The following is a 72089-nucleotide window of genomic DNA, read 5'->3' as shown; positions in this document are numbered from 1 at the left end:
TTTCCCACGAAGGTGAGCGCCGCGACGTCGTATTTGCCAAGCTTGCGGATATCGGCAAGCTCTCCAGCACGCCACTGGATCTTGTTTTGGAGGGACTCACTGGTCTGGTGCTTGGCCACGGTGATGACGCCGCGGCACACGTCTCCAGTGAGTTTTAACTGGCCGTACATGGAGAGCTGGCCCTTCGGTGATGTTAGTTGAAAATCCCGCAGAAGCTTGTCCGCGACGCGCGGCTCTCTGGTGCCTGAGACGATCAGGTTTTGCTCCCATGTGGGGTGCAGGCTGAGGGATGCTGCGGTCTTGGCGCCCAGGTAGCCCGCGAACGCTGCTCCCAGCTCGCCATGTTGGTATACATCCCATAGAGCTACGGTCACCCTGGGCTTCAGGATGATGACGATGTCTTCTGGATGAAGACGCAGAAGTGGATTTGCTTTCCAAGATGGCCCGGTCTTAGACTGGGCCCCTTCGTGACGCGCTGCAGCGCGCAGCAGCGTTGTGCCGTGTTGAGCGGCCTCGTCCGCTTTCTTGGAGGCGGCGTTACGCTTGCGGGAGCGGCGTTCAACTAGTTTGAATAGCCTCGGTTCTCGATGGGCGCAGAATCCGGACTCTCAGGCGTTGGAGCTCAAGGAACCTTGGGCCAGGCCATGGCGTCCGGGTCGTAGCAGCGTTGTACTTTTTGGGCAGTCATCTTGACACGGGTGAGCGACTCACTCACGGCCGAGCGTCGGCGTAGGCGTTACGCCTAGCGCCGTCGCCACGAAACGCAAGTGAGGATCGGCCCTAAAATGCGTAAATTTTGCCCCACGTGTGTGAGAGTGGTGTTCACAGGTAGCTGTCGACTTCGCGAAGAGAGACGCGACTGTGTTGACAGGGTTCCGGCCGAGGAACCGTGGCTCCAGCCAAAAGTTGCCGGAGACGATGCGCTGTACGTCCACTCGCTCCGCGCGCTCACAGCGCCCCCCTTGGGAGGGGAGGAGAGAATAGCCCGGCAAGAAAACACGCGGGCGAATGCGTCTGCTGCCTCGGTTTCCTGCCAACCCCTAATGAGCAGGGGCCCATATATGATAACGATGGGCGGAGTCTGTATCCCGTATGCAATTTTGGTAGATTCGATTGGCTAGGAATGGAGTGCAGCCTTGTTCAACGTTCTGACAGGCCCCTCGCGAGTCGCTGATTATATACTTTGCACCGGAATGTGAGGCCGCGAGAGCAAGCCGACCTCTTCTGCTTGTGTTGCACGGCGGTCTCTGAAGCTGAGGCCGTTAACTGTGTTGCTGTTGTGAACTACCGCGACCGTGTACCATCCGGCGTGGTGAGAGCCGTAGGTGTCCACGTAGTATACATCGGTTTTGTTGTCATAATGTCGGGCTAGGGCGTGTGCTCGTTCCAGGTGCCGACCATTGTGGTCTTCGTGTGACATGTTGGCTAGAAGAGGTCGCACATGGAGGGCGCGTCTGCACAGTTCTGGGATGTGAAACTTGTCTTCCAAGGAAATGGTGTTGGATATGGACTCGAGAAAGAAGCCGGCGACCCGGAAAGCGAGTGAACTGGTTGGTAAGGTGCGCCTCCCGGAGCCGGCATGGGGAGGTCAAGAGCACGTTCAGCAATTTTGCGAAGGACGGCCTCAAGGGCATCCTCCTTTTGTTTTGGTAGGTGGAGATAAGGAGTGGTAGAAGGAATTCGACAGCTTACGAAGGCGTTTTCTAGGCTCAAGGCATCCTTATTTCGTAACTTCCCCGCGTTTGTTGGAAACCTTGCGGACCATGCGGCCCACCTGGTCCCCCCCCCCCCCTTACGGAGTTTGGCCAATGTAGTGTCTGGCTGTCTGTGCTTGTGGATGTAGAGTCCGAGTACCCGTATCTCAAGTTTCGCGCATGAGACCACTCTCAAGAGAAAGAGATATTTTATTTGCGTACTTTTGTGAGGGGCGGAGGTGCACGAATTCCAGTTTTTGAGGGCAACATTGAAGACCGCAGCGGCGGGCGTAGCGGTCTACTGTGCTACCCTGCACTGTGCTGGCCCTGTGGTGCCCTGCGTGGCCCAAAGAGTGATGTCATCGGCGCACAGGGCGTGCTGCACGCCGGCGACACCACACAGCTGGGCGGGCAGGGCCATCATAGCCAGACTGAAGAGCAGCGGGTGTTCACTGTTGGTTACAATGGATAACAGAGACGGACAACAGCGATGGTGACAGCGAGGCTGCGAAACGCAGAAACGGGCGCGAAAGAGGAGCGCTCTAAAAACTATACGCGGCTTGGCGTTTCTAAAGTTGAGTGCGTTAAATAGGCAGCGCGCCCATCCTGCCACCCTGGCATGTGGCAGTTAAAGTTTGATCGCGCGAGTTTCCTGACCCCGTGAACGCTGCAGCTTATTGCTGCAGTGCCGCGTGTCTGCCATAACGTTGTAAGCGCTAACGTATGCAGCCCACAGCTCTCTCTCATCACCCCACGTACCTCAAAGCACAATTCAGGCGTCCAGTTACCCAGAGAGCCAGATAAGCGCACATCCTTTCCTTCAAATAATCGGAGTCTAAAACGTTGCCAATGCCAACACCAATGAGCCCAATGAACGTCGATGGCCTATAGCTTAAAATTGGTTACCTTTTGCAGAAGGGAAATGGCGCAGTACCTGTTTCACATACCCCAATGGACTACCGGACTAGGCGGCCCACCCACATGTTCTGAGAATACTGAATAAAGATGTGTTTAATCAATCAATCAATCAATCAATCAATCAATCAATCGATCAATCAATCAATCAATCAATCAATCAATCGATCAATCAATCAATCGGTGGACACCTCTACCGCGCTAGAAGGAAATGAAGGAAGGTGGGATCGAAAGAAGAAAGAGAGAAAGAGGTGCCGTAATGGAGGTCTCCGGAATAATTTCGACCACCTTAACGTGCAGTGGCAGCGCACAGCACACGGGCGCCTTTTGCTTTCCGTCTGCATCGATGCACGACCGCCGTTTCAATGGAGGCGGAACGCAAAAGGTTTCTGGCACAACGGTGTCAATCTCAAAGCATGCAGCGCACCCCTTAGCGAAAAGAGGATGTGCTAAAAATGCATTTCAAACGTATTGTATTAATTTCATATTTATTTCGCATTTTTTTGTCCCTATGCTTAAACTGCAATACGAATGCTTTCTAAGTATACTAGGAATAATATTTTAAACGTTCTTAAAAATACGTGAAAAGTACATTTTTGCCCGCTTAGCATATTTATAATGCATTAAAAATATAATAAAAATATACATTAGAAATATACTAAAAATATACATTAGAAATATACTAAAAATATACATTAGAAATATAGTGAAAATATACATTTAATAGATTAAAAATTTGTTTACTCGGGCTTAAAAAAAAGTCTGCTGGGCGGCTCCATGGAATGACACGGGTTAATTCATCAACTGGAGAACAAATCGTACACGGGTATTTATCGTTAATCAACAGGAGTCTGATATTATAAGGTCACGTGATTGAATGGGAACGGCAGATACCTACATACAGAATTCCAAGACGACAGCGACACAGTAAACAACAAATCCTACGACAAGCGCAATACTTGGCTTGCCCTATATATACCCAGCGAAAGCGACGCACTATTTTGCACGGTGATACCTTTTTTTGCGCAAATACTGTGGGCTTCCAAATTATCGCAGAAGTACCCTACTGGTCGCGTTCGAATCTGGAATTAATTGAGAACGGAATTGCTAGTTGAAACTTGCATCAGGCACAGGTCAGGAATCGAACTGTCAACCAACAGATACATGGGCGTGTAAGGGAGCCGGTCTGTCCTGCCACACGGGGTCCTTTCCGCTGGCTTATTCGGACCCAGAAGTACCCAAGGCGCTTTTGCTGGTATAATGCTATCACGTTCTCACACGGAAATGTTCGAATGACATTGAGTGGAATGGCATTCGAGAATAGGAATGACATTCGGACTCGATGGACTGCCGCGGTGCTGCACGACACTTTCGAAAGGCATTCGAAAGCCTCAGCTCGTTTTCAGTGTACAGCGACGACGACGACGGCGGTCACACTAGTCCGACAACGACAGTATGTATCACGCTGAACAACAGCATGTAATTATAGTGAAATATCTAGTTTACTATAATATGATTCTAGAGGGACACGTTTTTCAGGCCAACGACACCGACGAATCCGGTCGGCGGACGGTCAGCCTTGTCGGCGGCTGAGCGAGAGCACGGTGATGAGGCGGCGGTGTGTGCATGCTCGCGCTTCTAAATGAGCGAAACGAACGGCTATATTTCACGTGTGCATACCTGAACACTCACCAGCGATAAGCGCTTGCCAAATCAGTTTCAATCGACGACGGCTCTGTTCCCTTCCGCGACGACTAGGCCCAGCGAGTTCGCAGGGTTGGATCTGTGATTTCGGCGGTTGTGAAGAGCGAATCACAAGCTTTAGCGAATGCAAATGGTCACCAGGTGTAGTTTTGGCAACAGTGACCTGAAATCAACTATTGCTTACATCGCAGGGCACGCGTACGATGAACGGGAATCGCCGGTGTGACCCAGACTGCTGAGCCGTGCTTTACGGCCAGTAGCAGTCGTCGCCGTCGCTAGCTTGTGGATAACAAGTTAGGCCGTTTCAGTTAAAGCGAACAGTCGCCATACATACTTCTGGATAAAGTAGTTTAAAAAAAAGTACTGGTCACGTCGGAGAAAGCCGGGACAAGAAGCGAGAAGCGCCAGTCCTGCGCGATGCCAACAACCCGGCTTTCTCAGGCGTGCGATCGCATCATCGCTTCCCACACATTGTAGCACTGCGTAAACAATCACGAGTACAACCAGTAAAAAAGAAAACAGATTGTTTATTAGAACCAAAGCGCAGATTGCGTTTTATGTTATGTAAACAAGCGATGTAAACAACAGTATGAGTGCAGTCGTCCTCATCGGCGCACTCCCGGGGAAATTTCATGCTGACGCGGTTAATATTAATTGGCGTAATATTATCTTCAAGCACTCCCTTAGAGAGAACACATCTATACTATAGCATCGTTAGATGACATCCGGCTGGAAGGCATTCGAAGCGCCCGTGTAGCAGGGGTATAAGTGGTGATCACCTTCCTGCTAGAAGTTACCGTAAACGAAAGGATGACAAGAAAGGGAAAGTTTTCACTCTTCGCTGAAACGTCATTTCGAGCCCTAGATTGTTCCACGGTAGCTTGAAGTGTAATGCAAATATGTTTACGCGGACAAACCATTTGTTAGAATTTAAATATACTTCAGACGGATTAATTGCGTATTTACGAAAGTACACTTTAAATAGATGGCCAGCACCAAAATGCGATGTCCCGAAACTCGATTTTGAGCATTAGATTGTTCAACGACAGCTTGTAGTGCGCTGCAAATATGCTAATGCGGACTGCCAATTTGCTAGAATTTCAGTGTTCTTTGGACGAATTAATTACGTATTTACGGAAGTACACTTCAAATACATTGACGACACGCAAATGCCATTTCCCGAAACACGATTTCGAGCACTCGACTGTTTATGGCAGCTAGAAGTGTGCAAAGACGTTTAAAAGGACTGCCCGTTTGTTAGGATTGAAATATATTTCGGATGAATTAATTTCATATTTACGAAAGTTCACTTTTAATACATTGACAAGATGCTAAAACTGCATACATATACGTTTACAAGGGCTGCCCGTTTTCTAGAATTGAAGTATACTTTCGATGAATTAATTTCATATTTCCGAAAATACACTTTTAATACACTGACAAGATGCTAAAACTGCATGCATATTTTTTCATGTATTTGAAAAGTGCTCGAAGTATGCTTTAAGTGAGGTATTTTTGGCACATTTTACAAATATATTTCGAATACCAAGCATGAAATTTCAGAAACGTATTTCCTACATATTTTTAGTGCATTCATGAATACAAAATATGTTTAAAATACATTTTAAATAGACCTCCGTATATTCCAAACGTATTAGTTTTTGCTAAGGGACATCTGTCTCTACCGCCACATAGCTTAAAGCACGACTAAGGTGTCCACTCTCCCAGGGGGCCAGTTATGTTCCTTCCCTTTGCTTTCGAACCTGCCGTTTTTAATCGATTTCATTGCTGAAAAGGAGGGTTACTGGGCTACGGGTATCTGTTGTTTCAGCCAGCGTCTTCGCTTCGGCGGACGCGGTTGTTGTGACGCGCGCGTCTCTTCTTTCACTCTTTCACTCTTTCCTCTTATCTTTTAACTGTCCCCTATCTGCACGAGGCAGCGGTGGTGGCTCGGCTCGAGCCAGTCGGCAGTCCCGTTCACTTTCCTTTTCATCCTTCTCTAAGCCGTAACAACAACCACAACAACACGTTGCTAAAACACGAATAAGGTGTCCACTGTCTTAGGGGCCAGTCATGCGCCTTTTCCTTGGGTTGCTTTATCTGTTGGGAACGTCGCATCGGCTTTGATTATGAGTGTCATTTGAAGGTCAAACTTGCGGCCACCGCGAAATTGGCTTTACCTAGCATTGTGAAGATTTCTCTTTAACGGTGTTAGCGTGCTTTAAATTTGCCTTTAAGATTACAACGCGACAGCGTGTTGAAGCACTCCCAGGGGGTCCACAGAACGCGACAGCCTGTTCGGCGCTACGCCGTGTACGTTGGACAAATCGTTCTTTGTCCCTAGGAGGCCTCTCCAAACAGACCATCCACCACTCTGAGAGATCACGAACCGGCTGCTGTGACGCTTCTTCCTGAATTGGCCTTTGTTCGTCTCCGGCGAGATTGTGATTTTAGAGGAAAGGAGAGTCGGAGTAAATGTCACATCTCGGTGGAGACCTCAACCGCACAGTGAATGAAGGGAAGAAGTTTGTAGAATAATAGAAAAAATTCGCTCTGGCTTAGCTTGGTTAAGCCCGGTAAATGAGAAAGCAATATCCGTACCTACGCCATGGTACAGCTGGTAATGCAGCTGGTGGTGGTGCTTGTGGTTAGACTTGTGGCGATGCATCGGTTATACAATCCAATCCAATCCAATCTAATCTAATGTCATCTGAACTAATCTAATCTAATTCAATTAAATCCAATCCGATCCAGTCCAGTCCAATCCAGTCCAGTCAGGCCGCTGTTCATGTGCGCCGCCGTTGCACACGGACGGCGCGAGATGGTTGCCCAGCTCTTCGGCGTGACGTCACAACACCTGTGGCGCTCCTGGCGGAGAGAGCGGGAGTTAGGCCGCCGTTCATGTGCACCGCCGTCGCACACGAACGGCGCGAGATGGTCGCCCAGCTCTTCGGCGTGACGTCACACAGAGGTCATGCGAAAGGTCATTTCATGTGCACCGCCGTCGCACCGCAAACGCTTGAAAGTGAAAGTAGTATCGCTTTTGCAATAAAAACAGAAAGAGAGGCCATAATGAGAGAGTGACAGAAAAAACTTTATTGTCCGCAAATCAAATGGCGAGTGTACAGGGTAAATCAGGCGCTCCAGGTGGCCGCCAGTTGTAGTTTGTCGGTGGTGGTGGTGGTGAAAACATTTATTAGCAAGGAACAGGAGGTATGTTTTCATCAGCCTGTAAGGGACCGATGCTTACAAGCAGTAGGTGGAGGTCCCTAGTCTGGCACCCCGCTGGCGGTGGCCGCCGCCCGCCCGGGCGTGGCCAACTAAGGCTTGTTGGGCCTGTAAGTCGTGGCAGCCGAGCAGGATCGCCTCCCAGTCCTCCCGGGTTGGGCTCGGATAGGGGGAATAGCCGGGTTGGAGGCGCAGGCACACACCACGTGATAGGTGTCATCGCTCTACATCAATGGCCTTTGGGGTGGTGAATACATTCCGGGAGCTCTGGGAGGTGCACCTTACAAATCAGTGCACGCGCTTGTCACAAACGGAGTCGGGTCGCTGTCTTCTTGCTCGACTCCATATCCAACATACCACTCCGATGGTAGACAGGTTTCACATCCCAGAACTGTTGAGACGCGCCCCCTATGTGCGACCTCGTCCCGCCAATAGGCCACACGAAGACCATAATGGTCGGCGCCTTGCACGGGTGGAAGCCCTAGCCCGACATTATGGCAACAAAACAGGTGTATACTGAGTGGCCGCCTCTAGCCCTCAGCACAGAGGATGGTACATAGTCGCGGTAGTTCACAACAGCAACACAGTTACGGCCTCACCTTCAGAGCCCGCAGTGCAGCACACGCGGAAGAGGTCGCGATCGATCTCGGGGCTTCACCTTCCGACAGAAAATACAAAAGCACTGACTCGCGAGGGGCCTGTCGGAACGTCGAACAAGGCTTCACTCCCTTCCTAGCCTAAATCTACCAGAATTGCATACAGGATCCGAACCCCGCACACCGTAACCTTATAAGGGCCCCTGCTTACCAGGGCTTGGCAGGAAACGAGGCAGCAGACGCAGCCACCCACGTTCTCTCTCACCGTTCTGCTTTCTCCTCCCCACCCGATCAGGGACCTGATTTTAATCCGGACCATGCCTACTATACCTACTAACAAGGTACTCATCGCCTTTATCCCCACCCCTGTAAAGGCCTTAAGAAGGTGGACGAGCGGCTCGTTCTCCTCCTTCTCACGAATACATTGCTGTAGCATCGTGGTGGAGCAGCGCAAAGGACGGGACACAAGAAACAAGGAAAGACGTACACAGGCGCTTGTGTCCCGTCCTTTGCGCTGCTCCACCACGATGCAACAGCACCAACTAGCCCAGCAACTTGCTCTTCTAAACATTGCTGTACCCGACAGCACTAAAATTTAGCTGATGGTTTAGCATGGTATAACGTGGTAAAAAACGATATCTTCATCCTAGGTCTCGTCTGCCCGTCGCTGCCGCCCGGTTTCAATCCAACGGTAGTCTCAGCCTTCAGCCAAGCTGACTCGTCCATCTCTAGCCGGGGCTGCGTTGTTGCGTCTGTACGAAGGATGAAACGAAAAGTGCACGGGCGTGCGCACTGGCTCGGGCTGAGCCACATTCGCTGGCACGTGCAGACAGAAGAGAGTTGAAAGATGTGAGACGAAAGATTGAAAGAAAAGACGCGCGTCGCAATAACCGCGTCCGCCCAAGCGAAGACGCTGCCGCCGGGGCTGCACCGCCAGACGCCTCTTTTATACAACCGACTCGCCTCCTCTCCGCTCTATTTTGGCTTGCGCAGCTGCCGGAACGCCGGTGCCGACACGGCCGCCGCAGCCACGCTAACTGTACGAAGTGCCAGGCACGGTGACGCCCCATCCCAGCTGCGGCGGTTGCGATCAAACCGGCTAGGCTCTCCGGCACCGACACCACTGAGGCGCAGCCACGCTGAGGGCATGAAACCCGGCGCAGTGAAGCTGTCGCTTCAAAACAGTTTGCTCCTTTCTTTAACGGCACCTGCCCGCACTGTAGTCTCTCGGCGACCTGTAGTGCTCTCGCCGTCGCCCTAGACTGAACGCCGGGTCCTAACTAGTGAGAAGAGCTTCCCATTATTCGGGAGTGGGATATGTAACTAGATCTACCGGAGGCGGATCCTCCGAGCAGTCCCAGATTATGTAGTTCGAAGTGATAGGCTCGCCGTACAAATGACACAACGGATTTACCAGATTAGCGCGTCTGCTGCCGTGGCCACGTGATAGCCTGCTCTCTGCTGAGCGAGCGAATCGCGCGGAGGAGGCGGGCACAGTCCTAGCTATCTGTAGTATCACGTTATGGCCTTATGCGAGTACAGGCCTCACTTCGGGGTGCTCCCGTGCCAGAAGCCTCCTCACCTGCTTGGCTGAGAAAACCTCGAGCATAGCAGTGAGCGGCTTCATCACCTGAATTGCCCACGCGGGCCGGGAAGCAGATCAGGTCCACTTCGGTCCACTCTTTAGGCAATGTTTTAAGAATTTTGTAGGCTGTGGCGCAGATGCATCCCCTCGGAGAGCTGGAAAGGGCCGCTTTGGAATCGCTAAGTAGTTTTTAGCACCATTCTGAACGACTCCTAGGGCGATGGTGGCCTCTTCCTTCTCCACTACTTTGTCCGTGACCACCGTGCTCGTGGGAGATGCTGACCGCGCCTACAGCAATGGCGCTCTTGTCCTCGAGTCGAGATACTGCCGCATCGACATATACAGCATTTTCATCCCCTACGTACTTTTTGCCTATTGTTCTCGCCATGGCCCTCTTCTGTCCTTCATGACGTCCTGCATGCAAGTTTTTGGAGAGGTGTTTAACTCGTATGCGCTTGCTCATCTCGTTCAGAAGGCCTGCTTGGTCTGAGCGGTCCTTCCTCTTTATGGCCATATCGCTTTAGATACGGAGCCCCGGCTGAGTCTGTCTGAGCCGCTACTCCTGTGCCGTGAGTTGTGCCTCTATGAGTTTTTCCAGTGTGTTGGGGACCCCAAGAGACAGGAGTCTCGCTGTGGATGTGTTCTTGGGGAGGCCGAGAGCTGCTTTGTACGCTTGCCTTAAGAGGGAACTCAACTTCTCGCGGTCGGCCTTCTTCACGTCCAGATAGAGGGTGGAGTATACAAGCCGACTGATCATAAAGGCTTGAACGAGCCGACAAGCGTGCCGATCTTTCATTCCCTGTCGCTTGATGAGTCGGATGTATGTTGGACATAAGCCGTTAGAGCGTCCAGCGTTACTTTGTTATGTAACGGCCTTTATTGACAGTTGTGAAGGCCGGTTAGAGCGAGCAAGGACAGGTCCGGACCCGGAACAGTTCACGCTCTCGTCTCGCGCCGCGCGTCGGCTCTGCTGCTTCAGCTGCCGATCGTCGTCTTCTCGTCTCGCGCCTCGCCTCGGTTCTGCTGCTCTGACTGCTGATGATCTTCCTCTTTACATTTGGCCCCGGGGGAAAAAGAGCCATCCTGGCGATTTAGGGGGTCAACACGACGCAGGGGTCGTAGTGCGGCTTCAAACGCGAAACGTGGACGGTCTCGCGCCCACGTCGTAGGAGATCGGGTGATGGCGTCACGGGCTCAACGACGTAAGTGACGGGAGAAGTGCGCTCAAGGACGCGCTAGGGTCCCTGGTAGTTCGGCAGCAACTTGCTAGAGAGACCTGGTGCAGCAGAAGGCACACGGAGCCAAACAAGGGATTGCGGCTGAAAAGTGTCGGTGCCATGGGAGTGGTCCAAGCGGTATTTCTGGCGCCCTTGGTCGTCGGACGTGAATGGCCGGGCGAGCTGGCGGCACTCTTCAGCGTGTCTGGAGGCTTCAGATACGGTTGTGGTTTCTGACGAATCGGGATGATAAGGAAGAATAGTGTCGAGCGGCGAGGACGGTTCACGGCCGTACAGAAGGAAAAATGGTGAGAAACCAGTAGTGCTCTGCGTAGCGGTGTTGTAGGCATACGTGACGAAGGGGAGGACGACGTCCCAGTTAGTATGGTCGGCCGCCACGTACATTGACAACATGTCACCTAATGTTCGATTGAAACGTTCAGTCAAGCCGTTCGTCTGGGGATGATAGGCAGTAGTGGTGCGGCGAGTAATGTTGTATTGCTGCAGGAGAGATGAAACGACGTCTGACAGAAACACCCGCCCACGGTCGCTCAACAGTTCACGCGGTGCTCCGTGCCGAAGTATGAAATGGTGCAAGAGGAAGGTGGCAACATCCCGCGCTGTAGCAGCTGGGAGGGCGGCTGTTTCAGCGTACCGTGTCAGGTGGTCTGCAGCGACGATAACCCAGAGGTTTCCTGCAGCAGTGTACGGAAGGGGTCCATACAGGTCAACGCCAACTCGGTCAAATGGCCTGGATGGGCAAGGCAAAGGCTGCAGAGGGCCGGTCGAATGATGATGACCGAGCTTGCGGCGCTGGCAATCGGGGCAGGAACGGACGAATTTTCGAACGTAGTTGTACATGCCGCGCCAGTAATAGCGGAGGCGAAGCCGGTTGTAGGTCTTGAAAGCACCGCCGTGACCAGCTTGCGGGTCGCTATGAAAGGCTGCGCATATTTCTGAGCGTAAATGTCCAGGGATCACTAGGAGCCATTTCCGGCCATCAGGGAGATAATTTCGGCGGTACAAAATCCCATCATGAATAGTGAAGTGGGCAGCCTGACGGCGGATTGCACGCGGTACCGACACGACAGAACGGTCTGAAAGATAACGTACAAGAGAAGTGATCCACGGGTCCTTGGACTGCTCGTTGGGCATATCGTCCAATGACAAGGGGGCGCAGTCGATGGCGGGAGGAGAGGCACATTCATTGGCTAGAGGTGAACGACACAAAGCGTCGGCGTCGTTATGCTTCCTGCCAGAGCGATAGATCACACGAATATCGTACTCCTGAAGGCGTAAGGCCCATCGGGCGAGGCGGCCATTGGGGTCTTTTAGGGAGGACAGCCAACATAGGGAATGATGGTCCGTGACGACCGCGAAAGGCCGGCCGTATACGTAAGGTGGAAATTTCCCGATTGCCCAAACGATTGCCAAGAACTCTTTTTCAGTGACGGAGTAGTTTTGCTCTGACTTCGTCAGGGGGCGGCTCGCGTATGCAACAACATACTCCGCACACCCCGGTTTCCGTTGAGCAAGAACAGCACCGATACCAACGCCACTGGCATCTGTGTGGATTTCAGTAGGAGAATCAGGGTCAAAGTGGCGCAGTACGGGTGGAGAAGTAAGTAGACGGCGCAACGTGGTGAACGCTTCGTCACAGGCAGGACTCCAGCTTGATAAGTCGCTACTGCCACGAAGAAGGCCAGTCAGAGGTGCGATGATAGAAGCGAAATTTCGGATAAAGCGTCGGAAGTAAGAACATAAGCCGATGAAACTGCGAAGTTCCTTCATCGTAGAGGGCTTCGGGAACTCAGAGACAGCACGAAGCTTTGCTGGGTCAGGAAGAACACCCTGTTTTGACACGACGTGGCCCAAAATCGTCAACTGGCGAGCAGCAAAGCGACATTTCTTTAAATTGAGTTGAAGCCCGGCTGCCGCGAGGCATCTCAAAACGTGCTCTAGGCGAACGAGGTGCGTCTGGAAATCTGGGGAGAAAACAACGATATCGTCCAAGTAACATAAGCAGGTTTTCCATTTCAGGCCGCGCAGTATGGTGTCCATCATTCGCTCAAAAGTGGCAGGGGCATTGCATAGTCCGAAGGGCATGACGTTGAATTCATACAGCCCGTCAGGCGTCACAAAGGCTGTCTTAGGGCGGTCATCGTCGGCCATCGGGACTTGCCAATACCCCGAACGGAGATCTAACGATGAAAAGAACTCAGCTCCCTGCAGGCAGTCAAGTGCGTCGTCAATGCGGGGCAGCGGATAGACGTCTTTTCGGGTGATTTTGTTGAGGCGCCGGTAGTCAACGCAAAAGCGGATAGAGCCGTCTTTCTTGGTGACAAGGACGACGGGGGAAGCCCAAGGACTGTGTGATGGTTGTATGACGCCACGCTGCAGCATATCATTCACCTGGGTGTCGATAACCTGGCGTTCGGTGGCCGAGACGCGATATGGGCGTTGGCGCAACGGCGAATGGGCGCCTGTGTCGATCCGATGGGTAACAGCTGAAGTGCGGCCCAAACGGTGGTGAGAGAAGTCAAACGATGACTGAAACTTATCTAGCAGGGTCGCAAGCTGGGTCTTCTCCGGTGGCGAAAGATTCGCGTCGATTGAGCCCGCGAAGACGGCCTCGGGAGCGGGATCAGGAGACGGTGGGGAAGAAGTAAGTGACGACACTTGCAGGCGGCAGGAGTCGTCTTCAGAAGGGTGCCAGGTGACGACGGAGGCGAAGGGCTGGACATATCCCAAGCATTCACCGCGAAGAAGAGTGGAGGGGCACAGGAATGGATTCGTCAGGGGCAAGGCGCTGCAGCCGGCTGAGACGGTAAGCACGGCGAATGGCAGGGGTAGGCACTGGCGAGAAGCGAAGGAGTCGGACGGGATGAAGATGACAGGGCCGTTGGATGCAGAGTCGCAATGAACAGAGACGAGCACAGCAGAGCACGGCGGGATCATGACGTCATCAGCCACAGTCAGCATGGAGCACAATTAGTGGAAGCGTTCACCGAGTCGTCGCCGAATGGAAGAAGGGCGACTTCGGAACGAGTGCAGTCGATGACAGCGTCATGTTGGGAGAGGAAGTCCCAGCCTAAGATGACGTCGTGAGACGGCGATGGGAAGACGATGAATTCAACAATATACAGAACGTCCTGAATAGTAACTCGGGCTGTACATGCCCCCAAAGGCGCGATAATTTGCGAATTAGCGGCGCGAAGCATAAAACCATATAGCGGAGTCATCACTTTTCGTAACTGGCGGCACAATTTCTCACTGAGTACAGATACAGCAGCACCGGTGTCAACAAGCGCGAAAGCATCGGTGCCCTCCACAGAAACCGCGATCAAATTTGTCGCAGAAAGTCGAGGTCTTGAGCTTGGCGACGAGCACGCAGTTCTTGCCTCCGGAACTGCGGGCACTAGTTTTCCGAAGGGGAAGAGGGACGACGGCGCATCGGGGAAACCGAGCGGCGACGCGGAGATGGAGAACGGCGGCGAATAGACGGGCTGAGATCGGAGGAAGCAGTGGTCTCAGAAGGCATAGTGCGGTGAAAAGGCTGGGGAGGGGCGTAGGCGTAACCTCGAGGGTCGGGATCGGCAGCAGGGGACAACACTCGGCGGCGGCAGTGATGCATCACGTGGCCAGGAATGCCACAGGCATAACAAATGGGGAAGTTGTCCGGTGTCCGCCATGGACGGAAACGTTGCGGTGGTGGCCGGGCAGGACGAAATGGTGTCGACTGCGGTGGATGCTGGTACGAATCGAACGTTTCTGGCCGGGAACGCCTGACGGCTTCGGTGTAGGTAAGTGGCGCAGCGACGGGAGGCGAAGAGGAAACCGATGGCAGGGCTTCGGACACTTGCTCCCGAATGACGTGCTGAAGTGTCGGAGTTAGGTTAGAAGGACTCGGAACAGCAGGAAGAAGAGACAGCTGCCGCGCAACCTCCTCACGGACAAACTGCTTGATCTGGAGCAGTAGCGAGCCGTCTTCTGTCGTAATGCTGATGCTAGTAACTGTGTCTGTCTGTGGAGACGGCTGCCGAGTGAAAACGCGCTGTCGGCGAAGCTCATCGTAGCTTTGGCAGTGGTCGAATATATCGGTAACAGAGGTGACGTTCTTGCCCGCAAGCATATTGAAAGCGTCGTCTTCGATTCCTTTAAGGACGTGTTTAACTTTATCGGCCTCTGCCATGGACGCATTGACACGCTTGCAGAGATTGACGACGTCTTCGATGTAGCTAGTGTATGATTCACCGCTCTACTGTGCACGAACGCGAAGACGCTGCTCGGCGCGAAGTTTGCGCACCGCCGGACGGCCGAAGATGTCAGAGAAGCTGGTTTTGAATTCGGTCCAAGTGGTGAAGTCCGATTCGTGGTTTTGGAACCAAAGGTGGGCAACGCCGGTCAGGTAGAAGATTACGTTGGTAAGCTTCATACTGTCGTCCCATCGGTTATGAGCGCTCACCCTGTCGTAAGATGACAGCCAGTCCTCCTCGTCGTTGTCGTCCGTGCCGCTGAAGACGGCCGGGTCGCGCTGGCGGAGCGCACCATGGCAAGCAACGGGTGCCGGCGAAGAGCCGGCTGGCTGGTTGGCGTTGGCAGGCATGGGGGTAGCGATGGTCCGGTTGCGTAGCTCCAGGACGGAATACCGCACCTCCACCAAGATGTAACGGCCTTTATTGACAGTTGTGAAGGCCGGTTAGAGCGAGCAAGGACAGGTCCGGACCCGGAACAGTTCACGCTCTCGTCTCGCGCCGCGCGTCGGCTCTGCTGCTTCAGCTGCCGATCGTCGTCTTCTCGTCTCGCGCCTCGCCTCGGTTCTGCTGCTCTGACTGCTGATGATCTTCCTCTTTACAGTTGGATCTGTTGGTCTGCACGAACATCCCAAGCACCGGCACTGTATCTGCCTCCGGAATCTGGTTGCCTTGGATCTCTATCCGTATCCTGGTCGGTTTTTCCTTGCTAGCCCTTCCATTATTGCGGACGACCAGAAACTAGCAATCATTCTAGATATGTCCAGTTGGCGTGAGCATCCACTGCGTTCGATGCGGAACTCCTATCATCCGAGCGCCTGTAATGGACGCGTCTGCGTGCTGTTGTGGTCAAAGAATGTGAAGCTTGCGGAGACGCAGCCCTTAAAGAAGTTTCGTTTATTTCTTTTATTACAGTTTAGCGTTCCAAAGCAACTCAGGCTATGAGGTACGCCGTAGTGGAGGGCTCCGGAAATTTCTACCACCTGGGGTTCTGTAACGCGCACTAACATCACACAGTACTAGGGCCTCCAGAACTTCGCCTCCATCGAAATTCAGCCGCCGCGGCCAGGCGACCCAGGCTGTGGGGCGCTGTAGTGGAGAGCTCCGGAAAGTTCGACAACCCGGGTTCATTAATCCATATGCGACCGTCGCGGCAGGGATCGAACCCGCGTCTTTCGGCTCTGCAGCCGAGCGCCATAATGGAACAGCACAGTTCTCTCTGGACAGGGGCTTCGGTGAACGTGTCGGCTCTGCGTGGCAATCTGTCATGAGGCTCTTCCACAGGCTAAACTCTCCTATGAGCTTTCAAAGACCACATTGAGCCTTAGACCTCTTACTATAAGATTTTTGCCTGCATTTGAAGGGTCTAAGGCTCCTTGTGATCTTCGAGTGCTCATATGACTCTTTAGCCTGTGGAAGAGTCGCGTGACAGATCGCAGTGCAGGGCCGCCACGGTCATCGAAGTGTCTGTTCAGAGAGCAGTGTGCTATGCTATGGCGGCGTATGCTGCGCAGGATCGACCTCCTACTTGGCTCTCTTTCTTCGATGCATGCGTGTGTCATCCAGAATTGCGATCTACTGACAAAGTGAGAGCTCGATGGTGGTGCGATTCAGTATGACGGGTTGCGTGATACGACCTGGTTAAGTCGGATTGAAGCCTGTCAGGGCAGGTGTACTTCCATGTAAGACAGACAAAAGAAAAGAAACCTCGTATCGTGTTCTGCGCGTGCTCGCCTCGCAGTCTTAAAGACCTTGGTCCGATGCCCCTTACCTCCACGCTTTTTTTAAGTGGACATTCTTGTGTTTTATGATACAGCGTCAACGCCAGCGGCCCAGAACACTGACACCGACTTTTCTGCAACATGAGCTCCTCAACGAAATCGCGTTAAAAAGCTCAATACACGCATAACTGGCTCCCTGGGTTCTTGAACAACTCCATCACGCTTTCTGGCATGTAGCAGTGGCATAAAAATTGTTTTTTTTTAAGGAATGAAAACGGCGCATAATTGTCTCACATCTCGGTAGATACATGCACCCGGCTTTAGATATATGCGGAGAGGGGAAAGGCAGGAATGTTAAGAAAGGAATCCGGTTGGCTACCCGTAGGGAAGGATATGAGCTGATTAAAGAAGGAAGAGAGAAGCAACGCGAAACAGTGACAATCTGTCAATCAAGGCAGCCTCTCGCAAAAATAAAACAGTGCCTTGTAGCCTTGATGGCTGTCGACTGTTGTGGCCACGCACCGAGAATTTTGGCCTCTGTGAATGGGCGAGGATCAAGGCGGTCCAGAGCACAACGCAGCTTATGTCTTTCGTTCACAAAGACAGCGCACTAACACAAGAGATATCTGATTGTCTGTTCACAGACACAGTTTACACAAGAAGGGCTGTCGGCCATCGCGATCCGGAAAGCATACTGATTTGAGAAGGCACCGCCGAGCCGTAGACGGCACATTAATGTTCCTTCCCAACGCGCTACATCACTTGAAAGACGGAGGCGCAGACCAGAGTACAATGCCTTGAGGCGACAGTTGCAGAACTCTCCCGTGTCCCACGGTGAAAGTTTGAGCTCCAGCCTCAAGGAACGAAGCCCACACGCTGCGTCAGCTCTCGTTACAGGAATATTGACAGGGATTCCATCATTGTGAGCAGAACGTGCAGCTTCGCCGGTCGGCTGATTTCCATGAGCACCGCAGTGGCCGGGCACCCACTCATAAATTAAGTAATCTATGTTCAATGTGGCGTCATGGTATAGCTTGAGGATTTCTGCAACGAGTTGTTCGTGCGACCCACGGCGTAGTGCAGCTTGCAGGCCTTGATGGGTGGCTTTAGAGTCGGTGAAAACTGTCCAGTAATGTGCAGATTCATGACTGATGAATTGAACTGCAGCCTGTAGGGCAGCTAGTTCTGCACCAGATGCAGAGGTTAGATTGGTATTCCTCACCTTCATTAAAATAGACCTGGCCGGTATCACCACAGACCCAGCAGAACTTGTTGAAGACACTGAGCTTTAAGGGAGTGGAAGAAGGTGGGAGTGAAAAAATTGATATCAAACCACTAAATCTTTATGAAAAAAAACACAAAATATTTCGTCGAAAACCAAAATGCATTTAAAAAAAACCCATCCTAGCTTTTTCCCCACCATGTGTAAGGTATTTAAATGAAGAATCTAAAAGAGCATTTTGTCGCCTATTCCGATTAGCTACCTAATGGCATGTCTACCACATGCTTCGTTTTTGTGAGCTCCGACAGGACGGAGATTTGAAACGCAGATATGACTGGCGGGAAAAAATACATGCGAGTTTGTAGGCGTGGCTGTGTGCGCGATTTGGCAACAATATCCTTTGTGTTTAGAAATAAGCATGAATATATATTGCACAATTCTTAATTTTACATGGCTGCCAGCAATGACTACATTGGATCAACTAAAAACCAAGCAAAATATAATACAGGTAGGGGTAACCAGTGTATTTTAGGTCACAAATGCAACAGAGATACGTGTAACTTATCTTTTTTCCTCCCCACTATTGACGCACTCTGGACAGATGCATTTTAAATCAGAAGTTTTTTATTACTGCAGTTTTTGCATAGGCAAAGTTGCAGCATATCAATCAATATATCAACAGATCCCCCTAGGAGTGCTTGCAGCTTGATATTTTTTTTTGAACAACGCACCAAATTGGCTTAGCTACTGGGTGCGAGCGTAGGACAAGTATGAAAAGGAATATTCTGCTACGGATAGAAAACTTACGCCACTCGCAGTCATATGATACAAACAGTGTCTTAAAAAATTCTACTTTCCTCCAAAAAATTATGTCCAAAAACGTTGGTCTTGATACAACGCGAAACAATATATCTCTTCATTTTTAAAAACATTTTATTCAAGTAATTAAGTATTTAAGTAATGTAACTAAATTTAAGTAATACTAACAATAGTCTCTGAATCTGGTTTTATTTCTTGGAGTCCGCGTCTTTCGCAGCGTCTCGTCCACATCCTTAAGGCGAAGATTAGACGAGAAGCACACCACAGAATGTCACAATTATTCTTATCGACAAACCTATGCACTTAAAAAGTCAGTTTTTAAATATTGTCACGTTGTAGTGACGGCAGTCCAGCGGTCAGAAAGACACCAGAAATACTTGCAAACGAAGCTCTTTATTTGGGCTGACTTGCGCCCTCAAAAGAACTGAATCACTCGGCGGCGGCGTAAGCAACAGGCGTGCTCGGCGGTCGTCGAACTACGAATGTCCGCCGCTCGCGGCATCGCTCAATTTAAAGCCGGCAAGGAAACTTCCAGAAAACAGGACAAGATCATCTACAGTAATCTGGAAAAACCTAGATGCAGCCTTTCATGGCTGCGATCATTCGAGATTAGTCTGGTCGCTTCTCGCGTCACGAACAAAAGTGATAACAACCCTTTCCTGCATCCTTGAGCGTGAACGAACAAACACAACAATGATACGTGGCATTACCCCCCTCCCAAAGAAGCATCGTCTCGATGCTTTAAAATGAAAATAAACACGGAGAATGCTAACTTCGAGTCCTTTAGCGTTCATGATAAGGTTTAGGGCAGCGGTAAAAGCTTCAAGTCTGGCCGTGTCGTCGTCGTCGTCGGTGTTGTCGTAGTTGTCGTCGTCGTCGTAGTTGTCGTCGTCGTCGTAGTTGTCGTCGTCGTCGTAGTTGTCGTCGTCGTCGTAGTTGTCGTCGTCGTCGTAGTTGTCGTCGTCGTCGTAGTTATCGTCGTCGTCGTAGTTGTCGTCGTAGTTGTCGTCGTAGTTGTCGTCGTCGTCGTAGGGGTCGTCGTCGTCGTAGGGGTCGTAGTCGTCGTTGGGGTCGTCGTCGTCGTTGGGGGCGTCGTCGTCGTTGGGGTCGTCGTTGTCGTTGGGGTCGTCATCGTAGGGGTCGTCGTAGTTGAGGCATAGTCTTGTGTTTTCGTTGATGGAGGATCTTAGTTCTTGCGCTCATAAGCAACCTCACCTCCAGAGGCTGCTTTATTCGGTTTAACCTTCGGGGCCTGGGGGAGCGTCCACGCACCGCGTATCCTCGGCTAGGAAATACAAAGCGCGGCGACGATGGCCACGATGAACGTGATAGGCGGTTGGGCGGTGAGCATTCTTTCCGACGCAAAAACTCCTCGATTTCCGCTGGTCGCTGGCCGGGTCGGGGTTGGTGGCACCCGGGGCTGCTGAATAATGATCGGAGTCTTCGCCTGGGGAAAGCTCATGGTGGACGTTGCTACTTGCTTTCGCTTCCGGGTAGGGTCCGGCAGAGTCCCGAACTCAGGTGCGTCCCCTAGCAGACGTCGGCTTGCGCGGTGAACTGGAGTCAGGTCCTCCGATGAATGACTCAGAGGGCTTTCGTCACGACTTGCGGGGGTGTCCGGTACATAGAAGGCTACCCCGCACCTCCACCAGATGTCACGTTGTAGTGACGGCAGTCCAGCGGTCAGAAAGACACCAGAAATACTTGCAAACGAAGCTCTTTATTTGGGCTGACTTGCGCCCTCAAAAGAACTGAATCACTCGGCGGCGGCGTAAGCAACAGGCGTGCTCGGCGGTCGTCGAACTACGAATGTCCGCCGCTCGCGGCATCTCTCAATTTAAAGCCGGCAAGGAAACTTCCAGAAAACAGGACAAGATCATCTACAGTAATCTGGAAAAACCTAGATGCAGCCTTTCATGGCTGCGATCATTCGAGATTAGTCTGGTCGCTTCTCGCGTCACGAACAAAAGTGATAACAACCCTTTCCTGCATCCTTGAGCGTGAACGAACAAACACAACAATGATACGTGGCAATATCTTCAATTATCTTCAGACATAAAGAGAACGACTATAAGCGATATTTTTTTTTCAGAGTTAAATTTTGCGTCTTAATATTAGTGCTTCATAAATGCCATTTTTCAGGCACTCTCGTTGAACCCTGTGAAGTTCGCAGCTATGTCAATCGCCGTGATGTTCGTTGCAACGGACGGTGGATTTGTGCTGTTTGCAGAAGGGACAAAAGAAGGCCTCACTTTCACTGACGGTATGGCATTTCAAGAGAATGTTTCCTATGTCGTTTTCGCATGCAATAGAACATTTAAAAAACTAACTTATAAAAAAGCCTGCACTGCATACCTACCAAGCAAATGAGTAAGACAAGAAGTTGAAATAGTCTTTGTTTTACAAAAAATGCAGTGGGTAGATATTTTTCAATCGTGCTCGACCAGAAATCTTTGGTCGAGAGGAGCGGAATTACGATGATGGCGAACTCTGGGTTTTCCTACTCAACCCACCTGTATTTATGCTGTTATTGAACAATTTTCTATAACAGTGGTGTGGACACTTCGGGTATTCGGATTACAAGTTAATAACCGGGACAACAATGTGACGGCCTTGAAAGAAAAAAAGTCTACCTGCGAACAAAGTAGTAGGATGATTGACGGGGTATCCGTCAGGCACGAAAGCCTTTTCGAAAAAGAAACCAATCGGATGGTTCAGGCGTTCATCGTCAGTGGCGTGGTGCATGCGACGCCCTACCTCAAGCGGGAATCTCGACGCGATGATTCGGGCGGCGGTTAAAAAGGCCCTAGGACTCTCTGCCAAAGCGTCTATTGAGCACCTGCTCTAAGTTAGTGTCCACAAATCGATGGATGACCTTACTGAGGCCGACAGGAGAAGCGAAACTGCCAAACTGTCGGCAGACTCTCCTTCGGCACCTCCATCTCACAATGCTACCACCCCTGAACAAGAAGTCAACATCTCTGAGGCATGGAAAAATACTTCGACCGTTAAGCCACTTCCCAAAACTATTAATTTTAAGTATAATAAGGGGAGGGGTGAAGCGAGGGCAAAATTTACTGGAATAAGACAGACATATGCTACGTGGATGCAGCGGGTTCAACCGAGGTGGGCACCTGCACCATTGCGGTGGTGCACGTAGGAAAGCGGATGAAAGGACTCTTTATAAAAAATAGCGACGCGCTAATGTTGGAGGAAGAGGCGACTGCACTGGCCGCCATCCACTCCGACGCAGTGTACATAAGCCGGACTTGCAGCAGGCCTGATTAAATTACGTGCGGTGTATGATAGCGTCACTCGTCTGCAGGATACTATTGGCCTCTGAGAGCAATTCCTATTCGGCTATTATTAAAAAAACAGATAGTGTTGATGTCCGGTCACCAGAGGGTTGAGGAAAATGTGGCCGCTCACGCGGCTACCCGAGTGTTCTTTCCCGTGGGTTCCGCTCAATCCCCCGTTTCTGCCGCAGCAATCAAAGCAATCCCGCTAATCCCTTACGCGTATATTACAAACCATTTGCGCCTCTGCAGGAAAGTACTCCCAGGACCCGCCAAGGGCCTCGAATAACCGAGGAGTGCCACCTAAGACGCCTTGAAACCGGATCTTTCTTGACTGTCGCCGTACTAACACATGGACCCGACATTCACCCGCAGGCGCAAATTCTGCGGGTAATAGGCTGATCTATAGCACGTGGTGTGGGCATGCCAGCACAATACACATATAGCTATTATAAGCCATCCAGCTAGTGAGCTCTGGGAGTCGGCCCTGTCCAGTTTGGACGGGGAGGCCAAGCGGACCCTGGTCCAGAGAGCACAGGCAGCGGCGGCGGCCAGTGGCGTCCCGGTATAGGCCCTGCCACCTAGCGCAACCTCCATCCCTCTTTTCTCAATTCAACACAGTGTTGTACTAAGTGTTTTGTCCTCCTCCTCCTACCTCAAAGCATGATGTAGTTGTCCGCTTACCAATGGAACCAGTTATGCGCCTTTCGTTTTCTCGAAATCACCGTAGTGCAATCGACTGTTCTGCTAGTTTTCAAATAGGAAAGGTAGCACGTTACAGCCTAAATATGTACATAAACGCGATGTCCTACTGGCAGCGTGATTGTTATGTCCAATGGTCCGCATGAGGTTACATAGAGCAAAAAAGGAATGTGACAGAAGACTTGCGCTTGCGCATCCACTTGACTACATAGCGGTTGTGTTTTGCTTTGGACCCTGCAATCTGTGGTACGGAAAATTATGTGTATTGATTTATGGGGCATAACATTTCAAAGCTGCTTTTTGCGCAATGGAAAATCATGATTATGGCTTTACGGTGATTGACATTCCCAAACAACTCAGGCTATAAGGGAGCCTGTAGTAAAGGGCACCGGAAATTTTGGCCACCTAGAGTTCTTTGACGTGCACTGACATCGCACAGTACACGGTCCTCTAGCATATGGCCACCATGGAAATGTGACCACTGCGGCCAGCACCAAACTCGCGTCTTTCGGATCAGCATCCGAGCGCCATAACCACATGTGAAGTACCCACTAGCCGGAACCATCCATCAATGCTCAATTGACACAGTTGCCGTTTACACCACTTGGTACTCAAAGGAATCACACAGACACCGCTAAAGCCCGAAGAGTGGGGCCAGGAGTGCTTTCCCACTAACCGCCGGCGCTGTTAAGCAATGGAAGGCAGCAGCTGCGTGTGTGGTGTAATTTAATAGGGAGCTTCTGGGAGCAATAGGCGCATCTCCAATCAATCGAAATCGTGTTATGGTGTATGGGCTGTAACGTCCCAAAGGGACTCAGGCTATGAGAGACGCCGCAGTGGAGGCCAATAATTTCGACCACGTGGGGTTGTTTGAATTCAATTTCGCCGGGCCCTGAAGCAGGAGATTTTACAACATAAGTGTAGCCAGCAGGGATAATGGAATCTATATTTGGGCAGTAACTGTCGATCCTAAACTGCTATTTGGTTGAGCCGCATGTAAAATCTTAAGCAACATGTCTCGTTTGCAGGACAAAGATTGCAAGTGGTGCTCCTCTGCCTATCGGCACTACTCACCGCTTTTTATATGTCTTAATTACTAGCTCCTTCACCTGATTTGCAGTGAGTTATCGGTTATTAAGGGAAGGAAGTTGCGAAGTAATTGTCTGACTCCTCGGTAGAGACCCGAACCTCACCATAAGGGAAGGGTGGAATGTGGGAGTGAAAGAAGAAAGAGCGAAAGAGAAACAACTTTTTTGTCGGGATTTAGGGTAGGTGGGCTTGGTGTGGCCCCTAGATGGGGGCGACTTCGTGAGCCCACGAAACGAGTGCCAGTTGAGTGCTCTTGTCTGGCGTTCTGAAGAGTTTGCTGCATCCCTATTCCGAGGGAGCCCGCAGTAAGGTTCGTGGACACGGGTTTGTCGCGCAACCGCAGTGGACGTGCGCCTGGGTGGCGATTTCTCCCTGGCTATAATTTTGGCTGAAGGAGTCTGTGATGAGTGATAGTCTAGAATGGCTAATGATGTAGTGTGTCTGCAACGTGCGGAGCATGGCGGCTTATGCTCGTTTTAAGTCTGGGTTGGGAGGCGGGAATTGGCATCTCGTCAATCTTTGGAGGTTGGAGTTTTCGGCAAAGGTCTGCGGAGCCTCGGCAAGAGCGTCTGGGTCCGTGGGATCGGGCGCCCGGTTGGTTAGTCCTCGTGCTGCCCGGTTGACCCATTCGTTTCCAGTTTCCCGCGTGGGCGGGTACCAAGTTAACCTTGCCGTCGGGAGTGCACCGCGAAGGGTGCGTGCAGCGGGGTGGCAGAAAAAATCTGTAGTAGAATGGAAAGTTGGGCGAGTTGGTATGCGTTCATTTTGGGTGGAAAAACAGCGCGAAAGGGACGGAAGACAAAGATAAGGAAACCACACGGCCAAGCGCTGACTCACAACTATTTTTTATTCAGAAAAAAAAAGACTGTTATAGTTAAAAAAAAGTCGCATGACCTGACGTCGCCCGCGCACATGCTCAGAGTACAACAGTCTAAGAACTATATCATGAGTCAATAATAAAACCTTAGAACACAATTTCAGAACACCGTGACTAACCGAAAAAGCACGAGACAGCCAGAAACAAAAAAAAAACACTAAAAAAAAACCAAAAATCATGAGTTGTCAAGAAACGGGACCTCTTTATCTACCATCAATAAGAAAGCCTGAATGACGGAGTCATCCTACCTTTTCTGAGTATGATATGCCTCACTGAGCTCCCTTGTCGTCTTATGGACTTCCTGAATGAACATCGGGCAATCATCGACCTTCGATCTAAGCCGATCAAGCTTTCCACGGACAAAGCCATATCTGCAGCGATGGCAGCGACTCATGACGTTGCCTTAAACATCCTCGACGAAGCATTGAGCGTGCCGCCCCGATCAAGTGTCGTCGCCTGCATAGGTACTGGAGGCATCGAAACTGCCGAAGGCGTCGTCGAGGGGAACACCCAGTTACTCCTTGATCGAGGACTGGGCGTCGCAAGGGCAGTCGCCCAAATCCGGAATGGCCAAGCCCAAGTGCTGCTAACGAACTTCACGAAGGTACGACGATTGCTTTTCTCGATGAGCTGGCAGACATCAGACACATATTTGCCGTCCCCGACCAACCCGTAGAACCATCTGACAAAGGCCAGCAGCCCAGGTTTGATATCAACCCAGCATTACGCCGGAGCAGACAAGACCAAATACGCAGTCTTCTTCAAAGATACAGTAACTGCTTCTTATCGCCATCGAATGTGCAACGAACCGGGCTTGCCAAGCACCGCATTGTCACAGGCGAACACGCCCTGCCACTGCGGCAGAGCCCCTACCGCGTATCCCCGCTGCAACGCCAAGTCATGCGCAAGCAAGTAGAGGAAATGCTACGTGACGACGTCGTCCAGCCATCGAGGAGCCCCTGCGCAGCACCAGTCGTCCTAGCGAAAAAGAAAGACGGCACCCATCGCTTCTGCGTCGATTACCGCCGCCTGAACAGCATTACGAAGAAGGATGTCTACCCCCTCCCTCGCATCGATGACACATTGGATCGGCTGTGCAACGCTAAGTCGATGGTCCTGAAGGGCTGCTACTGGCAAATTTAAGTCGAAGAAATAAATCGCGAGAAGACTGCGTTCGTCACGCCAGACGGACTCTTCGAGTTCAAGGTGATGCCATTCAGCCTCTGCTCTGCCCCAGCGACGTTCCAGCGAGTAATGGATACGGTGCTCGCAGGCTTGAAGTGGCAAATTTGTCTAGTCTGCTTGGATGACGTTGTTGTCTTCTCCTCAACCTTTTAAGTCCATCTAAGAGGGCTTCAGACAGTGCTGGAAACAATCAAGTCTTCAGGACTAACACTGAAACCCGAGAAGTGCCACTTCGCCTACGAGGAGCTGCTGTACCTTGGTCACGCCGTAAGCAAGGATGGAGTTCGCCCAGACCCTCAGAAGACGGCTGCGATCGCAGAGTTTCCACAGCCTAATGACAAGAAAGCTATACGCAAATTCCTCGTCAAGAACTTTTCGCGAATCGCTGAACCTTTGATCAAACTTACCAAGGCTGACATGCCCTTTAAATGAGAAACGCCGGAAGTGGAACCTCTGAAAGAACTGAAGCACCGCTTACAGTCCCCTGCTGTGCTCGGGCACTTTGATGAAAGCGCTGAAACCGAAATTCATACCGATCCAAGCAGTGTGGGCTTAGGAGCGGTCCTCGTTCAGAAAAATGGCAGACAGGAGAAAGTTATCGCGTACGCTAGCCGTTCACTGTCGAAAGCCGAAGCCAACTATTCGACGACAGGGAAAGAATGTCTCGCCATTATTTGTCCAAATTTCGCCCCTACCTGTATGGACGACCATTTAAGGTTGTGAGCGATCACCATGCTCTGTGCTGGCTGGCCAATTTGAAAGATCCCTCCGGCCGCCTTGCTCGTTGGAGCCTGCGTCTTCAAGAATTCGACATAACTGTAGTCTTCAAATCTGGCCGCAAGCATTCTGATGCAGACTGCTTATCGCGAGCCCCCGTAGACGCAGCACCGGAAGAGGAAGACGACGACACTTTCTTAGGACCGGTAAGCGTCAGCAGTTTCGCGCAGGAACAGCGCTCGGATCCTGAGTTGCAAAGCCTAGTTGATTATTTGAAAGGCAAGACCGCATCGCCTGCCCGAGAGTTCAAGCGCCAACTGTCGTCCTTCGTCTTTCAGAACAATGTTCTCCTGAAGAAGAACTTTGCGCCCAACAGGACAATGCATCTTCTTGTCGTGCCCAAAAATGTCAGGCAAAATGTTTGCAGGCATGTCATGATGAAGTCCGAGCTGGAGCAAGCGATGCGGACTTCATCATGACAGCACTTCACAACTGGAAAGATTAACGGGAACGACAGCAGGCCGCCAGATCATGGAAAGTCTCGGCATCCGTTACCACGTACAACAAGGCCAGAAAGTCGCCATTCCAAACGCGATCAGACAAACGCTAAGAGTCGACCCGATTCCACGAAACGTCCACCCGGAACACAACCGGGGAAGAAGAGTGGCCAGGGCCAGAGCTCTCCTGCACAGCCATGGAGACGATACGGGGACAAGGTTTGTTGACGCCGCGGAATACCCAGAACGCTCGCGATTCGCGGTTGCGGTCGTCGATTCGTGCGGCAAAACGCGCATAACGTCAAGTGTAGCGTGCGAACGCGCAGAAGAGGCGGAGGAAGCGGCGGTGGCACTCGCCCTCACGGATCCGACGTGCACCGTGGTTCTCTGCGACTCGCGTCAGACGGTTAGAAACTTCGCCAAAGGATGGATCTCACAGAGAGCGGCCCAAGTCCTGAGGAACCGGCAAGTCCAGCAGGAGGTAGAATTCCAAACCAGAATTCAATGGTTCCCGGCGCACATGGGAGAAGTATCGAGGACGTATCGCAACCGCAACGAGACGGCACACGCCAAGGCGCGCGAGCTCGCGAACCGCGCCGGCGACCGTCGTCCGTGGAATAGCACCAAGGACTGCTTGATCAGCTACAACGAAATTACCAAGGCCCTCTGCCTGGCCCGCCGAACCTTCCCTCCGCCCAGCGACAAGCTGGACAGGGCGCACGCGGTGACCCTCAGACAACTGCAGACGCTCACGTACCCCAACCCGGAACTATACCACAGGCTTTACCCCGGTACATACCCGACAAATATATGCAAGGTCTGCAACGCCAATGTAGCCACTTTAACTCACATGCTCTGGGACTGCAACAAAAACCTTCACGGTGCTAATTCCGGAACCCTCCCGCCGCGGTTGGCCGCTGCCTTGCGCAGCCCCAGCCTCGGGGACCAACTCTGGGCCGTCCAGCAGGCCCGCGAGGCGACGGCGAGGCAGCGCCTCGACGTCCCCACGTGGGAGACCTAAGGCCCCGTCGGCGAAAGCTCTGCAGGACTATGAATAAAGTTGTTACCAACCAAATGTCATGATGAGCCGACTGCAGGGCATCTCGGAATTGCTCGCACGTTGCACCGCATCCTGGAGAAGTATTATTGGCCGCGGCTAGCTGCCGACGTTTCCCATTACGTGAAAATGTGCCGTGAGTGTCAGCGACGCAAAACGCCTCCGACTAGACCAGCCGGACTCCTGAACCCCATACCACCTCCAACTAAGCCCTTCCAGCAAATAGGGATGGACCTCCTCGGCCCCTTTCCGACTTCTTCATCAGGTAACAAGTGGATCATTGTGGCCACCTACTACATGAACCGCTACGCCGAAGCAAAACATTGCGTCATGGTACCGCAACAGAAGTCGCAAAATTTTTCGTCGAACGAATTCTCCTGCCACATGGCACCCCAGAAGTGCTCATCACAGACAGAGGAACGGCGTTCACAGCGGAGCTGACACAAAAGCCATCTCACACTACAGTCAGACAAGCCATCGGACGACAACTGCCTATCATCCGCAGACCAACGGACTCACAGAGCGTCTGAACAAAACCATCGCAGACATGCTCTCTATGTACATCGACGCCGAACACAAGATGTGGGACACCATTCTGCCCTACGTGATCTTCGCCTATAACACTACCGTCCAGGAGACAACCAGGTCTACCCTATTCGAGCTTGTATACGGCAGCAAGCCTACGACAACATTCGACGCAATGCTCTCGCACGTTTCACACGAAGACAACCTCGACGTGGCCGCCTACCTTCATCGCACCGAGGAAGCACGAAGACTAGCGCGGCTTCGCATTAACGACCATCAGCACACCGACGCCCGACGCTACAATCTGCGCCGACAAGACACGCATTACAAGCCAGGTGATCGTGTTTGGATATGGACACCAATTCGCCGCCGTGTATTGAGTGAAAAGTTGCTGCGACGCTACTTTGGCCCGTATAGGGTTCTCCGCCTCATTGGTGACTTAGACTATGAAGTCATCCCCGGCAGAACGACAGCATCTCAGCAACGACGCACACGCCCGAGGTCGTACATGTAGTACGCCTTAAGCCCTATTATGAACGCTAAAGGACTCGAAGATTACATTCTTCTTGTTTATTTTCTTTTTGAAGCATCGAGGGGATGCTTCTTTGAGAGGGGATTAATGCCACGTATCATTTCAGTGTACGTTCGTTCGCACTCAAGGCCGCAGGAAAGGGGTGTTATCATTTTTGTTCGTGACGCGAGAAGCGACCGGACTAATCTCGATTGATCAACGCCATGAAGAGCTGCATCTACGTTTTTCTAGGTTACTGGAGATGATCTTGACCTGTTATCTCGAAGTTCACGTCGGGCTTTAAATTGAGCGATGCCGCGAGCGGCAGGCATTCATAGTTCGACGACTGACGAGCACGGTTGTTGCTTACGCCGCCGAGTGATTCAGTTTTTTTGCGGACGCAAATCAGCCCAAATAAAGAGCTTGGTTTCCCAGACTGGTTGGTGTCTTCCTGACCGCTGGACTGCCGTCACTACAACGTGACTATATATAGGGGCTGCTTATATTCTGCGCCTTTCTCTATCAAGTGACTGATAGCTTGAATATGGTCTATTGTGGAGTATCCTTTCGGAGAACATCACTGAGCATTTGGTTGATTGGAGTCTAAGGTTGTCCTGACACTATTAGCGATTAGTTTAGTAAATACCTTTTAGGGAGCAGACAATAAGCTGATCGGTCTCTAATTCTTTATGTCCTTGACGTCTCATTTCTAATGAATTAAGATAATGTTTGCGTTTTTCCGAGCTCTAGGTACGCTCTAGGTCACAAGGTGTTGCGTATACAGGGTGGCTAGTTCTTCGTGCATAATCTCTCCTTCATTCTTCAACAAATCTGCTCTTATCTGATCCTCATCAGCTGCCTTCCCCTTTTCCATTGCTACAAAGGCTTTCTTTAATTCCTCCTTCTTTACTTGCGGGATGTCCCATTGCTCTACTCTACTGTCTCTTTCAGTAACATTCTGTTTGGAATCGCTACTGTATAGATTTGTGTGAAACTCTTCGAGTACTTTAACTATTTTATTCATACTGCTAATAGCATTGCCCTCTATATCTCTTATCACAAACATCTGGTTTTTACCTATGCCTAGTTTTCTCTTCACTCTGCTTTCGGGCTACTCATTTCCTTGCCGCTCTTTTTCCTTTTTTCCCCTTTGTTCCCCTCCCCAAGTGTAGGGTAGCCAACTGGGCATCGCCTGGTTAACCTCCCTGCCTTTCCGTCCTTTTCTCTCTCTCTCTCTCTTTCGGGCTACCTCCACTCTTTAGTGCATGCTCGATTTTCTCCATGTTAAACTTCATGATGTCGGCTAACTTGCGCTTATTTATTAACTTCGACAGCTCTACAAGTTATATTCTGTCTATGGAGTCTATGGAGTTAGACGTCCTCATGATGTGCCGTTTCTTGATCAGATCTTTATTTTCCTGAGATAGCTTCCTGGTATCATATCGAACAATCCTATCGCCTACTTCTACGGCGCACTCCGTAATAATATTTGTGAGGCGATCGTTCATTGTTTCAACATTACGGTCGTCATCTTCAGTTAACCTGAAAGCGAAAATCTTTCCCTCAGCAAAATCCTGAATTCCCCTATTTTCCCTCTTAATGCTAACTGGTTAATAGACATCTGCTTCACTAATTTCCTCCGTTCGCTTTTCAAATCTAAGCTAATACGAGACCTTACCATTATGTGGTCGCTACAATGGACCTTTCCGAGTACCTCCGCATCCTCTACGATGCCAGGGTGAGCGCACAGTATGAAGTCTATTTCATTTTTAGTCTCATCATTGGGTCTCTTCCACGTCCAAATCCTGTTGGGTCGTTTGCGGAAGAAGGTATTCATGATCCGTAAATTATTTCTATCTGCGAACTCTACTAATAACTCCCCCCGCTATTCCTGGAACCAATGCCATAGTCACCTACCACCTGGTCTCCAGCTTGCCTCTTGCCTACCTTCGCATTGAAGTTGCTCATCAGTACAGTGTAATGTGATTTTACTTTGGTCATCGCTGATTCCACGTCTTCATAGAAGGCTTCAACGACCTGGTCATCATGGCTTGATGCAGGCGTGTAGGCCTGCACCACCTTACGGCGCCGTATTGAAATAGTTAAGGTCATTATCGGTTTCGCTGAAGGTCTCTGAGTTAGTTACTTCTTACTAACGCAGCTCATCTTGTCCATGCTAGTAGCAACCGAATTATCACATAGCTAGCAGCCACGTAAGAGAGGTCACTGTGATTTTCTAAACCTGCAGTGAGAAGAGGGCATGTGATGCTCACGTAGTTTACATTAGCACGCGATGTTCTCTAATGCGAGGTGCAAGCTCTCTGAGTGGTGTCGCCTTCAGAGGCCCTGCTTGTACGGCACATAATGACAGTTTGTGTGTTGGCATATATACGTGAAAGAAGCGCAAGGGTACGTACGGAGTTCAGTGACAGCTCATATGAACAGCTCCAAGCACAGATTTGAAAGAAGGTAGTGTTTATCAATCTACATCCGGGTCAATATAGCCCTAAATATTTATCTAGCGTCCCAATTCTTCCTCACAGCACGCCCATTGAGCCCAGCATACCTTGCGATGTGTTCTTGTATTCAAATGTGCATAGTTGAGCATTTTAAGCACATAGATCTTGGCCCTTTCTTTTCTTTTGTGCGTCAGCTCTCTATTACCGCCGCAGGGGAAGCAATTGGAATGAAATTAACAGCCACACTGTGCACATGAGGAAGCAAAGTATCAGATAACGCGGTGCCCACAAAACGGGAAACGGGACTTTCTATTAGGGCTCCTCAAGCCATATCCACAAACGAGAAGCGTAACTCCTACGAATGGAGCAAGCAATATTCCATGCTGAAATGCACAACCCACTGTGCTTTCCAATCGAAGTCCAACAACAGCTGCGTCACATCGATTGCTATAAAATATTTCAAAAATTCAGATGGTGTCAGAGAAATGCCGCCCCTGCGATAAGCAAGGTTTATTGGTTTATTGAGGTTTAACGTCCCAAAGCGGCTCTGCCTGAGGGACGCTATAGTGAAGGGCTTCGGGAATTTTGACCACCTGGGGTTCTTTAACGTGGACTGACATCGCACATTACACGTGCCTCTAGAATATCGCCTCCATCGAAATTCAGCCGCCATGGCCGGGATCCAACCCACGTCTTTCAGGTCAGCAGCCAAGCTCCGTAACCATTGAACCACCGCAGCGGCTTGGATAATCTGAACCTTAAGCAGTGCCAACCGTTTTCTTTGTCACAGCAAATCTATCGCTTCAGTGTTTTCCAATTACGTGTCGACGCAGATTCTGTAAACATTTTATAACTTTTGCGGTTCTCATGTTTTTTTTGCGTCAATGTCAGACATATATGTTTTGTCTCCCTTTAAACGACAGCATAATTACTGGTTAGGCTTGTGAAACACGCGTCACAAGAGAAATATGCCGACGGGTTATGCCGAGTGTTTCACCTTAGATGTTCAGCAAAGTTTTAAAAGTAAGTTTTTTGCATCAGAAGGGCACTTTTTTGGCCTAGTATTGTCCGTGGTGTAGAGCATTATAACACAGCTGAGACCAAGTTAATAGCAGGCTGGCTAGCTAATATTGAGTCACAGTTAGAGTATGGCAGAGACATTTCCCCGTAGTCAGACTGATGGTGATGATCATGACGAACCGACTAACTAATGCTCTTAGTCTCTTCGCTCACTGATAGGCGGGCAGCCCACCGTTAATAATAAACATAGCTTTTACAACTGTAGAATGAAATGTTGCCCTCAGCGATGTGGCCCAACAAACTTTAGCTATTTGGATTAGATGCGTGCAGCGGATGGGTAGCTTTAGATGTAGTCTTTCTTTAAAGGGCAGATATTTTGTCGCGCTATAAGCACGATTTTTTGGCAACGGCAACGAGGCTAACTGAATTTTCGAAGTTCTAAAAATATATGGACATTATTAACGATGCGCTGCTGGCATCTCTATAATTTAGAGGGCTAACAGAGCTAAAAGGCTACTGTTCTCTATTTGTTACCCAGTCTAGTATTTATTATTTCTTAGCTGTCTTCTGAAGCGTCAGAGCATTGTTAATATTATCACAAAAACGGGCCTCTTTACTCAAAAAGCCCATTTCTAGAATTCCAGAACATCGTACTTCAAACACGGTATATGTGGTCTTTATGCATCTTTATTGGTCTTTATTTATGCAAGTGGTGTTTTATGCATCTGTATTTCTTACATATAGGTGCTACTATCCCAGAGAGAGGTTGGATATTCGGCAGGACCAGGCTAGCTATGGCTCGGACTCCACCAAATTTCTCTGCAATGCAATTGGAAAAGAACTTATATTCTAGGGTATGTTTCCTGACGCGTTCCAAGTGGACCATAAAGCGCACGCGTGTATTTCTTTGACAAAGTACAGTGGCGATTATGCCATTTCTGCAATGATATTTTCCAACAACTACATAGCACGTCGCCGGCACATGAAATTTCGAGAAACTTGACTTCAGTTTTGATTTTATTCTGCGCTAGCTTAAGGAAATATTTGTTATATTTCGAGTGCCTCGATTGCTGAATAAGAATCTAAATAAAGAACCCGAGTAAAACTTTTCACTTATGCCTTAACTACCCACTGCTCTACCTTGAGAAACCCTTCAGGTAATGTACGAGGCGTTTTAAAATTCGGTCTCGAATAAGTGTTCTGAACGGGTTGCCTGAGCGGAGAAAAACAGTAGCTTCAATACGGTTTTTCATACGCTCAGTGTGCAATGTCGCATACCGAGAGTAGGATGCAGTAGCAAGGATGCATGAAGCCCGCTACTCGCGGCAGCCAGTCTGTCTACTGTATCCAGCTACGCGTTTCTAGGCATTGGCCAATCTGGGCCTTTTTCTGCTGGTGCTAAAGCGCTGAGAGCAGCGACGGAATACGCTCTGCACTGGGAGGTAGACGGAGGAGCAGTCCAACTCTGAAAGATGAAAATTCGCAAAGCTCGACGGGGCTTTTGGCTGATTTGTTCACCAGCGTTTGGTTTGATTCTAAATATTTCTAAAAGGCCTCAAATCGGGCTTTTCAAAACTTGAATTCAAATGTGTAATTTCAAATGGACTATTGTTTCGTTTTCGCAAAATCACATTTACTTAGGCCACCGCAGCCTTTGTGCCTACAGCGCAATTTCCACTGTATTCAGCGCCTCATTATAGGAACCATATTGTGGTATCAGTTGCAATAGAAGATCTCGTACTTGTTGTAATAGCAGACGTCTACGTTCAATCTACTTGGTCATAGGAAGTGGAAGTTGACGGCCATTTACTCATTTAAAATGTACAGTAGTATATCTGTACTTCCAAGGTATGAATAGTGCGGTTATTTTCCAAGCAAGTACTGTTATGTCACAAATGGTTTTAGTTCTCCATTTAGATCTACTCAGAAAGGTTATGGGCAAAAGCAAAGGGATTACAGTTCCATATCTTCGTGAGACCCAGCAACCATTCAAATAATCCTATTGTTACGGGGATGGGGCAACATGAGCGGGAAAATTGGAGACAACAGGGAACCGCCAGAGTTATGCAAACCACAGCCATAGTTCTCGTGCTTTAGCCGCGTTCTCGCCTACTCTGCGCGGAGGCCCGCGCCACGCAGCGTTTTCGGTGAAACATTTGTCACTGGGAGCACGAAGCTCGTCCTAGAGCGTCACGTAGGCTTAAGATTGCAGAGTTTCAATCGAGGTACGTCAGCCAGCTGAGCCTCCCGTGAGGAGCTATTCATTTAGGTCACCTTTACAATGAGATAGGTGGCGTCACTCAGCACACGGATGATGACAAAGGGTCCGGTGTATCGGCACAAGAACTTCTGACACAAGCCTCTGCCTTCTAATAGGATCCAAAGGTAAAAGAGATCCACCGGTTAGTTGGTGACTGTAACGTGAGCTGCGTCGTATCGAACCTTGCAACCGTCTTGAGATGCGATGGTGCGCAGAGAAGCAGGACAGCGAGCTTCCCCAGCAAGGCAGAAATGTTGCAGGACGGAGTGGTCATCGTGTACGAAGGAAGGAAGAATGGCGTCCAGGGAGATTTGCGGTAAGCGTACGTAGAGAAGGAAGAAAGGAAAATATCCAGTTACTTCATGCTTAGCGGTGTCATGGTCCCACGTCACAAACGTCAAGACGGCATCCCAGTACTTATGATCGAAAGCTACACGCTGGTAGAGTGTCAGCCAGTCTTGAAGATCCTCATCGATGAAAAAACATCACCAGAGGCACTGGCTATTGTTCTGCATCGCAGGACTTTTCACCTCTCTGTACACATCTATGAAGTAGTAAACAGCACTGTATTGAGAGCGGCTTGGCGGCATCACCCTAATCGAGCCATTGCATTCTACAAGCGTTCCTTTCTGTCCCAGGGAAGGATACAAAGAAAGAAGACATTCGTTTCACATTTACTAGTGCGCATCGGCAGCTTGAGGAGGATCACCGGGCGCGGCTGCCAGATGGCGCCACGTTGCCGTCATCAGCGCGCAGTGGCAGGACACGGTACGCGTGGCGGTAGCAGCACGCGCTATGCTAAAACATACCTCGCGCTAGAGTTCGTATAAGTCAGGGAAGGCCATTGATTAATGTTACCATCTTCGCCTTCGACGTGACAATGAAGCATCGCTGGACCAGCTGGGCGTCCACATGGTTGTTCTACCCATGCAAACTCCGACAGCTTTGGCAAGAATGAGTTGCAGTGAATAGGCAACCATGATGTGCAAACTTCCGGGACGTGCTCAGATAGGCTGTTTTGATTAGTCCTTTCCCAGTGTCGTCATGGTGAGAGCGAAATGAGAATGGGAAGCCCCGCCAAAGTCGAGCTGAGGGCAGCATTTTGTTGGCTTGTATTTTGAAATTTCTTCATTGAATAACTCCCGTTCCTGTGCACCGACTCCTGTAATTGTTTTTGAGTCAGCATCTGCGTGACATAAATGAGCCACCTGAAGTATAGCCGGCATCCCTTCAAGCACTGTTTCGCAGCCCCTTTACGTGCCCTTAGGTTAGTCCAGCACTAGTGGCAATGCCGCTCGGCCAAGACCTCGGGCTTGGTCTGCAGCTGCCGATTTTAAGGCTGCTAAAACATATGTTGATCTCCGATCCGTGGAGCAATTAACTATGTGTTGGGTAGGAAGCATTGGGCTGATAATACCGCTTGCCACGGCCACAACACACGACCATTTGACGCATGCTCATACATTACAGTGGCTAAATTTTCCCCTTGATATTTGGCACGATATTAAGGTGTTGCATGTCATATCTCTGCAAAGATATCTGTTTTTTTTTTTGCAGAGACGAATGTTCGTCTTTCTTGTGACCTTTTTTTCACTTTGAGCGTATGTTCCACAAAGAAAAAACACTCATGGCTGTCAACTAGTGCGAATATTTATGCAGTGAGGGTATTTTCTAGCTGCAATGACGAAGGCAATGTGCCGACAGCCCAAGTACATGTCAAAGTGACGTACAGTGCAAGTGAACGATGCGTACTCGCAGTGAACGATAGAAACTCGGAGCTCTACTTATTCGCTTCTTTCTAGCTCGTGTCATAGAATTGGGCTATTCGCCATGTTGACATGAAGCAGCAACTCGCCCAGTCTTCTAAGATGGTTAAAACAGAAATTGGTTCCTTTTCTGTTCTTTATCAGCATTGCTTTTACCTGTTAAAGGAAAAAAAAAATTTAAAATATGCTGTAATACTGTATCCACACGACGAAGAAAACACACTTAGCAGAGTGAAATACCTGAGAAATTTTGAAGTGGTTGTGTGGTACACAAGGCGTTACGCTCGTTTGCTGTCTGTGGGCTGCACGAGGAAAATAATTTGAAGGTGCGGAATTTTTTAACTGCCTCGAGGTCTTTGGCACGTAATGGTCATTATGACCACAGCAGTATTCTTACTTTTCATCTGAATAAAATGGCGGAAATCATGGAAGGAGATCGATACCGGTGCCTGGTGTAGAGCAGCCGACAGGTGCGGCCGGTTAGCTAAAGATGGGGTAGACGTGAGAAACGCCACTCCAAATCCTTTCCTGTTGTGCTGATAAACTACTGCACTATGTGGCAAAACTCTGCAAAACCTCGGTGCTAAAAAAAAACTGGAAAGAGCGCAAGGAGGCACTCCCTGTTATTTTACGTACTACTCACGTCATTTTCGGGCTAAGTTTTTGGAAATGTAAAATTATAACTAACTCCGTTAATTTTCTTCCCTCCAGATGTCCGCCTCCCAAAGGCGAGGAAGGCGACGTGGAAATTCCTGGTTATTGGCGGGACTGTTGCAAGACAAAGCACGTGTCATAGTAGAGCAAGCTTTAATTGAACATCATATTACAAGTATCAGAACAGCATGAAAAAAAAACGGTGTTTGGCGCAACCTAATGAAAGAATCTAGTGCCGGACAACGGCGTGAACGAATTCATTCGAATTAATCCCTAACCAATTAAATTTAAATAAAAAACCTTGGCGGAAAGTAACGTCAAGTTTATGTTGATGTTGGTGGAAGAAATGTATTTTAGCGATGATTTATAGAACTGATAATTTACAGAAAGTAGACGAGAGGAAAATCTGTGAAATGGGGCTCCTTTTTCCTCCTGAGAAGTTTGATTTGCTGTGTATGGCTGTCGCAGGGATTTGTTTTTAAGCGATAGCATTATACGTCCTCCGATTCCCATCTTGCTCGAGTCAAATGCCGCTGAATGGTCGAGAGGGCTGTGAATTTACAAATTAACGTGGCATTTTGCCCTCCGTGGTAGATGGGAAGAATTAAATCAAATGTACTCAATTAAACTGCCATCTGCCGACCGTGACACTTGCCATGATATGGTCTCGCATCCTGGGGCGCTATGCTGGAAGGCCCAAGTTTGGCGAAACTGAGGATTTTCTTGAGCTCCCGTGACGCCCTCACTTGAATGAACTTATAGCAACAAGGCATAAAATTCAACCCTGTGGACGCCTCCAGTTTCATTGGGCTATCTGGGATATATATACTCCGGGTTAATCATTACATGGGCGTCACCTCGTAGTCTTCATGGGATGTCGACTAAGCACGAGTCACGGGATCGAAACAACAGCGAGTTGCTTTCGTTGGTGTAACTTTTCATCGAGTGCATTACCTGTGCAAGTTAGAGAAAAGGTTGTTTTAGTAAATTTTTTCAGCGGATTGCTCGAGTTTTAAAAACATTTTATAGTATACAAGATATACATTCAGTGCGGTTTAGAGAAATTCGTCATTTGTTATATTTTGCGCTGTAACGGGAACGACCACTACTCTCGCCTCAGGAGCTTACAGTCGTGGTGGCGAGGTATATAGTGCAAATGGCGTGAGCAATGCCGTGAGCAAACTGGAAATGAGACATTTAAGCATCATACCCAAAGCTCACAACTGTTTCTCGCGAAATTAAATTCCTACGTGTACGCTGGTCGCGGGCACCATGCAAGACCGCAAGTGTTTCTGGCAATTATGCACACAGATCGCATCGTGCAACGAGCGCCAACTGAAGCTGCAGTACTGATGAACCTACTTTTTAGAAGCTCTGTGCCTCTTTGCGTAAAAGCTGTGAGCGCACAAAGTTCCTTTCTGTGAGAGTGCGAGCGTCACAGAGTTTATATACAGCGTGCATGAGGAAGGCAGCGTGTGCGGTTACTAAGCGACAAGAAAGTTGCGCTGATGATGGATCCCGCCGAGCAACATAACGAAGAAACAAGCAGTTTAAAGGCACGTTTATTTCTGCTGTTTTATACGTTTCATTATGAGATTCCACGGGCTAGGCCACTTTCCTAAGACCGATTTCAACGTGCTATTTCTGAAGGCGTTCATAGGCATGCGTCTCTTCTAGCTTAACGCAGTATAAGCGGGCCTGCGACAATTTAAAGTACTTAAGTTAGTCCATGCATCGAATCAAAGTCACGCCTGCACCATGCATAACTGCCATAGACGAGTAGTGTCATGGCGGAAAGCATGTTCAGCTTCCCACCAATAAACGGCGAAAAAGGCTAGACCCGGACGGGAAGCCTCTGTTCGCCAAAAGAACAGTTAGTTGCTTTCTTGGAGCACCATCCTGGTCTAGCTGGGCTGAGCAGCGACTTTTAGGGGTCTTTTACTGGGTATGAAGAGCAGCGGTTGCGACAAGAGGTTGCGGACTTTGAGTGAATTGGGCCTCGCAGTAAAGGTTGGCGGCGTTTTTGGTCGGAATACGTAGTCTAAATTAAGACGCGAACTTCGTGTCGGCTACTGCCATGCAAGCTATTGTCGCTGTATTCCTGCTCTCCTGACTGTAGTCACCACTATGTGACAATATGCTACGCAGCTAGCATATTCCGCGCTCTGATTTATCCAACACAAACGCGCACGGAAATCCAACGCCTCTTACATAGGGCCTTGCACAACATTACCGGAACGGCAACACAGCTAGCGCACAGCTAGCGCGGCACTGTACCCAGGCACGACAATGTTACGGTCAAGCTCTTGGCCACCCTACCCGATGCAGCCTACGGCGCGCTCCTTGAATACATCAGTAACCTTTGGGACGGAGAGACTCTTCTACCTCTCGATTGGAATTGGGATCTTGTGACCTTAAACCCTAAGGTCGGCAAAACTATTGATGTGGAGAACCTTCGCTCCATCACTCTCATGTCTTGTGTCGGCAAGCTGATGGACACGATGGTGCGAGAGAGACCCTCCGCCTTTCTCGAAACACAGCAGATTTTCGCGGACACCGTATTAAGATAAGATAGGAAGTTTATTTAGACAGGTAGAAGTGTCTCAGAGAATGGCGAAAAGGCAGTGATATGCCTGACAAAGCGTTATCCCCCCATCCCCCCAACTCCCAGAAGTTGACACTTGTTCAGACAATGCAGTACGAGCACCGGCACAGCACACAGAAAAAGCTTCAAAGACAATTATAACATCTTATTTAAAGAGCACATTATGCAAGGGAAAAGGCATTCTGAAAAAAAGGAAAACTTCTTTAACATGTTTCTTAAAACGGCATAAAGCACAAGTCTAAGAACTTAAAATACAAGCAAATATGCACAACAGAATTTAAATCCTTCAAGAAACGCTATCAGTCTAAGTTTGCAATGACAGTAAATAGCCAAGGAGAGTGTTCTTAAAAGCAATGGTTGCAATATTCTCTTCTAGCATTTGTCTGATAAAAGGATGTTTGTTTAAAAACTCTGGTATATGATAAGATAGTATTTGGGTGCCGTAATTTGATCGCAGCTTCCGTTTTCTGCATGTATTATTTCGTAAGTTGTGAAAGTGATTTTTCTCCAGGTATTGCTTTGAGAAGCCGGCAGTGTTGGTGTTGATTTGACTATAGATTGTGAGGGCTAGTGTTTGATACTGTATATTTCGAACGGTTAGGAGCTTATGTTTCCTGAATAGCGCTGCTGAATGACAGAGCCCGGATGTTCGCTCTATGAGCCTTAAAGCCATTTTCTGTAGCACATGGATGCTGTCCAAGTTGGTTTTGGTTGTAGTTCCCCATACAAGCAGGCAGTAATGAATATGTGATTGAATTAATGAGTATTAAAGTTCTTTTAAAAGCCAGATTGGAATTAGTAGCCTTAACTTGCAAAGTAAACCAATAGAACGCGATATTTTAGTCCGCACATGGTTTGTATGAACACATCCATCGAAATTTTCATGGAAATAAACTCCAAGAAATTTATGCGACAGAACTCGATCAATGACTTGTCCGTCGAAGTGAATAGGTGTTTCACCTATAATTAGCTTGTTGCGAGGCCTAAATATAATGTACTTAGTTTTATTTGTATTTAATTCCAATTTGTTTGCCAGTGAGATAAATTTGTTTGCCAGTCAGTGAGATAAATTACCTAACCATTCTTTCACGCGATGCTGAAGATGGTGTAGTTCAGTTCCCGAAAAGAATAGATTCGTGTCGTCTGCGTACAGGATTATATCTGGTGTATATGGAATGCTTGTGATGTCATTTATGTAGATCAAAAAAAGAAGCTGGCCAAGTACGGAGCCTTGCCGAACACCGTGTATGGCATAAGATGCGTTCAATTTGCTATTGTTAACGCTAATGTACTGAAGGCGGTTTTGCAGGTAGCTCTTTATTAGGTCCCACGGCGCTCCTGTAATTCCATAAGAGTAAAGTTTTTGCAGTAGAATGTGATGCTTAACAGAATCAAAAGCTTTCCTGGAATCGATAAAAACACCCATTGTAATTAATTTGCGTTCGAAGTTCTCACTATTTTGTCTTTCACAATGAGCAGTGACATTTCCGTCGACTTCTGCTTCTGAAAGCAGTACTGTTCGTTGATAATAACATCGTTCTTTTTTAAAACAATTCCACAGTCGCACGTTCAGAGCTTCTTCGACAACTTTGGAAAAATAGGGAGAACAGAAATTCGCCTGTAATTATTAAGGTCTGCTCGATTACCACCTTTAAAAACAGCAGATACCTTTGCGATTTTTAGTTTCTGAGGAAATGTGCCAGAACTTAGAATGACGTTGCATATGTGAGACAGTGGTTCACTGATGAAATGTGATACTGCTTTAACAGGTTCGCGTTTTAGTTCATCTATGCCGCAAGCACTGCTGTAGTTTAGATTCTGGATTAAGCTGTTTATTTCTATTTCTGTAGTGGGAGACATAAAAATAGAGGCTTCTACTTTGGAAGTTATATGCAGTTGCGTCAAGATCATGTACTACAGAAGAATCTGTGGTCCCGGAATTTAAGAAATGCCCGTTGAATTCGTTTGCCAGCGATTCACCGGAAAAAGGTACTGCTTCGATGATAAAGTCTCCAATACTCGACTGCTAATTTCCTGAAGCTAGATCATGCACCATTTTCCAAAGCTTACTTGAGTTGCAACGTGTATCAGTGAATTTTTTTTTATAGTAAAGAGAGCGTGCACTCTTGATACCAGAGCCCAGTTTATTTCGTACACTTTTAAACTCGGAAATATAAGCTAAGTTTTTCGTTTTTATGAAAAGGTCGACCAACGTATCCCGCTGTTTTATTCTCTTAAGGAGAGATGCATCTATCCACGGTTTTCTGGACTTTTTATTTTTCTTAAGTTCCACCAATGGAAACGCTTTATCATACATTTCTTTCATCGTTTCTGCAAATATGTTATATGATGCTTTGGCATTAGACACGGTCAAAACTGGATGCCAGTTTGTATTTTCAACGAAGCGTTGAAAATGAGCTATATTTTCAGGATATATTCTTCTATACATAATGGGTGATTCTGATGCAGAAACGTGTCGTTTTTTTGTGTTCGGTTTAAAGAAGGTAAAGGTCAGCATATGATCACTTAGTCCTGTCATGATCACGCCCGCGTCAGAATCACTGGTTTTTTGGTTTGTAAAGCATAGATCAAGAAGAGTTTCTGATAGGTTTGTCACTCGTGTCGGAACATGAAAAATTACGAGGAACTTTAGCGGCTAAAGTGGTGAAAGGCGAAAGCCTCAATGCTGCATTCTGCTACGCGATTGTTCACTGCACATTTTGTTGGTGCAATAATTACCGTGAATTAATGACGCTTAAGCTTCGCCGTTAGGAGTGGAACGCGACAGCGTGTTGTAGCGCTGCCACGGAGTCCAAGGAACGCCACCACCCGTTCGGCGCGATGCGTAGCCCTTTGAACGCAACGCTTTCTGAGGAAAGGAAATGGGGCTGTAATTCTCTGTCATCTCGGTGGACACCTGAGCCGCACCGTACAGGAAGGGAGGAAGTGTGAGTGAAAGAAGAAAGAGGGGCCGTAATGAAGAAAATGAAAATTGTACTTGAGGAAAGGAAGTTACTTATCAACTTTCTAACATATCTCAGTAGACACTTGTAAGGTATCGGTAGCGTTCGCGGGGGTCATCGGAACGCGGCTGGGGGCACTCAAAGCGGAGCGTCTCCTTTCTTGGAACGCGGCCGCTCGCGAACGCGCCGGGAAGTACGGGTGTCCACCCGACATGCGGTACCGAGCACGAATGTATATTTGTGTTTATTTTCATTTGACACGACCGTGCGTTTGGGTTTGTGGAAAGGGCGTTTTGCCCTACGGAAGCTGGAGGGCTGGCCAGGCCCTCGATAAACCAATCATGTGAACATCGTAACATGATTGGAAGCCACCAAATGTGGGCCGGGCCTTTAAGTCTTTAAAACTGGGCCCCGGAGCCGGAAGCGGGGTTCTGCGCTAAGGTGAGATGCTACGAATCTTCGGCAACGCCGAGTAGGGGCCTCCCCTAGTGTTAGCCAGATCCACCTTTTTGTTGTTTTGTATCTTGTTGCCCTTTAATTTTGTCTCTAGTGCCTGAGCATGTATCTATTGTGAATTGTTGTACATAAACATCAAGTGTTCGCCTTACCCCTGCGTCTGAACTCATCTTGAGAGCGTATCTGACAGGGCACTCCTGGTGCGAAGATCAATAGCTTCAGTCTTCGAGTTAAAACCAACCGTCTCTGGCGGGGCACCTCTTGTTCAAGGAAGAGAAGAACCTGAAATTTACTGGCGCAGTCGACGAGGATCCTGCGGCCATCGGAAGACGGCGCAGGAAGAAGACTGAACGCAAGGAGAAAGGCGACGGTCAGGCAACAGCAGCGTTCGAGCAAGGACCTGCGGAGAGACGGCGGCAAGGACGCAAGGACCACGGCAGTAGTTCAGTGACGCGGGACTGCCTCCGGTCAAGGAAGGCAGAGCGTCGAGAACTCGACGGTCACCGGCGGGTCACAGCAAGTGACAACGTGCACAGGACCAGCGGCGTGCGACAGCTCATCGCAGCGTCCGGTGAAAGTGGTGGTGGACTGCAACGCCAAGGAGCTGGCAATGCGGATCGACGCATCGAAACTGTGAGTTTCCTTCGTCGCATTGTTAGCGTCCCTGTGCATGTGTTCGAGCCGGTAGGGCACTTAAGGGGTACACACGGTGGTATGGAGAGTTATCCATGCCGGCCCTCACTCGATGTGAGGCACCAGGTTGAGTTAGCGAAGGCGCGCTTAGCGGACCTTCAGGCTCAACTTGCGGAAGTAAATGGCGGAAAGGCGCTGCTTCGCGAGGAAGAACCTCAGGATGTTAAGTATGTCTTAAAGGTTATAGAAGCAAGACGCCAGCAGGTAGAGCTCGAGATCTCTCAGATCAAGGAGAGTAGAAGAGCCAGTCAATCAGCCAGGGAGAACTTGCCCGAGTCCCGAGTGGAGAGGCCGCCTGTGCTGGAACGCGAAGGCAAAGACCTGTCAAGCACAGGTCAAGAAAACAGCCAGGCAGAAGAAAAGAGAGAGCCAGCTTTCCACGAAACTGTAACCTCTTGTGAAGAAAGTATCGTGACGGAACGCAGCGTCGCGGTATTCGAGGCGGTGAACGCGCACTCCGACGATCGAGCTGCACAGGTTAGCTCTACCACAAATGACACCAGGTACGCGGACGCGAGTTCAGGAATAAAAACTCGGTCAAAGGCAAGCTGCGAAAAAGAGCAGTTGGTTCAACGTGAAACGACCAGCGACGACAGACGTCAGACTGGCGAGCTAGGGATAGGAGGAGGTCAAACGATGCCGCAACGGCACACTGTGCCAGGCATGTGGCACGAAGCGCCACGGAGCACTATTGATGGCAAAGTCCTTTCATTTGAGGACAGGGAAATTCGTGGCGACTTGCCACAAGGCAAATTAGGATTAAGTGGCTGCGAAAGAGCGCAGGTAGCCTCAGAGTTATATGATGCCACGAAATCGGCAAGCGCCTATAATACAGGGAGCGTAAATTTCATTGCATGCCCGTGCAGGAACGGGGCAAATGGCTCCAAGCGAGGCGAAGCAACAGGAGGCAGGGGCGTGGCTTTCAAATTGAAAGTCGGTTCGAGGAACAGTACGCTCCGGGCTGCGGTATGTCAAATTAGATGTAGCAAAGCCGGCCGCACTGTTATAGTTAGACTGGACAAGGCTAATGTTCCTTACGCAGTACGCTGTTCGTACTGGTGCGCCGGAGAGAGCGTTCCCTTAGGGGCGTCGCATGGTCAAAGATTTGGACTTATCGAGGATCAGGACGTTGTTTTCGATCCTGGAGGGGAGCATTTTTGAATTCTTGCCCCGCTGTGGCACCAGCCTAATGAGCCGAGTGGCAGTTAGGCGTTGTGTTGAGACGCGTAGTGGCTCGAACGCACACAAGGACGCTCGGTGCGACTAAGGAGGCTCATGTGGCCACTTACGGACGTCGTGCGAGTGCTACTGAACGCTCTAGTTGCGAGTGTCGGTGTGTGTGTCGAGCAGGACGCGGGTGTGCATGCTGGTGAACTGGGTGCAACGCACCAACTTTGACGCTGTGTTACGGCGCACGGCAGGCATGCCACTGTGTGTATTTAAGTGTCCCTTTTGAGTAATGTTGTGTTAGTGCCCGTGTACAGTGTTGTTTTTGGTTTTGTTGGTGCAACTGGTCGCAGCGCGGCAGCTTGGACTTCGGTGAATGTGCTGGTTTTACAGGTGTGAAACGCGCATTTGAATGTGTACGTTTTGTTTATGTTATGTCACCCGAAGGGTAGTTTCGTGTCAGACACCGATCCCTTTTGTTTGTAATTCTAAAAGTGCCATTTGAGCCGTTTGTAGAATCTTGGGAAGGGCGTGTAAGGTATCGGTAGCGTTCGCGGGGGTCATCGGAACGCGGCTGGGGGCACTCAAAGCGGAGCGTCTCCTTTCTTGGAACGCGGCCGCTCGCGAACGCGCCGGGAAGTACGGGTGTCCACCCGACACGCGGTACCGAGCAGGAATGTATATTTGTGTTTATTTTCATTTGACACGACCGTGCGTTTGGGTTTGTGGAAAGGGCGTTTTGCCCTACGGAAGCTGGAGGGCTGGCCAGGCCCTCGATAAACCAATCATGTGAACATCGTAACATGATTGGAAGTCACCAAATGTGGGCCGGGCCTTTAAGTCTTTAAAACTGGGCCCCGGAGCCGGAAGCGGGGTTCTGCGCTAAGGTGAGATGCTACGCATCTTCGGCAACGCCGAGTAGGGGCCTCCCCTAGTGTTAGCCAGATCCACCTTTTTGTTGTTTTGTATCTTGTTGCCCTTTAATTTTGTCTCTAGTGCCTGAGCATGTATCTATTGTAAATTGTTGTACATAAACATCAAGTGTTCGCCTTACCCCTGCGTCTGAACTCATCTTGAGAGCGTCTCTGACAGGGCACTCCTGGTGCGAAGATCAATAGCTTCAGTCTTCGAGTTAAAACCAACCGTCTCTGGCGGGGCACCTCTTGTGCAAGGAAGAGAAGAACCTGAAATTTACTACACTAGTTGAAAATTGTATTTGAGGAAAGGAAGTTGCGCAGTAACTGTCTCACATATTTCGGTGGACACCCGTCAAAATTCGCACGGTGACGTCACGACAATTTAGACCAATCTGAAACGCGGACAAATGCGCCTTGCTCGTCGGTAAATTGGTTTTTGAGCAAAGGAAATGTATCTCGCATATCTCGCTGGACACCTAAACCTCGCCGTAACGGAAAGGGAGGAAGATGGGAGTGACCGAAGGCACCATATTCACTAGGCGCACCTTTGTTCATTCCAAACCATCGAGCTGGCATGGCGGAGTGGTAGCGTGCTCGACTCGCACTCCGGAGACCGGGGTTCGATTCCCAAGCTCGGCCAATTTCTGACTCGGTTTTATTTATTTATCTGGTCTGACTAAAAAGGTTAGACTAATTGGTTAAGTAAACAATTAACTAAACTCAGTCATACTTAGGAGCATCACTATACGATCCCTTTAATTGGTTGCATGGTTTGAAATTCGCGCACTGTGACGTCAAGACCGTTTCGACCAATTAAAAAGCGTGACATTTCTGTCGACAACTCCTGCTTACAACGATGAGGCATTAAAGGCTTCCGCCTTAATAACATTTCGGTAGCCAAACGAAAAGAAGATGTCTAAAAGCTTTTGCTTGTTTGGGTCAGTTGATAATAAGTCAGTATTAAAATCACCGGAAACGATAACCGGAAGTGCAAGATGCAGGCAATATTCTAAAAGGGTTTCAAGGAACACAAAAAAGTGGAACCAATACCAGAGGGTGGTCTGTACAAAATTAAAAGCAAAGTATTTAGGAATTTTATCATTAAACACTCATAGTTGGCGTTTAGCAATGAGTATTCCGATATGACTTCGAAATCAAGGTGATTTTTCACAAAGAACGCCACACCTCCTCCTCTCTTGCATTTTCTTGATACTGAGGCACATTTGTACCCGGTGAACTGAACATTCGGGAAATCTTCAGAGAACCAGGTTTCAGTGAAACACAGAATGTCGAATTTATGTCCTAGAAATTCAAGAAAGGTAGTCACAGATTCTTCTTTGTTTCTGAGGCTGCGTGCGTTTAAATGAAATAAGGACAATTGCCCTTTATAAAGAGAAGCTCTTACACGTTTAAAGGAAACAGAATCATGGTAGCTGTTCATATCAACGCATGACGACATGACTCTGTTATGCGTGTCAGCGAAGTACAAACGGTTTAGTAAGTACATCGTATTTCCTGTGGGTCGTCCATCGTGCTGATTCTGATGGTTCGGCTACGCGGGGTACGCTGAACGTAAAACCTTCCGTTTTTGCACCACGCAAACTTATATTCCATCTCACTGGCTTTCGTCCTCACGTGCCAGAACAGTTCTTTGTTCTGCGCAGTCAAGGTTTCGTTCAAATACACCTTTGAGTTACTTTCCCTCAAACTGATTTTTTTTTCAAGCCATCTCTCACGTGTTAGGGGGGAGATGAAACGTACTAAAACAGGAGCGGGCTTATCAGGTGTGTCCGTGGTTTTCCCATAGGGCAGCCGGTGGGCGGCTTCAATATCTGATTCAGAAAGCTGAGGAAGCTCAAGATCATCAGCCAGTCGGTTCAGTTTAGCTAGCAGGTTTTCGTTGGTATGCTGAGGCAATCCATGTATTTCTAGATTAAGTCGTCTGCTGTACTGATCGAGATCATTGACATGCTGCTTGAGTTTATCGATTTCCTGTTCCTTGGTTTCCAGCTCAAGCTTTTCAACCTTCCTTCTTCTTTGGGCTAGAGATATCTTTTTGCTGCTTCATTTCTGTTAGTACTTCGTCATACTTATTGAACATTTCCTGTATAGATTATTGGAAGCCATCTACAGTGGCAACGATACTCTAAAGAGAATCAGCTTGAGTCTTTATTGTTAGCAGCTCACGTAGCTTTTGATGGATTTGTGAAATTTCTTCTGGAAGATTTATTTCGACTTCGGCATTTTCTTTTGTGTTGCTTGGTTTGCTTCGTGCTTTCGCAGTTTTGCACGTTGAACATTTCCAAGAGTTTCTAGCGGCCTCATTTTTCTTTTTGTGCGCATTTTCAGTTACTCCTGAGCATAATCCGACATGATACTGGTATGTGCACTCTGAGCATGACAGGTATTGTTCATCTTCATCAATGGATTCATGGCATGCAAGACAAGTGTGAACCATCGTAGGCTTTCAGCAGCAGTGGCAACCGTAAATTTGACAAAAGATACCAAAGAATATATTCCACCAACCCGCAAAAGGTAAAATGCAGTTCTCAGGCGTAAAGTCGGAAGAGCGTCCGGTGCCACTGCTGCTGAGCGTGTGTCAAGCTGGACCTTGCGATGGCTTCTTTTTTGCAGCGTACAGGCGATGATGGTGATGACTCTTGTGATGACGTATAAATCCTTGCCAGCTGAGATCCTTGTCAGAGTAGACCCAGTGGTTGTCGTATCTTCGGTAGACGCTGCACGCTGCAACTTCTTCGGTTTCCGCCCTTAACTTAACTTCGGTTTGTTCGGTTAACTTCGGTTTCGGTTAACTTTCGGTTTCTTCGGTTTCGGTAATTCTTAACTTCGTTTTCCTCCCTCACAAGTCAGCACAGGACATACTTCTGCAGCTCCAGCGCGACGTCTTAGAACCTGTCGAATGTCCCCGCAACAACAGCAATAGCTAGAGCAACAGCCATTAGACAAAACAATGCGGCTTATATAGTTAGCGATTCCAAAAAATTCTTAACTTCGCCCAAAGACGCGTCGATCCCCCCGCGTGGCAGATATTGATAATGTGCACCCTAAATTCCAATAAGCGTATCGAGCTCGTGTCGGTGCAGCCTCAGTCTGGCAGTCCTGGAAATGAGGCAGCCGATAATGTAGCGCAAGGACTTATTGGTCAGGCAAATGGCGACACCAGCCGGGATTTCTCGAGGGAGAGGGCAAACACGTTTTCAGAACTCACTCAACAAGCAGGCCTTGCCCGTCGACTCTACCCGCCTCCCAACCCCCGCCTCTCCCACTCCCAACAAATCCTCTGGAGGTGACTCCAGACTCGAACTCTTCCTACCCCTAAGCTTCTATCCTACTTCCGCCTCGTTTCCCCCGAGTGCACTCTCTGCGCAGAATCGTACGCCACCCTGGACCACATCCTCTTCGGCTGCCCTGCTGATCCTCCCCCGCAGGGACAGCCCGCCATCGTAACGAGGGATTAATGAGAGGTACTCCTTGCGTCGCAGCATCCCGGCACGCAACTTTGCTGTGTGAACCGGAGTGCCAGTGTCATGGCGCTAGGTGTCCTGGACACGTAAGCGTAATGTGAGGGCTGTGCGGTGGCCCTGAGACCTGTAACGGTCGAAACTCGCTTGCTGAATAAACTTTCCATGCATCCATTGGACTGGTTTCGGGAAAGGCTAACGCGTTATCGTGACCCTTTTCTTCATTTGCACTTCGCGTACGTCGCTTCCTAGCGAAGCGCGGCATTCTCCACCGATCTACAGAAACTTTACTGAGTGAAGCCGTTAATTACCGTTGGTCGCTTGTTGCTGCTCCTGCCTTCATAAACAGTACTGTATTACTCAACTCTATCACTGAAGGCTTTATTCGCGCGGAAACATTCAGTGAAGTCATGGTTATGAAATTGATTTCGTCAATAAACACTGGGAACAGGGGACCCTCCCGGACGACTGGCGACATGCGGAAATAGTAATGATTCCAAAGTCCGGAAAAACTCCAAACCTGGAAAATCTTAGAACCATTGCCTTAACATCATGCTTGGGAAAAGTGTACGAGACAGTTGTGCATCACAGGTTGCAGACCCACCTTGAGGACAACGAACTCATGCCGCACACTATGTTTGGATTTCGAAAATACCTATCAACACAAGACGTTCTCCTGCAGATCAAGGAGGCGGTGCTTACTACCGTTCCAAAATATGGAGAAAACATCTTGCTCGCTCTCGATCTTAAAGCGGCCTTCGACAACGTCAGTCACAGGGCTGTGCTGGAGGGGCTCAGCAAACTGGGTTGTGGGCAGCGAATATTCAACTATGTGTAAGCCTTTCTGACTAACCGAATCGCTACCATTGGAATAGGAGGCATCAGGAGTGACATCTTCAACACCCCCGAAAAAGGAACACCGCAAGGCTCTGTGCCATCACCTATGCTTTTTAATATTGCAATTATTGGTTTAGCAAGGGCGCTAGAAGAAATTGAAGGAATCAGGCATGCCATCTACGCAGATGATATCACAATCTGGATGACAAGGGGATCCTTAGGAGAAAAACAAGAGCTTCGTCAGCGAGCAGCAGACACGGTCAACGCATACGCCCGACACTGTGGACTCGCATGCTCCCCTGAAAAATCCGAGGTGCTCAGAGTCTACAGACAAGGGTATGATCTGCAAAACTCCATAGATATCTACATAGGGGAAACGAAGGTTCCGGAAGTATCAAAAGTTAGGATCCTCGGCATGTGGTTCCAAAGCAACCGTCGTATTGATCACACGATCAGACAGCTAGCAAATACCACAGCACAGATCACCAGGATGATTGCCAGAATTTCCAACAGACGAAGAGGTATTAAGGAGGAAGACACATGTGGGCTAGTACAGGCCCTCGTGGTCAGTAGGATCTTATACGGTGTCCCCTACCAAACACCGCTCGAACAAGAAAAGGAGCATTTAGAGGCAATTCTTAGAAAAGCACATACCTCGGCACCATGAGAGGTGGCTCACTCACACTCACACTCATGACCACTTGCACTCACAACCACTCACTCACACACGCACTCATCACCAATCGCAATCACAACCACTCACTCGCACTCACACTCATGACCACTCGCACTCACAACCACTCACTAGCACTCACACTCATCACCACTCGCACTCACAACCACTCACACACACTCACATTCATGTCCACTCACACTCACAACCCCTCACTCACACTCGCACTCATGTCCACTCGCCCTCACAACCACTCACACTCATGACCACTCACAACCACTCACTCACACTCATGTCCACTCACACTCACAACCACTCACTCACACTCATGACCACTCGCTCTCACAACGACTCAACCATTCACTCACCCTCATGTCCATACACTCTCATTCACGTTCACTCACTGTTTACTTGTTTGCTAACAACGGAGGGGATGAGAGATTTACGGTCGCGGCCGACTGCCCTCGTGGCCCCCCAGCATAGCCTGAGTCGCAAAGATGAGGTGATGCCGCCCAGTCTTTGTTGGGCTATTTGGCAAATTTTCACACTTTCGATGCTCGAACAAAGTGGTAACTCACACGCATATTCCATGCACCGAATGTTACGCATGTGTGCTCCCTCACTTGCTGCTGAGGCTATGCGTGCCTGTATAGCGTCAGCAGCTAAGATGCTTAGACAAGTTTTTTAGCGGCGTCCACAGGCGAGCGAAGGATTCTCCATGAAAATAAGCCAAATTTCAGCACTGTGCTCCTCCCCCCACCCAACCACCTCTCACGTAGGCCCCTACTGCCGAAACAGAGCGCAAATATGAGGAATGGTTATAAAACATTTATTTCCATGTGATAGAATTGCAAAATATACAAGATATTATAGAGGTGCAGTTTTTATTTTAATCTGTAACATCAGCAAAGGAATATATGGTATAGAGTGGATAAGCGGCTGGTTTTTTGACGCTCACAATGTGAACAAGTGAGGGGAAAGATTCAGAGTATTGCCAGCGTTTCCACAAGAGGTCTTGTTTTCACCCAGACAAAGGCAGTCCTCTTGCTGAAACATTCGCAAGCACCCTGAGGCTTTTTCCTCCCTTGTTCACCATGTGAGTTGTAGCAGAGGAAGGCAGTCACTGCGTCGCTGAGGCATTCATGTAACATCGCGCTTCCAGAGTAATTTCCATTCTTTCTAGACGCCAGAAAATGTGACAAATTTGTTTTTTGTTTACTTTCACTGCAAAAAAGAACCTGGAAAGATTTCCTCAAAACGGCCCGACAAGTAAACAGTTCTTGGAATGCAACATCATTAGTCTTCGGCCATTAAAAAACCCCGCTTGGCCACAGCACTGCACTGAAACAATGACGAAACAGACGCGACAGAGTAACTGTACAGGGCAGACTTGCTAAGACAATTTGAGGAGGGGGGTCGCAGCCCACTCTCTGGTGTGTGCGCCTATGACGGTGTCTAAGTAACAATAATGAGTTTGCCTTGACAGTAGTCTAGGATGGGGTCTAAATTATCAATATTTGGTCTTCATTGACAATGACGTTCGGTGGTTGCATGAACACATTAGAGTCAAGTGGCGACTGTGAATACTTTTCGCGGAATGCAAAATGGAGCATGTTTTTCAAACGATCGAGTTATTTCCTCACGGAAAGAGAAATCGCTTGAAGGGGCCGCAAGTAGAGGATTTCCCCGCGTAGTAACGATGCTAGAGGTAGCTGCCATTGTCAATCCATTTACAAAACCTTCTAAGCTTACTCTGTGTGACCGATCTGTGGTCATGTCTGCGGTGCAGTACGATTTCTGCATTGCACATAATCCCTGTCTCAAGGTTGCTTTACAAACCAGCCAGGTATTTCTGAGGCCTGTGCGTGCGGAGACCACGTGTGCATCCGCATGGCACTATGGGGTGCTTACATTGCACCTGATTATTCTCCAACGTCGTTCGAGGAAGAATGTGCATGCATCTAATTTGTGAGCCATTTTGTAGCGCGTGCCCTTCTGAAACGATAGGACTTTACTGCGAAAAAGCGCTGTCCAGAAGTTCTTAGAGGAAATTGTAGTATCCGATTCAAAGGATACCCTATGCTGTCCAGATATCAGTGCCAGTAGGATTGCTGAAATTGGTGCGTGCAAACAGAAGTTAATCCACTTACTGTTCTGAAAACACGAAAAATAAACAAAATAGCATTTCACAAGCTCATTTCGATTTCACTCGCCCAGTGCCACAGTTTAGGCTCCATAAATCAGAACCACGCCTTGCACACATACAGCGGAAGCTTGTATGCAGTTGTTGACTTGCCCTAGGGCAGCCCCAGCCGCCGCTCAAATTGCGGACGAGGGAGTTCCGCTTACATGACGCAGACGGTAGCCTTTTCATGACCACAAAAGAAAACTTTTTCGTTTGGAGTCCGGGCAGAGCGTGGGGGAGCTTAATTTTTGAACTCTTTCCAGTTCTACGAGCATCGTCCAGTGTCGAACATGGCGGCACCCTTCGGCCTTTTACGAAAAGCTCCTGGCCCCCCTTCCGCCCGCCGCAAAAGTTTTCTGTTTTCTTCTGGTCACAATTTTCGCTGTCGCGGCCGTCGGATGTTTTTTTCTTCTCTGCCTTCCCGGTATTGGAAGTTTGAACAGAAGCGCTCGCTTGCACAGTTTCAGGCGAAACTAAAACTGTCGCCCTAGCTTGATTCTTATTGGCTTTCATCTGCTTGTACTGCTTTTCTTTTGTAGTTGTTTTTTTTCTTGAGCGAAACGGTCACAATACTCAAAGACATTCTATTTTCTACCTCTTTCCAGAGTACATAAGAATTAAGTTCGAACTGTACATCCACCCAGTCAAAAAGGCTGCGGCCAGTTTGGTTGCCACCTCCTATCCACTGCCGAAGATCGCCGCAACGTTTCATCACAGTTGAGTTTTCTCTCAATTTTTTAGAGGGAAATTGCAGTGGTGATTATTATTGAAGGATGCTTGATGTCTTGCAGATTCGATGTTGCTCAAACAGATTGCTAGAGAACACTTCTACGGAACCATGGGTAATGATCGATTCGCAAAGATCGCACACCTTTTCTCTATGCATGTTAGCATTCGCAAAATGTAGCATGGTTTTCTCTGCGGTGTAAACAAACAAAATTTTTTCCTTTGAGCTATTTTTACCATATTTTGCACAGAATGCAATGCTTTGCGTCCATTTGACCGACTTCTAGACAGGGATATTCGTGAATTGTCCTCAGGAACAAGCTGCTTGATTAACGGCATGATTAACTGGTACTCATAATGCACTGTTTGCCCCTGAGCTGAAAGCAGCACAGAGCTCTAGCATAACACCGCGTTTTTTATTGTTCTGGCACGCAGACTAAAAGCAATAGAAAGAACTCACAGCTGCAGGCCATTTTTGCTGAAGAGAGAAGAGCGAAGACGGCGATCGACCAAGCAAGCATTATGTGGAATTGTAATTTTATCCTAGTTGCCTGCGCGGATCCCGCTCAAGTTCTACAAAGTTTTCTGTGTATAAATCGCAGCAAACATACGATGTCCCGGCTGTATTGAAACGCTAAGCGTGCTTGAAAGCGTGGTCGTAAAACATGTGGCTCGTGGATGCAGAGGTCGTCAAAATCATAGAACGCAAAAGCCTAACTTTCAGACAGATGTAGTAGAAAATGTGCCTGTTCTAAGCCTCGGCATTTAAAAACTCGAGGCAGGATTACGAATTTTCGACTGGTAGGCATACACGCAAGAGCTAGTGTCTAAAAATCCAAGCGAATGGCGCACAATGGTGGAGATTGTATTCCTGCCTTGTGCGCCGCAGTGAAAATCTATCGACCCCTGGCAGCACAGTAGAACATGAAACCTCAATGTACTTCTTCCAATTAGAAGTACAGAAAGGTTCCAATTGTCTTGCATGTCCCTAAATGTGCGTCTTATACTTCATTTTTGTCTAGTCTGGTAACAGGAGAGTGTATACAGAGTTCAGTCCTGTTTTTTCGCAAGATAGATTGCGTAAAATATCCAAGTGATTGATGTACACCCTTGCCTCCCCAGCTAGACATGCGCCCATGCAATAGATGCTCAAAAGAAAGTAATCAGACAAACTCAAGCCATATCCTTACCCACAGCAATCGTGCACTAAATGCGTAGACAATGAAAAAAAAACTGACCTGCGCACAAAACTAATTGATTTATGTTTGCGTCATATACCAGCAGCAATTCTATAATAGCTACGCGCCGAATGAAAACGATTAAAGTTAAAGACACATAAAAAAATTAATTTATAATGGTATCTAATACTGCTCAAGTAGGTAGAATGTTTTTAGTTTCGAGAGAGAAATTAGAGCTAGTTTCAATATTATTGAAAGCAGGTTCCGAAATATGGCAGCAGGCAGTAGGATACATGATGTTTCTTTTACGAAAAAGAAGGTTACAGGAGAACTTGAATTGATTCTTTTTTTGGTGAGAAGAATATATAAAAGCAGAACAGCGTAGTAGAAGTTACTCTTTGGTGGATACCACACAGGTTTCTTCACAATGTCGGAAGAAAAGAAAGGCATTATTTTTCAAACGTAGTTGAGGGGAGCGGGTTTCACCATAAGTTTTTTATATAAGATAATTTATATCGCTCTTCTCTGTTGTGAATATTTCATTTGGGTGATTACTATTCTTTACTCAATCCATCTTTTCCAGAATGCTTATTGCTTTATGCAAGGATTCCTTGGCACTTGACAGTTATAGTTAGCTCTTTGCTTCTCTGAACAAACTGGCCACTGCTTCAGCGGTTTGGACGCACGCAACGCATGGCTCACCCCTTCAATTGGAATCTACATATCGGCTTTCTATCTTTAGCTGCTCGCGGCTCAGTGCATCGTTTACTGGTCAATAAGGTAGGTTTTGGACCAACTGGTCCGACACACTTTCAGAGAAAACTACGACTTCAAACAGTTCCTCGTCACCTTCTCCTTTTGTCAAAGCGACACAGGGATTTGAATAAGTTTTCAGATTGTATTGCGTCCCGAGTATAATATGCCGGAACCGCGGTGGAAGATATGTAGGTGAGTACACAGCAGCCCGCGCCTCTCTCAGCTAAAGTGCCATAGTTTCCAGAAGTGCCACGAGATGGCTGTTCGATCGGCGAGGCAATGCTTTTCTATGGGGAATGCGCGCTTTGTGAACGCCATTTTCCCGAAACCTGTTCCTTACGAAAAGAAGAAAAGACTTTGGCCGTTTTTTTTTTTCTGTACCGCTTCGTTTCCTACTGCAGTTATGTGAAGCAGCGGCTTCGCGCTGATTTATTTGAAGGCGAAGAAGGCGATGAGTTCTGGCAGGTTTTTCAACATGCTACAAGAATAAGTGCCGGCGCCCTGTAGCCGAGCAAGTAACCATCGAGCGTCATTTTTGTTCTCTGGACCATTGGCTCGTGGGATCGTGCGTTAGTTGGCCCGTTCACTCGTTCTCCTGCTGCGCGCCCTGCTCATTCCTTCGCTCGTTAGCTGGTTCCTTAAAACATTGTAGCATTTGGTATAGCTTTCGTGTCTCGGCGCTCGTTCGTACTTCCTTGTACTTGCTTATTATTCCGCTCTTTTACTCGGTCGTTTGTTTGCTTTTGATTTCTCCGCTCATTTGGATGTTTTCTTCGAATTTCTCCCGAGAGCGCACACAAGCACGCATATTGTTTTTAGCAGTCCCCTTGCTTTCAGTTACTCTAACGTAAATTGCAACAACTGTGTTTCCAGAGCGCGTGCTGTAAAAAAACCATGACTCAATTGTCGGGTGATATGCTCCTCACTGCACCACATTGCAGCACCAAGCGCAACATTAAACTTCTCCCCGCTGCTCTATAAGGCCTAAGGCATTATTAACCTTAACAGTATTAACACGCCAATAAAAAATTATTATGGTCTTCGCTTCTGCAACTGATGCCAGGGTGCTCTCAAACTTTGACTGTGGCACAGTTAGCACTGAAACTTTGATGAATGTAATGAATGTAATGTAATGACTTTTTTGCTACACATTTCATTCGTACCACACTTTATTGCGCGTCACTTTTCCGTTACTGAATTTTGTTGGTCTTGACTTTCTTACCGATGTCACTAACTCGTCAAACTGCATTTAAGTATTTTTTTTTCTTATGCTTACAAAGGAAATAAATTGGCTCTCATCTTACTGCCGTAATGGCCGTTCTGGCGAACGGCAACCCAGAAAGACTTTTTTTCGTAATCAGAAGCTATTGCTACCAATGTAGGCGATCAGAACGGTTACATTGTACAGTGTACCAAAACGTTTGCGCATTGCCGCTTGGTACGCTGCTGTTTCAGTGAGTTTAAGCAAAACATTGAAAATAAAACACCTTGATTCCACTGAAAGATGTTTATGCACTGAAAGCCAATGTTGCAGGTCCCAACAAAGCACTTGCGGCCCATTGCTGCAGTTTAGCGACCACCACCGTGCCGCAGGGGAAGCACTGGCTTAAAACCGCACCGCCGTGTCCCGCACTCAGCTTGCTTAAAGTGCCACGACGATGCCGGTGGTGACAGCGCAAGGAACATTTCATGCCATACGAGCGGCTTTTGTGGCGTAAAGGAACCGTTCGATATCTGCAAGGCTGCTATTGCAACGAGATAATTCATTTATCTTTTCTTTTTTCCGGCGAGCATCCATCGCTTCATCGACACTGACGCTGCAATCAGCGGCCCGGTTCGGATGACGCGGCTGGTACTTTATATCGTCCCTTGCGGCCAGCGCGCCGCCCGCACATTGTCCTCACCTGTATATCTTACACCGTGACTGGAACTAAAAACACATACCTCTAGTGTGTCAGTAATTTTTGAATGACCCTTTCAGATTATCATAAACCTAATAAGACTGACTTGCGAGGAAAAGTGCATTCATTATTCCAGGCAACGCCGGGGAAGAGGCACTCTCTATTCTCTTCACTGGAGTTTCTGAAAGACGCAGATCTAGGTCTAACATAGCTCGGGGAAATTCTAAAACTAACGCTTTGCTCATTTTGGCAGGATCAAACAATGACTGCTCCTCAATTTTTTAATGACCAAAGTAGCCATACACACGAAATAAATCTCCACAGGTTGCAGAACATGCCAGCCCCCAGAAGGGCGCTTGGTTTCCGTCTTACAATTTCGAAGCCAAATAACGGCATTGCTAGTGCTCTTCAAAAACTCGCACAGGCTTTGGAGATACTTTTTATGCGCGTTATTTTGCAGTGTCTTTTTCGGCGAAGTCCGTGATCAGAGAAATATATGCGGGGGCGTTCGTGGTCCCAAGGATATGGGGCAGGAGATCGCGTAGTTTCGATGATCCCGTCAGTGAGTGCGCTCATTCGGAAGAGTACGGGACTTCTATAAAACTGTTAGTTTATTCCTTAGCTTGAAGAGTGACCAAAATTTTTCATTCGTTTTCTTCAACAGATCTTTGCTATGTGAAGCAGACAAGAGTGCCATACTTCGTTCTTATTGTAATAACAATGAAATATCGTGGTCATTACCGCTGTGCCCACAGGTAACCAGTGAGGATGTCGGTGAAGTTTCATGTATTATTGGTTATTTATTATTATTTGCATCGCCCATCGTTAAGGGCACGTGACACCACTATGCACCCTGTTGTGGGCTCACTGATCTCACAACACTAAGCAGGCGTGTTTCCATAGCACATTATATTAGCGGTGTCCTATGGCATAGGTTATTCCAGCGCGAATGATCCACGAAATGTGCCCGTAAAAGCTAACTTACTAAAAGGTTATGTTTAGTTGTGCTGAATGTCCCTAAGCGACACCTAGACTACCAAAGACAGCGTAAATAATATATCCAGATCCATTAGATAACCTAAAGCTCTTTAACATGCGTCAAAATTGTGCACCTTATGACCATTTTGAATATCCTGCCCATCGATATGAAGGTTTCTCAGCCCGTCATTCGTCCCACGTTCTTGGGATGAGAAGCCGAACTCGAAACTCATTGAGTTACCATAGTAGTTTGACGATATAAAATCCAGGTGTTCCACTAGGCAGCAGGTTTTTTTACTCTGCGCGTTCCTATACATTCGGGCAAACATATCATTTGCTTTTTTTCTGCGTCAGCACTGCATTAACGCCCGCTATGTACTCGTGTTTCGGGTTCTTGCCTTGTTACTGTTCGTTACTTGAGCTCCTCAAACCATTCGAGCTATTCGTCATCTTAGGGAGTAACCGATCGTATGTTTTCAGAAAGGTATGTAAAGGGCGTAAAAAAAAAATATCGCGCCACGAAACGCCTTTCCCAAGGTTAACAGGCTACAGGGTTTTTTTATCAGTGGCACAGAGGAGTCGGTAGCCTACTCCTCAAGGTCTATATCACTGCAAGGTAAGGAGAAAATTTGTCCTCACATTACTTACTTTTACTGTGGAGCTCTTCACAGTGGGGTACTACTTCATAAAAGGCCGCTTGGCTCTGCTTTATCCTTCAAGATCTGCGAAGGTCAAACCGGTATTTAGTCGATTATCGCCCCATTTCTTTAACAAGCGTGCCTTGCAAGCTAATGGAACACGTCATATTCTCCCATGTCATTGCCTTCTTGGATTCGAACAATTTTTTTCATCCTGCGCAGCACGGGTTCCGGAAAGGCTTTTCTTGCGACACTCAACTAGCCCTTTTTATTCATGACTTGCATGCCAACCTAGATCTTAACCTGCAAACTGACGCTATATTTCTTGATTTTAAAAAAGCCTTCGATAAAGTTCCCCACAAACGCCTGTTGTACAAGTTATCTAACCTTAATATCGATCCTAATGTTGTTGCATGGATTAAAGAATTCCTAACTAACCGCACTCAGTCCGTCTTTGTAAATGAACACACTTCCAGCTTCCTTCCTGTAACATCTGGCGTCCCTCAAGGTTCCGTACTAGGTCCCCTTTTGTTTTTAATATACATAAATGATTTGCCCTCGCATGTGTCTTGTAAAATTCGCATGTTTGCTGACGATTGTGTTATTTATGAAGTAGTTAATAACAATTCTGATCAATTATCTCTCCAAAACAACCTTAACAAGATTCGGGATTGGTGTAAAATTTGGCTAATGGAGCTTAACCCTCACAAATGCAACGTACTCTCTTTTCATCGCCGCCGTAACCCGCTCGTGCCCTTCTATCACATAGACTCCGTTCCCGTGCTGCCAGTAGAATCATACAAATATTTAGGCGTAACCTTGTGCGCTGACCTCTCCTGGAAAACGCATATAACTAACATCATTTCTTCAGCTAACAAATCCCTTGGTTTTCTAAAACGTCATCTACACGATGCGCCCATGCATGTTAGGTTATTAGCTTACGAAACACTTGTGAAATCGAAATTAGAATTCGCATCACCCATTTGGCATCCACATCAAGCTTATCTAACCAACGCATTAGAAATTTTGCAAAACCGCGCAGTCAGATTTATTCATTCTTCATATCATTACAGCACGAGTGTTACATATCTGAAATCGCTTTCAGGCATACAGCCACTCGAGCTGCGCCGCCGCACAGCCAGTCTTTTATTATTTCACAAGTTCTTTTACAGCCATCTACGAACTGCACCCTACATGGTCCCTCCGGCACGCATATCTCACCGCACTATCCATCAACTCCAGATCAGCCGTCCACGTGCACGCACAGTCACCTTCGCAGCTTCATTTTTTTCACGCACCGCCGCGGACTGGAATGGCCTTCCCGCTGACATTGCAACAATAACCTGTCCCGCGAACTTCGCACGCAGAGCTAACACCTTTTTGTCATCATCATAACGCATGATTACTTTGTCGCACCAAACGTTGTACCCACCCCTTATGTAATGCCCCTGAAAAGGGGTCTTTAAGGAAATAAAATTGATTGATTGATTGATTGATTTCGTTACTGTTTAGATATGTGTCTAAGCCTTGTAAATGTTACGAGATCAACCACGAGTTTGTATCGATCGTTAATTACGCTTTTATGTCGACTAATTACTTGTTCGAATTAGCTAACGTCAATTAGTTAATTGCGAATTAAACCAAACTGCTTTATACCATGCAGCCATACAAGTATATCGGTACAAATCCAAGGTTTACTGCAAATTCGCGGCGCTAGTTAGTGACCCGAATGAATTGGTATTGGTTTTATTGGGGTTTAACGTCCCAAAGCGACTGAGGCTATGAGAGACGCCGTAGTGAAGGGTTCCGGAAATTTCGACCACCTGGGGTTCTTTAACGTGCACTGACATCGCACAGCACAGGGGCCTCTAGAATTTCGGGTCCAAGAATTTCAGCCGCCGCGGCCGGGATCAAACCCGCGTCTTTCGGGTCAGCAGCCGAGCGCCGTAACCACTGAGCCACCGCGGTGGGGCCCGAATGAATTACCGTTAATTAGTTCATTGCATTTAAATCCAAAACTTAGCCCCATAGCACTCAGTCATATACTCTTGGAAAGATTAGGTGAAGTGGGAATCCACTGTGCTAGTTAACACCCAAATTAATTACCGTTACTAGTTAATTGCACTTAAAAGCAAAAGCAATCAAACTACTGAGCTAACGCCCTGATAGCTAGGTGTAACAAAATTTACCATTGCTAACTTTTTGATCTCTGGGGAAACGGCGTGGGGCTCCGCTATACGAGATAGAAGCAAACCATCCCTTACTAAATTTTTTACACAGTCTGTAGACCGCATAAGATTTCTGTCTAAAGTCTATGGGCTCCCTAGAGAACCTTCTATACTGAATAAAAACGCTATATACAGTCGATACACAATGTGTAGATTTGGGCCATACACTTTTAGTAGACTTTTTTCTATAGGCAATCTATAGACCATTAACATCAAAAAGAAATATCTATTGCAAGGTAATAGGGTCGAAGAAAGTCTATGTACTGCACATAGACCAATTTTATCAGGGATGCATTCTGCTTACTTTTGCAAAATATGATACGTAAATAGTACGCATTGCTACCTGTCCAAAAAAAGTTTTTCATGGTGGCGGGACAAAGAAAGGTGGTTTACGAAGTCGCGTCATTGGTTTCATGCCATTCTGTTGAAATATTTCGTCAGGCCTAGTCTTTCGTAGAAAGTCTTCAATTAAGTGCCTGTATTTACTGCTTGATCTATCTGAGAGCTTCTTAAACATACAAAAGAAAATACGATGTCGGGGAAATTATCAGGCAAGAAATAGACGCGGCAGTATCAGCAGCAGACTTGAATGTTTTCTTTTTGGCAAAATATATCAACAGGGCAGGGAAAAAAGTTCTGGAAAGTAAATTTTTGCTCTTTTTTAAGAGACCCGCACAGAAGACTACTGAGAACGGCATCACTACCTTTCTACCAATAATTTGAGGCTGCCGTTTTCTAGAAAGCGGAGAAGGTTCCTAAAAACTTTTGGTCAGCCTGATAAGACTCATTGCTTTTATCGCATAAATGCAACCTTTGTTTCTGTCTACACGCGCTCAGAGACATGAAGTTAGGAGTTTTCTTCATTTTTTAGAAGACGCACGGGATTACACCGTCGCGCTAATGTGTGGGAGGATTAGAGGAATAATTTTATGTCAAAGTGCTATTTGGTGTCAAACTGCTACGCTTCAATGAAAATGTTTGCAAGTACCGATTCTCCTTGGTAGCGTTCTTCGTTGCCATATTTGACTGCATGAATTTTGCTAACCTAATATACAAAACAAAAAAGTCTCAAAGAGAATACATCAGTGGGATACCTAGAGAACAGTATTTCGTTTATAACAGAAATAAAATTTAGTACAAACATGCGGGCGTATGTTTTTTATGAGAATATTTAAAAGATAATTCCGCGGTTACTGCTGGCAGGGCTGCTAGGTAAAGGGGCGCAAACATGAACGCACATCCTTTTGTAGAATATTGCAGTAAAATTAGCATTTTTTTATACAGAGATGCAAATACTCCGGCAGAAAAAAAAGACAACTTCAGGAGACTGTCGCCAAAATTGTCCCGAAGACCTGTAAAAAAGCATTCTCCCACTAATTCAAACTTCCTCCTGAATGGTAAATGTTTGCACCCAGCATATGACAGTTTCAGGTGATATTTCCTGAATTATTATACAAATATACCTCTGGCATAAACTCCCATGACTGCACACGCAGCCTTTCCAGACTAGGTCGCTATCCCTCCATCCTTCACACTTCCCTGATTTCGTTCTTCGCTGATTTCGTTGGAATCTAAGTACAACCTTAGACTTCAATAGGTCAAATGAACAGTCAGGTTCTCATAAAGGATACTGGACTATTGACCATATTCACGCTATGAATCAGGGAATAGAGAAATCTGCAGAATACATCCAACCCCTATATAGCCTTCATTGATTAAGCGAAAGCGTTTCACTCAGGTGAAACCTCAGTAGCATGCAGGCATTGTGGAATCAAGAGTGTTTTCTGTAAACATTGGAAGATATCTACACTGCAGAGCTACCATAGTGATTCATAAAATCAGCAATAAAATTCCAATAAAGAAGGGTGTCAGGCAGGGCGACACGATCTCGCCAATGCTATTCGCCGCCTATTTATAGGCGGTGTTCCGAGGCTTGGATGGGAAACAGTTGGCGATAAGAGTTAATGGAGAATACCTAAGTAATTTACGATTCGCTGGTGACGTTGCCTTGCTGGGTCACTCAGGACATGAGCTGCAAAGCATGATCATTAAGTTAGACAGGCCTAGCAGAACAGCAGTTCTTAAAATCAACAGGCAGAGGACCTAGTAATGTTCAACAGTCTCGAAAGGAAACAGCAGTTCAGAATTGGTAGCAGTGTTCTGGAAGTAGTGAGGTAATATGTGGACCTAGGGCAAGTGGCTGCTGATGAAAATCATGAGAGGGAAATAACTATAAGAATAAGAATTGCATGGAAGCAATCTGAGACCATGAATCACAGTTTACCATTATCCACCAAAAGAAAAGTATATAACAGATCTATCTTACCAGTACGCTCCTACGGGGCAGATATGTGGAGGCTAACAAAAAGGGTTCAGCTTATGTTGCGGACAACGCAGCGAGCTTTGAAAAGAAAAATTATAGGCGTAACGTTAAGAAAAGGCAAGGGGGAAGAGTGGATGAGTGAATGAGGAAACAAGCGCAGATGAATTGAACCGAAGTCGAAACCAAGAGAAGAAATAGGCTTGGGAAGGGCATGTAATGCGAAGGCCGGATATCCGCTCGTCCTTAAGGGAACAGACTGCTCTACAAGAGAAGGCAAGTGAAGGAAGGGGGCTTCAGAGAGTTAACTGGGCGGATGAGATTAAGAAATTTTCGGGGATACGGTGGCCGCAACTGGCGAAGGACAGGATTGATTGGAGAGACATGGGAGAGGCCTTTGTCCTGCAGTGGGCGTACTCAGGCTGATGATGATGGTGATGATGTGAGTGATGGATTCACTTTAAACGAAAGATTTTTATGCGCATCGGACGAACTGACTATTATCTTCACTTGCCCAACCGTTTCGAAAAGATTTCTATATTCAAAAGTTCTTACCCACGAATGCTGGGCATGATGATGATCTACTAACGGCTTTCGCAGATTGAGATTAAAAGGGCGATATCAGGCATTTATATTTGAATTTGTTGTAGCTCTCTCTAGAGTGTAGTCGGCTGCTAAATACCACACATGGTTCTACTATTCTTAGTGTACTCTTTTTTTACCCTTCATGTACTAGGTGGCTCTGCAACAAAATTAGAACAGACGCCCAAAAAGTGAAGCTCAAGGATTCTTGCAACATAAAATTCACAAGTCACAACTATTCATGCCATAGGTGTTTTATGTACAGGAAATAAGTGGCGTGCTGATCGCTTATTTAAAAGCATATGAAAGAGCAAGTTTCAGTGATGAAAGAGTTAGGTTGGTTGTTCTACCATCCAACAATGCTTTGTTTAGATAAAATGTAGTGCAATTATGGCTGCATACTGAGAGCGTAACGGCGACTGGGAGCCGTATGACTAAATAAAACCTTTTTATGATTCTGAAGAGTCACTCGGTAACTGGGGCACTTGTACCACCATAGCCTCTGTATGCTTTCCGTGACAAATTATTGAGGGCAGATAAAAAATATAAAAATATTGACCTGGTAAACATTCCATGATAGTGCGGCCGCTAGAGCGGAAAATATTTTTGTGGCTCACCCCGCCTTTTCAGTCTATATATCTCTTCGTTAGGACCCGCTTCATATAAGCCGGCTTTAAGCTCGTGATAGGCCCTTTAGCGAACAGAACGCAGCTGCTATGCCATGGGTATAAGCTACGTTTTTCATGTCCCGTGGTAACGTGTATAGCAGAAGAAGTCAGCGCGCGCGACACCTATAAATACTTAAAGAAAACAAAGGACAAGGAGAAGTGTACAGCACACAGAACAAACTGAAGGCTTAGCCTTCAGATAAGGAAAAGAAAACAGAAAAGCATGAGCCCAGAGGAACATTGACTGGAGAAGGACACCGACAGCAGCAAAGTTGTTGCTGGTAGCTGAACGAGATGAGTATGATTTGTCTACTAGTGTCTGTGCAGACACTAGCAACCACCGATCATTGTGGGGCATATAAGTTTATTTGTTATTCTTTTGAAATTCGGATGCAACATCTTCAAGTTTGTTCTGCGCAGATTGGCGCGCGCGCCCCTATTTGTACAGCTCGCAGTTGTGTATGCTGCATGAGCAGCTGGCGCACATCTTAAGGCTCTGAGCACTCCGCTCACTGTCGCTATGCGACCTATCATTAGCTCGCTGAAGTAAAAAAAAAAGGGTATGGAGCGCCGCTGCCATAGTAGCAACAAGCGAATTCAATTGTTTGGCACTCTGAAATAGCTGTCACCGTGGCAGAATAGTTAGTTCGTTGTATCATAAAGATCGCTCTTACCCGACCGAATGATTACTTACCCGAGAGCTAGCGACAGAGGCTAGAAATCGGGAATTCCACTACCCCTGAAAAGTATGCCCTTTTTTGCCTCCTTTTCAGAGCGAGTGTGTTAATATAGATAGGGTGTGTTTAAGTTATTGAGCTAGGCTAGTGCCACTGTGTTTGTTTAAGTAGTTTCGCCCTTGCATGCATTATTTCCGCGTAGTAAATACCACGCCCTAAACACAAGTAGCCGTTGTGGCGCAGTACGATGCGTCAGAGCGACCCGTTAAGCGGCTGTGTTTGAGGCTTTTCTTTGTGAAGCATTAGACGCTTTTGTTATGTTCAAGAAAGATCCACGAGAGATTATTGCGATCTCTTGACACAGACGCGATTATACAATGACGTGGACTGACTTTCCCTGCCGGTGTCCTTGTGTAGCACAACTAATGCTCTAGACCGTAGGAGCAATGTTTTAAAACTCCTGGAACGAATACACTAATCTATTCATCAAAACTACTGATATATCCACTTGCCCGCTCTCTCAGAAGTTGTGGTTCAAATGTCGGTGCATTTTCTTAACCTCATATTAAACTGCGTTGCCTGGTAAAAAAGGGAGTCAGTAGAGCACATTTTCCTCAACCCTTGTGAAGGTATGTGCTAAAAGGATGGTGTACGGGACACCGTCAAGAGGGATTCCAGAATTTACACAAATTAGAGCGACGATGCCCAAGCAGCCCGGGTAACGGGCCGAACATGAGATATGTGTTGCCAAAGGCTGATATTACAAAGGACCACAATGAAACCATTCATTTGCATTATTCGACCGGTTACCAGCGCTTTTGGGTACTGGCAAGAATAGAAATGGGAGGCATACCACACGTTGTGCAACGTTATTATGCTTGAATAGCATCTGCAAATCGAGGGTGGCTCTCCGACATTGAAAAAATCATGGACGCCCAGGCAGGTAATATTTAAGGTACGGCATCACTCTTTTTCTTGAAAAATGACGTTTCTCATTTTAGGGCGTAAAAATAACCACAAACATACTGACACCTCTTGTACAAAAAACTATGAATCTCGCTAGCGCCGTAGAAAAGTTAAAGGGTGAATGGTTAGTTGTACTCTGCTAACTGAAGCGAAAAAAAAAGCAGACAAAACAGACAAGCTGCTACACACACGAAAAATGAACACAAAAATTATCAAGCAGAACGTTTGTATAGGTAAGGAGCATTTTAGCTACCTAGGAGTTTACTCTCTTGTATACGTAGAAGCTTGTGTTCATATTACGACTAACCGTTATGATTATTATTCTCAAAACAGAATTTGTTTTTTTTTGTTAGGAAGGAATAGTTAAAGTCGCACATAGAGAACGTTTTCCTTTAAACTTGGCACGCTCATTTATTGCATACGAGGACGTGCAATGAAGTAATATTATTGAGATTCCTTAAAAATATTTCATGTTGTGCCCTGTTGTCTGAACACCTCTGCTTCTGGAGATGCAATATTATCGTATTTTTCACTTTTTGCGCTCATCCCGGCAACCTCATCACAAAGTATTATAGTTAATTGCACAGGTAATAGGCAGAGCAGCATACATTCCAAAGTGTGATTGTGTGCATTGGATTGTTTGCAAGCTATGACTGTTGGTGTGAGTACCAAATACGGAACTTTTGAAAAAAGATGTTATGATTACAAATTTCTAAAACTCTTCCGACAGTTTATGCCCGCGTATGATATCAATATGATATGCCTAGGATATCAAAATACCAAAGGAAATTTTATTTCATCAAATAAGCATGTTTCTTTCCAAAGTGAATAGCATAGAAGACTTAGGTTAAATCGGATATATAGCTCGGCGTGCTCATAAATTCTGATTTAACGCGGACTGAGCACGTAGAATAAAATAAGGCGAAGCCTATTATGGTGCATGCTCGCGGTCGCGTCCGTCCGTGAGCTGGAATCGTACAAACTCTGGCCTCTCCGCGCAGCGACGCAACCTCCTCCCCTCCTTAGCAACCGGCGTGCCGGTGGGGGGCTCAGCTGTGCATAGCAAACATGACGTCACACAGTAGCGGTAGATCGAGCGCGCGCGCGTCGGCTGTGGCAGCTGCACCGATGCTCATTCGCCAGACATCACGTTGCAATCGAGTAAGTGAGACAATTGGCTCCGAAGCGGCCCAGTGATTCCGCGCCAAACGGTTCGGGGAAGCGCCAGCGGACGCTGGATTCCCCTAACACCAAACGCCAGAAGAACAAGGAGCGAATGCGCATGCGACGACTGAATATGGCACCAGGTGCGGGATATCGGCGAACACTGTGGCCATTCCACTGGGGCGCCATGTACCTACAACATGGTATATGCCGTGGGTTGACCACAAGGCTTTCACAAAGCAAACTTTAGGATTGCCAAAGTGCCGTCGGTAATTTTTACATCTAGAGCGCAAAAGAAACAGTTTTCTCATGGGACGCTTCTATCTGGCCGACATAGACACCAGCCTTGAAGCATACCATCTCCTCATGCGTCCTTCCCTGGAATACGCATCAGTCATTAGGAATCCCTACCAAATCACCCTAAGCGATCTACTTAAAGCCGTTTAGAATAAATCAGCTCAATTCATCTTCGCTTCCTGCTAGTGATTCAAAATTTTTAATCTCCTAAAGTAACGCTCAACACGCTGTGACTAGCTATGCGCACAGAATTCGGTAGACTATCTTTTGACATATACTATATCATAGCAACACATCATTCGCATGGCCGCATATTTTACCACCACCTCATACCTCATAGGGCGTCGATCGTGTATACATAGTTAACCGTATCTTCACCCGGACGAAAAGTGCAAGAATGAGCTCTTCATCTTATCAATAACATAATTGAATGAACTACCCTCAAGGATCGCCATAATTGCAGTCTTCGTTATTACATTCAGTATTATTAGCTTAACTAGAATTCTAGTTCTTCCAGTGAAATAATTACTTTGCTACACGGCGCATCAAGAATCGATGTCCTAGCCGCCGCAGTAGCTCAGTGGTTCCGGTGCTCGGCTGCTGACCCGAAAGATGTGCGGCCCGTGCGCTGTGCGATGTCAGTGCACGTTAAAGAACCCCAGGTGGTCGAAATTTCCGGAGCCCTTAGCTACGGTGTGCCTCATAGCCTGAGTCTCTTTGGGACGTTAAACCTCGTCTGAAACTGAACCAAGAATAGCTCTTCTTTGTCATTTGCTTGTTTATTCTGTATTTAAAGAATATTTCTTTGTAGTCATGTCATTCGAGTTGTGCTTTAGTGCGGCGTTAACTACCATCAGTGTTCAGCGCTTTTTTTGCGTGTGTGAAAGATTTGCGCTCCCTTTTATGTCCCCACCTCCGTTATATAATGCGCCCGGAGAGCTCTTAGAGTATTTGAATAAATACATAAAATAAATATACCTGAATGGTTCGAACCACCAGCTTACGTGACGCTTTGAGCGCTAAAATTAACATACATAGTTAAGTTTGCTGCAGGAATCAGTGTATAGGTAAACACATATACACACATCAGTCTTCAAAAAGATTTAGGTCTCTTTGTCTTCGATTCACACATACCGCCGTGCACTAGATGTTCAGTAAACTGTAGTGATGTCGATGATGATTACACATTTGGGCGCCATCGATGGTACGGAGAAAGAAGGCAATAGCATGAGGTGTTTTACTTGTGCATACAAAGTGGGTTCAAAGCAAGGTTTCCACGCCTTAAACCACAGGGAAGCCGAGTACCTGGCCACGAAAAAGCTTGCATTCATTCGAAACAGGTAGTTGGTGCTGCTTCCCACATGCCGCAAGTGTGGAGGCTCTCGACTCCCAGGCCACCAGTGCTGTATTCCAGAACGGTGTTATACTGCACTCTGCATATTCTTACTCAGGTGAAGATCAAGGCTACTTGGTTTACCGGGTGGAATTGTTGAAAGAATTGGCTTTTTGATGTTCAATGTCTTGGGCAGCGGATTTGGGAGCTTTTGTGCTTACCTCCGATGTGGAGTTTATTGCTGTTGTTACTTTTGTTTGTTCTTGGCAAACCGACAACAAATGTCAGAAAAGCGCATTTCACCTGCTGCACAAAGGTAACTCAGCTCTAAAGAGAGCAGTTGCAACTTTTTCTTTCTTTTATGATCCGTTGCTTTTAGACAGGAGCTGTTACATTCTAAGATGAGATGTGTGAACATTTGAACAAGAATTGCACTTAAAATTGTGCCTAAAATGTTCTGTCAGATAATGTTAGCTAAAATATTTTTTGGGGCGCTATAAACTCACTTTATTAATGTCTTCGATATTTTCTCTTCAACTTTCGCTCTCTGATTCGTCCCCGTTTGCGCTGTTTTTTAGCCTCAGATCATGCACGAACCAGCCCAAATTTCCACCCTTTTGAAGTACTGTGCGATGTCAGTGGAGGTTAAAGAACATCAGGTGGTCGAAATTTCCGGAGCCCTTCACTACGGCGTCTCTCATATCGTGAGTCGCTTTGGGACGTTAAACTCCATACACCAAACCTATTTCTAAATTTAACATCACGTGTTAGAAAAGTGATGTTCACCATTTCCTTCGCTTTTCTGTCACTATTTTCTGTCTTTCTCTCCAACTTTCTTGTCGATTTTCGTCCATCCCTTATTGAAACAATAGTCACTTCTGTATGGCCGCGAAACTATCCCTCTCTACGCATCTTCAAACGTCGACAATGTGCTCGGTTGGAGTTCAAGCACCGATCGTTCACTGTCGCGAAAGGACTTTACAGGGATTGTGTTGCCTCCAGAATCAAAGTTCTCCGCATCGATCATTCTGATTGATGATTGTGACGCTAGTCGCGTTTAAAGAAAAACGTACGTCGCTTCTGTTGCCTAGAAATGTCGAGAAAATGTAGCGGACGCACCCTAGGTATCGCCTGAACTGTGCCCTTTCTGCGGTGCGCGCGGCGCTGTTTCTGCTCAGTCAAATATCAAGTACCGATCGTATTATATAGAACACACTCAAAACGAACTAATATATTAGCACGAAACTTTGTAGTGTTTGTTTGTTCATTCTTCAAAGCTGCTAGCACGCCGCTTTATCACTTTTTTAGTGATGCAAGACGCGACCAGATTTTTCCTTGATCGCATCCAGTCGGAGCCGGTTGTAGGTTGTTCCAGAATGTTCTAGTAACTTTGCACACTTTATCTCGAAAGTTCGCTAACAGCTTTAAACTTAACACAGCCTAGAGCGGCGGGAACTCGATTCGACGACTATCGAGCACGCTTGTTCTAGTCCAACCCCAACTAATTCATTTGTTTGTGGGCGCAAGTCAGCCCAAATCAAGGGTTCTGTTAAGGAGGCACTTTCGTCATCTTCTTGCTCTCCGAACTTCAGTCACCACTACGTGCATCTGCTGAAGGTGCCGCCCTGCTGTCCTGCTATGCCCCTCACAATGGAACCTGGTGCACACTCCGCGCCCATCGAGCTTCGTCAGGCCCGTGAGCCACCGATGTTTCATTAAGAGCCACACGAAGAAGATGTAAAAGACTGACTGGACAGGTACGACCGTGTGGCGTATTCAGGCTGACGATGATGATAGTGAAATAAATCAAATAAATAAAGAAAGAAAGCAACCTGTCGAGATCAGGTTGCTTGCCGAGAAACGACGATGATCCTCAAGCGACCACGTCGTATAAAGACTGCACACACAGCGCCGACACCGCATACAACAACCTCGACCACGACGAGAAACGCCTTCAAAACGACGCCGCCATCCAGAAAAGATTCGACCACATGCCCCAAACATGATTAGCATACTCTAAAAACCCGTGATGCGACTCCGAGGACGACGTGTAACGCCAGAGCCAGGACATCCGACTTAGAATTGAATATCGACGGCCGGAAAGTCACCGCTCTAGTCGACAAAGAAGCT

Source organism: Amblyomma mixtum, chromosome 4, assembly GCF_055824585.1.
Source record: "Amblyomma mixtum isolate Tamu chromosome 4, ASM5582458v1, whole genome shotgun sequence".
Classification (NCBI taxonomy): Eukaryota; Metazoa; Arthropoda; class Arachnida; order Ixodida; family Ixodidae; genus Amblyomma; species Amblyomma mixtum.
Note: the sequence above shows the minus strand (reverse complement) of the source record.